The 72,089-nt window shown below is 41.1% G+C and overlaps 2 protein-coding genes across 4 annotated transcripts in view; both read right to left on the bottom strand.

Annotated features, from left to right (window-relative positions):
- The window catches only part of LOC147886713 (pentatricopeptide repeat-containing protein At2g33680-like), a 5,553-nt gene extending 5,069 nt beyond the window's left edge, over positions 1–484 (bottom strand). Inside the window, exon 1 of the mRNA XM_087395307.1 lies at positions 314–484. Coding sequence (XP_087251433.1) covers positions 314–484 — 171 coding nt within the window. The remainder of the gene's footprint in view (positions 1–313) is intronic.
- Positions 485–51,740: 51,256 nt separating this feature from the next.
- LOC147886714 (ultraviolet-B receptor UVR8-like) lies at positions 51,741–57,844 on the bottom strand. 3 transcript variants are annotated; one of them, XM_087395357.1, is made up of 7 exons: positions 57,521–57,844; positions 56,275–56,360; positions 55,334–55,636; positions 54,837–55,186; positions 54,076–54,465; positions 53,591–53,957; positions 51,741–52,343 (listed from the first exon to the last, which is right to left on the bottom strand). In XM_087395357.1, exons 3-7 carry the CDS (start codon positions 55,559–55,561, stop codon positions 52,101–52,103), a joined length of 1,578 nt encoding a protein of 525 aa, XP_087251483.1. In that variant the 5' UTR covers positions 55,562–55,636; positions 56,275–56,360; positions 57,521–57,844; the 3' UTR covers positions 51,741–52,100. The 3 variants fall into 3 exon arrangements, with proteins under 3 accessions (XP_087251483.1, XP_087251481.1, XP_087251482.1); XM_087395355.1 differs by lacking the exon at positions 57,521–57,844 and adding an exon at positions 56,930–57,257; XM_087395356.1 differs by lacking the exon at positions 57,521–57,844 and having other exon boundaries at positions 56,275–56,904.
- Between the last annotated feature and the right edge of the window lie 14,245 nt (positions 57,845–72,089).

Below are 72,089 nucleotides of genomic sequence, written 5' to 3' on the forward strand. Positions count from 1 at the left end.
TGGTAGTGCCTTTGTGTTTGCCACTCCATCCCCCCTTCACACTCTCCTTCCTTCCTCCTTCTCCCTCCCCTCTCCCCTCTCTTCTCCCCTTCTCCCCCTTCCCTCTTTGTCTCGTGGAAACACATTGCAACAATCCGGGAGCCGCTTGAGTGACATGCAGACAGCTAGTGCTTTGCTACTCTCACAAGGAGTAGCTTGGAGTGGAGGCTCCATCGGCATTCCTTCAAGATCCCCACGACACTTGAGTCACCATTGAGACTACACACACTGGCAATGGGTCAGCTTCAATGCTGAATCGATAGAGGGAGGTCACCTGGAAGTTTTCCTGGTCAAATTTGGTGACTGAAATTGTGAAAAATCTAACTGCTTTCACATTTCCTTTGCAATCTTCATGACCGATCAAAGGATCAACTTTAGAGTTTAAAATTGTCACCTCTATCTTAGGCTTCAACAATGGTAAGGAGTAAGAGCTAGCAATCCCCATTCAATTGCCAATTCCAATACTTGCTCTCCGACATAACTGAGAAATCGTAGTTCCTCTCTCAACTCAAATTTTTGGATATGCTCAATCAGCACAAGCATGTTCTTGTGATCATACCTACAAAGAATTCAAAGATATCTTCCTACTATGCTTTTGTGAATTAGCACACGTTAGCTTCTCCTTCATCAATTCAAGTGCTTGATTTTTATAATAGTTGTTTACGTAATCGCAATATAGGTTTGTGTTTTCTTGGCTTTTTTCAATTGCCTTGCTTTACAAGAGAATCCATTTAAATTATGCTATCTTGCTTTTTGCAACCTCATCTATATGTTTTTACTGGGCACCATATATAACATTAGTGAAAAGATACCAATGCTTTAGAAAGAAACAACACAAACTTTTTGCCAGCTTAGCTTGATCCAAATGCACCATGCATCTTCCATAAAATTAGAATGTGCTTCACCAAATAAGTGATGGGACATCAGGGGGAAAATCTCCAAGGCATAGCCGATGATTTTGCATTCTAAGATGTCTACTTTATGCACCAGATTAAAAATCTATGATTAAGAAACTTTTAGCTGCTCAATCTTCCCAACATCAAGCTTTTGAATAAATTTAAATTTTAATACTAAAATACATATGTTTTAAAGAAAAAATTAGAATTATTTGTCTTGCTTAAGCTTAATAATATGTTAAAACTATTCAAGTTCTATTTATTATTGCAGATTACAAGACTAAACTGGAGATCATTGGGCCCTGTCTCGCAACATCTTCTCACATAGTCTTGCCACCTATGTTAAAACTTTTCAAGTTCTATTTATGGTATTACAAATAGGATTGTAGATTACTAGACTGAACTGGAGATCATAGGCCCTGTCTCGCAATGTCTTCTCACATAGTCTTGCCACCTTACAAACATTCGAAAAGGTAATGTTATTTCATCAACTATTACACTATTCAAAATTGATGGACCAAAACAAATGAACCGATGGATCATTACAACAATACACCATGAGGGAAAGGCCCCTAAGGTCCTGATCCTAGTTTTTATAGCTCTCGGAGAGCAAGCATGCTGCCTCTCCAACCACACTTTGTGTGACTATATACTATTATATAAAAAATAAAGTTATATAAAATTGAAAATATGTGAAGATACTAAAACGAAAGGATATTGTTATTTTTTTGTTAGCACAGATTGCATCTCTCTTGAGAACCACAATCCAGGATGATCGCACGGATCGCATCTCTCTTAAGGGCTCACATCAGTATAAACAAGGTATTCAATCATTCCTCTCTTTGAATATCAAACAAAATTTCCTTCTATACTTGCCTGGTTACCTTGCACCCTCCATCGATAACCCCTCTTTCTATCCAACTCGGGAAAAAAAAACTTTCATACCAAAGTAATATTTCTATATTTTTTTCTAATGCTCAGTATGATATATAGGACTACATAACAGATGATCTAACACAGAATTTGAGGTGGATTAAAAAAAGGAAATGTGCATGGGCACATGCATTTCAAAGGAAGAGAACAAGGTTGCATGCCATAGCATCTCATCTTGGATCATGATCGAACAACTCCAAGCAAGTTGGGAAATAACATACTCAAGATTGATCCGAGAACTAAGCTATTGTAGCTTTTGTGGCAGAACTGAATACTATATACCAAATCGACAAAAGCTAACATCATTGAAATATCATGGAAGTCGTAGGACACAATCGTATGACCTTTCTAACATCCTCTTACAAATTTACATTGAAGAGATCCGGCAAAATAGAGGGCAAATGATCTGTTATGCCTGTGCAAAGCATAGCTTTTGTCAAACATACACCATTACTTAAGACCCCGACTACCTCAAGGTGATTCCAGCACTACACAATTCAAAAAGCTAGTAATAGATGGTTCGGAGAATAGATCTTTGCTGGACAACCCACTCAACTATTGGGATCTAAAAAATGAATTATGTCTCAATTGTTGGAAAGGTCACCTCCCCATCTGTAAGCCCCCAAATGAGGAGAGCAATGTGGGGGAGGGAGACCTAGGTCAAGGTATGCCCAAAGAGAGAGGAGTAGTTGGCAGATCAGAGCCACCATGGTGAGCAAAAATGGTATAGCAATGCCATGTGGCTGTCCATGGATGGAGAGGACAAGCCTGTATAGGGAAACCAACAAGAAGGGTTGTGTGGATAGGGCGGCTGACCTTAGCAGCAATACGGACCAGTATGGAGCTGCACACGTGGCTAGAGCGAGCCTGGGTGAGGGTAGATCCAGCAGGATCATAGGCACATTAATGATGACACACATGGCAGAGAATGTGGGTAGGTTCATGACCTACAACAACAGGTCCTGAAAGGAGGCGCATTAATGGCAGGTGTACCAGCAAAAGTGTCGGTCATCTTGGAGAGGCTGGTTGTGGGCTGGTTGGAGCCAGCCAACCATGTCTTTTATAGGCAAATAGAAGGGGCTGGGATCCTACCTTGAAAAGAGGGCTAAAGTCCTTGGAGTGTGAGCCAAAGGCCCTAGAAAAGAGAGCCCCAAAAGGGGCATTTTGTGGCAAATAAGTCGACTAGGGAGGGGCTGACTAAGTCGGCTATTTTGCCCCTCCCCTGGTCAATTTTTATAGCAAGCCTTGGGCCTATAAAAGGAGAGGACCTGGGCCTCATTCATTATCAACAGTTCAACAAAAAAGGCAGTAGACAGGAGGAGCTAGAAGACACTTTCTTAGGCCTTATCTTGGAGGTGAAGGAGAGTAGAAGGTGTGCTGAAGAATGAGCTCTCAAGGGCTGAACCTTGGCTGTCTCTCAAGGCAGCAAGGTGTTGTAATCTAGACAAAAAGTCTATAGAATCTCGAGGTGGAGCATGTGGTAAAGATAGCTGGCAGCAGATAGGAGAAGGACCTTGTGGTAAGATCAGAGGACCACACCATTGGTGGGACTCTGGATCTATCTCTTTTGTATTGTGTCTATAGATTTGGACGGAAATATATTATTTTGGTGTCTTCTATATTTGGTTGTTTCATTGTCTATTGATGAGTCTGCACACCTATGCTATGCACATAAGTTTAAGAAGTTTGTGATTCCACACCCCACACCACACTGTGTGAGCTCCTAGGCAATTCTATCAGTCTTCCATTGTGCATACCCTCTGTTGGTTCATTTCTAACATGGTATTAGAGCCCAAGTAGGAGGCTCACAAGTGTGGGAGCCTGAAGGCAAGGACATTGCTGAAGGACAACGTTGATTCAAAAGCTCTTGGGAATCACTTCCACGATTAGAGGATAGTGCCCTTGTGAGAAGGAGGGTGACTCAGGTTCAGTCAGGTGCATAAGGAGTTCTAGTCTAGTAAAGGTTGAGTTTGATAAACTTTGTTGTGTGGTTGAGCAGTAGAGATGTCAACCTCTTCAGCATCTTTAGCCCCTGCTTTCCCTTCCTCCTCCCCTAGATTTCTTTCTTTCACTATCCCTAACTTTGGAGAGTCTGGGAAACTAGATGGGTCAAATTACGCAATCTGGAAGGTGAAGATCTAGAGTCATTTAGTGGCTCGGAAGCTATGGAAATTGACAATAGGAGTGGAGGTGAAGTCGGAGGACATGGTAGACAAACATGGGAATATACTCATGGCAATAGACAAAGAGGAGCTTGAAGCTGGGGAAGACAGAGATGCCCATGCACTGGCATTGATCATAGGGACTATGGCGAGCTCCATGCTTCCTCACATCCAGATGTCAATAGAGGCATGGGTCACTCTGAAGGATCTATACAAGTTATACAACACATCTCGAATCTTGCTTCTTCAGAATCAGCTCTACAATCTTGATATGGATGGGGGAGATTCGGTACATAAACACTTGACGAAGGTCAAGGTGGTGAGGGATCAACTAGTTTCAGTTGGTCAGAAGGTGGACTCATGCCATTTGGCCTTGATGGTACTAAGGAGGCTACCTTGGAGTTTCAAATTCAAATCTCGGACATAGATTTTTGGAAGAGGTGTACTGAAGCGAGAAGAGTACCTGCTTGAGAGCTCAGTGAGAGTTCCTGGTCCAGGTTATCTGAAAATATTCATTTGTTGCGGACCTTGCCAAAGGAAGGATGGGTTGAAACAGACCCTCAGAGCATGGTTCCTGGAAGACTCCAAGTTGTTCACTCATTATGAGTGGGACAATTGAAAGATCATGATGGTTGGATTGCTCCAGTTTGAAGGCAGGAATGTGACTAAAGGTGGTGGTGCCAGGAGGTGCTACTAGAGATGGACTTGCATACAAGGGTAGTGTATGAAAGTGGAACTAGACGTGGTGGAGCAAGAGCTACTGGCTGAAAAGCTTGGAAAGGATTACGACATCAAAACAATCCAGAGGACTACGACTAGGGAGTTACTAGAGCATTGTCATCGACATGTTGGCATTGGGCCGAGATGTGTCAGTGAGAGTGGAAAGGTCACCTCACCATCTGTAAGCCCCCAAATGAGGAGAGAAATGTGGGGGAGGGAGACCTAGGGCAAGGAATGCCTAGAGAGAGAGGAACCACTTGGCAGGAGCCACCATGGTGGGTAGAAACGGTACAACAGTGCCATGTGGCTGTCCATGGATGGAGAGGACAGGCCTGTATAGGGAAACCACAGTAAGAAGGGTTGTGTGGATAGGGTGGCTGACCTTAGCAACAATACAGACCAATATGGAGCTACACACGTGGCTAGAGAGAGCCTAGTTAAGGGCAAATCCAGCAGGATCATAGGCACATTGATGGCGACACACATGCAGAGAATGTGGGCAGGTTCATGACCTGCAACAACAGGTCCTACAAGGAGGCGCATTAATGGGTGGTGGGTGTACCAGAGCAGAAGTGTCGGCCATCTTGGAGGGGCTGGCTGTGGGCTGGTTGGAGCCAGCCAACCATGCCTTTTATAGTCAGATAGAAGGGGTTGGGATCCTGCCTTGAAAAGAGGGCTAAAGCCCTTGTAGTGTGGGCCAAAGGCCTTAGAAAAGAGAGCCCCAAAGGGGGCATTTTGTGAAAGACAAGTCAGCCAGGGAGGGGCTGATCAAGTTGGCTATTTTGCCCCTCCCCTAGTTGGTTTTTATAGCAGGCATTGGGCCTATAAAAGGAGAGGACCTGGGCCTCATTCATTATCCAACAATTCAGCAGAAAAGGTAGTAGATAGGAGTAGCTCTAGAAGACAGTTCCTTGGGCCTTATCCTGGAGGTGGAGAGTAGAAGGTTTGCTGAAGACTGAGCTCTCAAGGGCTGAACCTTGGCTGTCTCTCAGGGTAGCAAGGTGTTGTGATCTGGATGGAAAGTCTACAAAAGCTCGAGGTGGAGCATCCGGTGGAGATAGCCGGTGGATAGGAGAAGGACCTTGTGGTAAGATCAGAGGACCACACCATTGGTGGGACTTTGGATCTATCTCTTTTGTATTGTGTCCATAGCTTTGGACAAAAATATATTATTTTGTTGTCTTCTATATCTGGTTGTTTCATATAGCCTATACTCGCCCTGAACCTCGATTCCAATCCTATCATGAAGAAATACATGAATATGCTAGAACGCCCACATCCGAGGTTAGGAATTAGCATCCCCAAGCCTCTATTCAAATGCACACAATTAATGCTCTACATCATTACCACCTAAATATTCAAACCATACCTTGCGCAATACTAGTTTGGTTCAACTTGTTGGTTGGCGATCATGGGTGGCCTGGGTTTTCTTTAGACTCTTGTTATACTTGATGAGAATTTGTCTTGTTATGACTTTTTACATTACTAGATGTGTCACAGGCTAAAGAGCATCTTGGATACATCTTTTGTGCTTTCTACTTGTTTGTGTGCTTTGTCTACTTTTAATATTGAGCTTTTCTTAATTCTTTCACGTTGTCTGGCAAGGATTTTTAATTTAAGCATAGAAAAGAAACAAGTGCGTTTGCTCTAGAGCAATTTCTGCCCTAGGTTGATGTGTATATACAAGAAAAAATTGTGTTTGTTGTTGAGCATCTTCTTTCACAAACTCATCAAATTGATAAATCAAAAGCTATTATCTCGCTCAGGGTGTGAGAAAGTATCTTATAAGAATGAGGGTATCTCTATGGTCTTTGGTCATTGAGATATATGTGTGTCAGACTTATTGATGTTTACTTCGGTGTAGGATTATTGAACACTTGGTTGTTAAATTTGTGTAACATTATTGAAGACCTATTATTGGATTCAAATTTTGTTCACTACTTTTGTCATTTTATGTTATCATGTAAAAGTGTGTGACTGATGGAATTAAATAGAGTGGATTAAGCATAGTGTGTTAAGGATGGTGTAAATTGCACCATCTAGATAGGGCATTATGGGCATCCCTAACCCTAACCCTAATCCTAAGGTGTACTCATGGATATATTCATGTTTATGTTCAATACAACATAGTATACAGATAGCCATATCATGTGCACTCCTCTCTCTCTCTCTCTCTCTCTTTCTCTTTCTCTCTCTCTCTCTCTCTCTCTCTCTCTCTCTCTCTCTCTCTCTCTCTCTCTCTCTCCCCACTTTATCGTGGTATTAAAGCCGATGGTGCTCCCACTCCCTTCATGAGTGTCAAGCCCTCCTTCCGTGAGACATCCTCCATTGAGAGAGTTTTCATTTGAGAGTGAGTTAAGCCCTTGCTTTAGTCAAGGCATAAGCCCTCCTTCTGAGTCATCTTCATCACTTCTTTACCTCTTCTTGTAGAGCTCTTCTCCATCTTTGATTTGCTTTGGACATCTTAGGAATCCGCTTCTTGTCCAGCTTGAGCTACCATCACTTGAGTAATTATGTCCACTCTTGAGAGTTCTTGAAGAAAAATTCCGTTCATTCCTTTTTCTTTCATTTGGTTTGAGTAATAGAATATTATGTGAGATATTCTTCCCTTAATAGCCCAGAGAGAGAGAGAGAGATAGGGAGAGAAAGAAAGGTTGAGTGCCTCATTCCAAATATTGAGAGAGAAAGTGAGAGATCTCTGTTTTTGACAGAGTGAAAGGTTTGAGACTGGTTATCAGCAATAGCCAGCATCAAAGAGAGGTCTCTTTTGTGAGAAAGAATAGTTTTGGTTCATTCTCCAAGGTTATTCATGACAAAGCTTTATACCTTGCAATGTTTCTATGAGAGAGATAGAGGCGTTGAGGTGCACAATGGCCTACGAGCTCAAACAACATACACTCAAAGGTCCATCAACACCATACAAGCAAGCCTTTGCAGCTCCAAGCACAATTCTTCTACACTCTAGATGGACGGCTGGATGACTTCAAGCCTCATGACATCCATGCATCTTCAACAACTTCTAGGACTATCTCCTGCTTATGACCTCAAACAGCCAACTTCAAGGCATCCAACCAATGCAACTCCAACGACTCCAACAAATGCTAGTGCCATCTCTCCCACAACACAGGACTTGGTGGCTCCATTGAGTCTGCAAAAGATTCATGGCCAAGTTACTCCAAAGTGCTCTGGTTACTCGACTGGTGGCTCTACCTCATCTCTCAAGGCGACCATCTTCCAATAGCGCATCCATCCACAAACCTAAACAACACCTCCATTATTAGGTCGGCCAACATAGTAGCCATGACCCTCTAAGCACGAAATCCAGGCTCCTCCACCATACTTCACCAACACCAATGATCGGTGACTCAGTAGAAACAGGTGACTCATCAGCTTGGCAGCCCATCAAGGCAATGACTAGCAACCTCAATGACTTTGCATATTGCATGTACACTTCTCTATAAGCTCCCTCCAACAACAAGCATCATCATGCAATGCTGCTCATGATGAGTCCGATAGGTACTAACAAAATATTTCATAGATTTCTACGAATCTCCTTAGATTTTGGTGATCCATAACCTTGACACATGGTACATTGGTCACCACAGCAAGATGAGGTCACACTTTGGACATGTGCCCTTATCCTAGCACAACCAAGGCTTGGTCAAGAATTTGCCACATGGCACGCTATCTACCATGCAGGTAGTCCACCTCATCATGATGCCACATTACCGCCTTATCTACCATGTAGGCAACCACATCATCAGTGCCAGCCTGCTGCCACATCAACACCCTGCTAGCTCAACACTATTAGTAGTCCAGGGGCCATGTCAGCACATGCTAGGAACTACCACATCAACATTTCTCGCCACATTAGACTCTTAGTGCCATGTCATCACCCTTGCCATGTCAACAACTAGCCACATTATTGGCTACATGTCACATGACATCTCAGCAGCAACGGCACCTTAGTTGCCCAGTCAACATCATAATCCGCATGCCCAGTCCAGCATGCCATCTGATAGAGTGCCACCCAAAAGCACAGTCCTCTTCATAGGAACACTTTTCTCTCTGCATGTGACCTTCCACTGCCACATCACCCTCCATGCCACCTCATCATTTTGATCACCCTCTTGGGATAAAACTTTGGCTATCCTTCTAGGGGCCATAAATTTTGATGCAAGGGGAATTTGGAGGTGATCCACAAAGCAAAAATGATCGCCAGATTGTGCTCTACTTTGAGCACCTCAGATTTGCATTTTGACTTATGCATAGGTCAGAATCATTGAATTCTCATCATCGGAACCACCTCGATCCATTGTAGCTACCTAGCACATAAAATGAACCGAGATAAAATTCATTTGCTGCATTTTGCACTTTGACGTGTAGTCTACCTATAGACTAGCATAGCCATAGAGGTGACAACTCCACCAAGCCAAGTTAGCCATTGCCATATCACCCAATTAGTTCCCAATGACGTCAATCAGTTTGATTCTATCATTGCTTTTACCATTCACACATCTGGCATCAGCTCAGTTCTCTTGGCATTTGGGCATTCGACACTTGGTAGAGTTATCCCTTTCTTGGATTCAGTATTGATGCATTCTTCTTGTACACACACATGCCACCCATGTACAATCACACATTGTTGACTATTTTTTGGCATTGGTTCCTACACATATCCATCAGCCTTATACAACCTCTTGGCTATTCTCGACACACAATTGTCACCATTTCATTTACAGGCTTGATCCTTAGCACACAGTTGTTCTTCCATCACATGATTTGGTTCATAGTTTGATAGGTTTAGCATAAGCCCCTAAGTGGCAGCTCGAGCATATGCCCCATAGTGGCAGCCTTCACATAGTGACCTCATGGGTAGGTATGCTCGCTGGTAGCCTCCTGCATAGAGCACCAAACCTCCTCTAGCATACTATTCACATCACATAGTCAATGATATAATAGTCATGACTCTAAATGAGATCTATGAGTCAAAAGAGAACCTATTTTGACCATTCATTGCTACAAGGTATGTACTAGTTTATGACACTAACTCGAGCCTCATTGGTCTCAAGAGATCAGGTGAAGATGTTTCACACATTAGCATGGACTAGCTCATAGTTTTTGATCATGCACATTTGATAGTAAGACCTCAGCATGAGGCACATTGAAAATAAGCCCTCAGCATGAGGTAGTCCCATCTGCATCAGCACAGTTTGATTCCAGTGATGTGCATCCATCACATTCATGCATGGATCCAACTCCATCTACTGTCACATCAGATGCATATACACAACAAGAGTTCAATTATGATCATGCAACTTTTCAGTAGAGGTAAGTCCTCAGTTTAAGGCTCTTGCATATCCAGCAGTATGTGGAGATACATGCCACAGCGCATTCAGCTCCTGAGTTGATACCATTCTAGCATCCATCACCGATGCTTTCACCTCTGACACGAAAGATACCTTGGACACAGTTTCCATCAGTAGTACATATCAGTAGACTAGTCTTCATGATATTTCAGCATTGACTCAATCATGCCACATTGCATCACCCAATTATCACCACCACCTTAGATCAGTAGATCATTCCTAAGTATGAGGACATTTATGCATTAGTGAAGCTCTACCTCATTGTAGTGGATATCATCAGGTTCAGCCATATGCAACTTAGGAAACTTCACTATTTCATAATGGACTTATGGCTGTCATATACAATCCATACTTGATGCAGATTAGTGGTTGGATCTAGGACTATAGATCTATCCGGACACTGGCATTTGGCATTGCATATGCCTCAGGGATATCGTATGATTTTTTAGTTATATTTCAAGCTTCTAGGCCTTTATACTATCAACTCCTTCTTGACTAGCCTATGACAGATGCTACAGTGCATGCCAATGGATGTTTAGCCATGCATATATCAGATGACCTTTAGCTCTTGACAATTAAGCATATAGGTTTGATAGGTTGTCATGCCTTGTCAGTTTTACGAGCCTCTTCTTTAGCAAAGCAGAGTATCGTACTTGTACCTTCAGCCCCAACTTTTATGTAGGCCCTGGATCACTCTGTCCACACGTACTATGTGGTCTTCTTTGACCCTGCATCATATGATAGAGATTACTCTACTACAACATAGGGCATTGCTGTCAGTTCTTTTGGGTTGGTGATAGCCTCGGTGACACCCTCCTATGTCACAACCTAGCAGATTATTTCTCCATAGCTACATCGACTAGCTTCACATCTGGAAGCCTCTTCTACAGAGTAGTTGCACAGTCCACGGTAACTTATGACCTTTTCAGCACGCAGCCATACATGTAGTCATGTATGTAGTCATCTTTTGATCAACCAATCTTTGATCCAGGTGGACTTTACTTTCTTCATATTTCCTTTCTCTTCCCTTAAGCCTATTTTCTGGGTTTTGCTTCCAAAGGCAAAGGATGATCCACAACTTAAGAGGGGGAAATGCACATCTATGTACATGATCACCTAAGTTACTCATTGTACATGCTTCCACTACATAGTCATTGTGCTCACACATGCACATAGTACTCTATTTTTTTCCAGTTTTATTTTTAGGTTCAGATGCTATCATATGCACCAAACAAAACACAAAAAGATCTTATACATGCACCCTCTACTTACCCAGTGCAATTTAAGAGGGGGTGTTAAGGATGGTGTAAATTACACCATCTAAATAGGGCATTAGGGAAAAGCCCTAACCATAACCCTAAGGGATACTCATGTATATATTCATGTTTATGTACAACATAGTGTACAGGTAGCTATATCGTGTGCACTCCTCTCTCTCTCTCTCTCTCTCTCTCTCTCTCCCACTCCCCACTTTATCATAGAGGAGGTAACTTGATAAGCTTTTGCTTTTTTTAGATTTAGAATCTTTTGTGTTGGTTTGGGACTTCCTTTGATGAGGTTCTGATGTTAGTTAATGTGTCATGTGCACATGCACATGTCTAGAAGCTCCATTTGCAAAAATTAAGAATAATGCACGAAAACCTCTCAATATTCAATTGTTTTCAAACTAAGAATCGATCATCTTTCTTTCATATTCGGTGAGTTGGTGGTGAAATTGTTTAAATAATATGCATGTTTGCTAAATCTTAGAAGAATGTAGGAGAATCTGCACTTGTTCCATGTGCCCTTCTAGGTATTGAAGGTTCTAGAGAGACATCACTTGTGCCGTGGGAGAGCACATTGATGCCTTGCTAGTTCTAAACATTAAATACCTTTTTGAGAATCGCCTTAGATTTGCCTTTGAGGGGAAGGTTTTAGTTAAATATGGCACATATTGTATGCCAAGAGGGCCTTGGCCAAAGCTAATCTGAGTGACCATCTTGTTGAGGAAACTGTGACACTCGTGATCTCTAAAATTTTGATAACAAGATTCTCGGACATAGTTGAGACCGATTCTTGCATATGGGCAGAGGGTGTTGTTGTCAAGGCAAAGAATCCAAATGATGATGCAACATTTACATTTTCTCTGCATGTTGATGCCATGACAGTGGTAGTCAGATGTTGAGCCATTTCCATGCAATATCATCTTTTTGGCAAAAAGTATCACTTAGTTTCTATTAAAAACCTTTTCTCCCTTGAGCACTGCTAGCTCTTCAAACAATCTTGTGATAATTGACTTTTTTGTTGTGATGATAATTGATGCAATGTCGAAGTCTATTGGCGGGATGCTTGAGCAACTAATGATTATTGATGGCCCTTTGCCTACTGATAGGGATCCTAGAGATAATATTCAACCATAGCATGTGGGTTTAGGATAAATTGGATATCAATGATTGCATCCCAGAGACAATATTCAACTATAGCATGTCGATAATCTAGATATCAATGATTACATCCTAGAGACAACATAACTTTAGGTTGAAATTGTTCATGTGGATGTCCTTTGGCTGTCATTTCATGAAGACTTTTGGGTTGCTAATAGAGTACCTCAGTGCTTGAATATATGTAGCTTGTCTCAAGAGATAGCAGCCACTCGTCAAATGAAATCAGTGTGTCTTGACCAAGATCATGGAGTTCTTTGCTGATTGTCTTTGCCAATAGTTGAATTTTTGAATTGTTGTCCTCAAAGGTTAGGATCAATTGTCTCTAAGATGCATGTTTCATATATTGGTGACTTGGGAAAGCCATATCTACATTCCCCTCTTCACGATTTCTTATAGCCTCAATGATGATGATGATGTGTTTGAGCATCATGTAATGATGAGGATAGTAGGTCACCATTCGTAAAAAAACTGTGATTATTATTGGTATGTCCGATGTTGCAGGAGTAGGAGCATATTTTATCCATAGGTGACCATGGTCATGTTGGCTACCTCTATGCTAAAACTCTTCAATGAATAAGTTAGAGAGATTGAAAACAATTGCATCATCTCTTTTGAGTTCTTGTTTGATTGCATTAAACTGGTGCACGTAGTGTCTGGCCATAATAATAGGGTCAGAGCAAAAGAAATGCTACAAGTATGCTCACTCACTCTCATTATCACATTGTTTGATATTTGGGTTGAGTTTTGCCAAACACTCAACCAAACTTGGCCATCATCGCTCAACACATGAGAATGTAACAAAGAATGTTGGCACTCCAAGTTGCTAGATCATTGTAAAAACATTTTTCCCAGCTTGTCCTTGTAATCTTTCAATGTCTGTAGTGCATCAAAATCCTTGTATCCAATCCTTGATTTGAGCAACTTCTCAATTTTTGTGTCACCTTGAATATCCTTTGCATGAAGCTATTGGCCTTGCAGCTTGCCCTTTGTAGTCTCACCCAAGTATAAGATAGAATCTTAGAGATCGTTATTTTCAATGTATTGAAGAACATATTTTCTATATGTGTTCCAAATATTCTATCTTCACTAATTAGTTCCCATTTTGTAATTGTTTTTTAGCTCTTCTCAGCCTAGTGGAGTAGTCTTCTGATGGTGTAATGTATCCACTTCAAAAGCTACATCAAGATCATCTTCATTTGTTGTTGGACTTGTTGGAATTCTTCGTATTGGTCTATTTTCAGATTAGGAACTTCCTAGAATGATGGCTTCCTTTGAATAGCTTGATGCAACTCATTCATCCTCAAGCACATGCTACATGGAATTGATCCTCTCACTTTTGCTTGCAATCCCTTTCCATTACAAAGACTTCAACTGAAAACCAAATCAAGAGGCAAAATAGCATGACTCAGCAAATTGATCACAACAAATACCAACCACAGCACGAGTGAAGAACATGTAGATGAACTCATACCAAACTAGTTGTTCAATTCATTGACCAATTCACCTATCAAAAAATGTATTACCCATTCACTTTCGTCATGCAAACTATTCAAAAGAAATCAGAATTAGCACTTTAACGCAACCACATTCGTCCTCTTAATTACAATTCAAAAAGTCAAAAAATAGATATTGTCTTTTTTAGGTTTAGGGAACCCAAGCATCTTCAGTACCCTTAAAGAAATGGTCTATGTGCAATCTATTTATAGGCATTTCCCTTTTACCTTAACAAACATGCACAAAGCACAAAAAGTGGTACACATGGTGACAAGGCAAGGAGAAGACCTCCAAGCATGAACCATCAGACTCAAAACCACATGCACAACATGTGGGATAGGTTCCACTTGATATGTTATCATACATTGCAATAGCTAGTGTTGCACAATTTGGACAATCTATGACTTGGAGGCTATCTTCATCCCACTACTTCAATTGCATGTAGTAGAGCAAGTATTACAACTCATTTTTGTAGATCTCTTATTGCCACTTAGGTTTGCCTTACAAGCAAGTACAATAGAGGGGGGTTTTCAAAATACCCCTTATATGCATGTGATACATAAGGTCTCTTAGTAGTTCACCCCCGAGTTGGAAATACATGGTATATACAAAGCACATTAGGGCTACTTCAAAGTACATAAAAGCAAATATTGGCACATAAGGACTGCTTTAAAGCACAACATAAAAGCACGTGAGAACTACTTTAAAGCACAACATAAAAGCACATGAGGGCTGCTTTAAAGCACAATAGGAAGCACATACAAGCACTTGAGAATGGCTTCAAAGCACACTTGAAAGCATGTACATCACATGCTATAGAAGAAAGTGCATAAACCACTTGCTGTGCAAGGAAGAACATAAGGAATAGTGGAGAGCATAATATAACTTCTTGAAAGCATTATAGAGCACAAGAAAGCACATTAGGACTACTTCAAAGCACATATAAGCACATGACAACTTCTTTAAAGAACTATATAAAATCACATATAGAAACATGCTTCAAAGCACACTAGAAAGCACATGCTATGTAAGAATGCACATGAGCACTGTTTGATAGCACAATAGAACTACTTTAAAGCACTATAGAGAGCACAAGGAAGCACATGCTATATAAGATAGCACATTAGGACTCTTTCAGAAAAACATAAAAGCACATTTAAAAACACAAGGAATGCTTTAAAACACAACATAAAATCACATGTGAGCACGTGCATGAGGATTTCTTTAAAGCATAATAAAAAAGCACATATAAGCACATGAGGACTGCTTTATGGCACAACACAAAAGCACATATAATCCACATATAACACATGAGGATTGCTTTAAAGAAAAACATAAAAGCACACAACACTAAGCGATGAAAATCAAGCGAGGCATGAAAGTCAAGGGGTGAAAGTCAATCAAGTCAACTATAAAATCAATAGCATTTAACATTAGCATGTCTCAAGACTACATAAAGTACTCCATTGAATATCTATCCATGCCTTTCTCACATAACTATTATTAGTCATTGAGCATACAAAATTAATGATTTTTGACAACACATCATGCAAAGAGACATGTTTGGTAATCATAGGCCACATAAAAATACACAAATTAGCATGTAAAACCACTATAATACCCACAATGGTAGCATCATCATCAGATAAAAAATATGGTCAACCTCCCATCTCCATGACTAGGCCACTAGGAAGACATAATAAGATAAAAATACATGCAATGAAACTAGTCAATCTCTCAACTATTTGATCTCACAAAACTGATCCTTGCACATGCTTGGTAAAAGATGATCCACCCATCTTTTGGGCATCTCATAGATAATGAGTCCAATAGTCACTCATCTAATGGATGCATAGTCTCTCAAAGAATGGCTTGCTCTCTTACATAGAACATGAGGGCATGACGGTCCACATGCCTTACATAGAACATGAGGGCATGATGGCCCACATGCCTAACAAACAAAAGCATGGAGGACTACTCTGCATAAGCACGATTAATTTTTTTAATAATATTTAATTCATAACACCATAGAGTCAAAGAAAACAACCACATTAACATAACTCACCAATGTGTCATGTCTATGCTTCTTTAGATGACCATAAGAAAGCATTTCAAGCTCAAAGACATGATGTGCCATCTCTGACAAAATATGAAGAGGGGAGAGGAGAAGAGTGGAGATGAGGAGAGAGGGCACAACTAGAGAGCACACCACAAATGACTAACTGTACACTAGATTTAGTTGCAAAAATAGAATATATACAAACCCTTTTAGGGTTAGGGTTAGGGGATCTAACCCTTTCCTTTATAGCACTCTATAAGGTTAGTGCTATGCACATATGATCATGTGATGGTGCTATGCACACATGATCACATGATGTTGAGCGTGAACTCTCAACACCTTCCCTCAAGATCAACATCATGAAGTAGGCCTTCCCTCAAGATGATGATTCTAGGGAATCAAAGAAGGACTGAGCATTACATTCCATCACATCCCTTTAATGGGAATGTCCTTCCTCTACGTCAAACCAAGAGCTAGTCGGTGTTTCTCGAATAGCTCTTTATCGAGTGGTTTGGTAAAGATGTCTGCAACATTTTCTTTGCTATCATAATGCTGTAGTGTGATGTCACTAAGTAATACTCTTTCTCTGATGAAGTGCTCTCTGACATCAATGTGCTTTGTCCTGGAGTGATATACTCGATTTTTGGCCAATGCTTGAGCCGATTGATTATCACAGTATTTTGTTGTTGGCTTTGACTCATCAAAGTAATCTATTTCTAACAATAGTCTTCTGAGCCATATAGCTTCACATGCACTTGTAGTGAGTGCTCTATATTCTGCTTTAGTCGAAGACAAAGAAACAGTTGGTTGTTTGCTTGACAACCATGATATAGCACCTTGACCAAGGAAAAATGCATATCCCTATGTCGATCTCCTGGTCTCATGATCTTCGGCATAGTCATTGTCATAGTATCCATGCAACCGTGGATGACTTCCTCTGTATCCCAGACTGTCTTGTACCTCTTATGTATCTCAAGACTCTTTTGGCTGCATTCCAGTGAGACTATTTTGGATTTGCCATAAATTGTGCTAGTGAGCTTACTACATAACAAATATCTAGCCGTGTGATTGTCAGATATATAAGAGATCCAATGAGATGCATGTAGTATCTGTCATTGACTGTAGGCTTTTCTGAATCTTTAGTAAGTTTCAAACTCTGTTCCATGGGAGTGGCTGCAATCTTGCAATCTGCCATATGAAACTTCTTCAGGAGACTGTCAACATACTTGAGTTGACTCATGAATGTGCTATCTGAATCTCTCCAGAACTCAATTCCAAGACAATAGTGCATAAGTCCAAGATCTTTCATGTCGAACTCTGTAGATAAGTCTTGTTTTAGTTTTCTGATGAAGCTATCCTTGCTTCTTGTCATAATCAAATCATCTACGTACAAAAGTGCAATAGTAATGTCTTCCCCTTGAACTTTGTAGTAGAGAGTATGATTTACATTGGACTTCATGTATCCCAGATCAACAAAATACTTGTCAATTCTACTGTACCAACTTCTGGGTGCTTGCTTTAAGCTATAGAGACTTTTCTTGAGATGGCAAACCTTATTCTCCTTTCCTGGTTCAACATAACCTATTGGTTGTTGCATGTAGACTTCCTCGTCTAGGTAACCATTGAGAAATGCATTCTTGACATCGAGCTGATACACATTCCATTTGCTGAGTGTTGCTAGTGATATCAAGAACCGTATGAATCCATCTTTGCTACCGGAGCATAAGTCTCATCATAGTCTTGACCATATTGCTGTGCAAATCCTTTTGCAACTAGTCTGGCTTTGTATCTCTGAATACTTCCATCTAGATTGTACTTCACTTTGTATACCCATTTGTTTGCTATGGCCTTATTTCTTAGTGGAAGGTCGCATAATTCCCAAGTATTATGCTTATACAATGCATCCATTTCTTCATTCATAGCAGTTTGCCATTCTGGCTTGTCTACTGCATCTTCAAAGTACACTGGCTCTTCTGTAGCCATGATGGTAGTCATAAGAGCATAGTTGGTGGTTTCAACTTGAATTGCTTTGCCTTTCTGAGCATATGCCAATCTGGCTAGTGGTCTAATTTCCCTAGTAGACCATCTGAGTTGCTGTGGCTCTGCTTGGGGTGTTGCTGGCAATTCTTACTCTTCTTCATCAACCTGTTCTATAGATGACTGTGGAGTCGATGCTTCTATCTCCTGTGTAGGTGAGGCTTTCCATTCAGATTCCTCATCAAAGATTACATCTCTAGAGATAATGACCTTGCAGTTGATGGGATCATACAATTTGTATGCTTTGCTTTCTTCACTGTAGCCAACCATGATGCATTTGCATGACTTTGCATCCAATTTCCTGCGATGATCATCATGTATGTGAGCATATGCTATGCAACCAAATATGCGAAGATGTCCAATGTGTGGCTTTTGTCCAATGAATGCTTCATAAGGAGTCATACCCTGTATCGGTTCGGTAGGAAGCCGATTAAGCAAGTAGGTTGCTGTAGCTATTGCTTCTGCCCAATACTGATTCAGAAGATGCTTTTCACTAAGCATTGCTCTAGCACTGTCTGCTAAAGTCCCATTCTTCCTTTTAGCTCTTGCATTCTGCCGAGGAGTATCTGCACATGTGAATTGTCTTCGTATGCCGTGATTTCTGCAAAAGTTCACGAATGCTAAAAACATGTATTCACCTCCTCTATGTGATCTCATGACCTTGATCTTTCTATATGTCTGGTTTTCTACCATGGCTTTGAATTCTTGAAATCTAGAAAACACTTCAGATTTCTCTTTCAGAAAGTAGACCCAACAATATCTGCTGTAGTCATCGATGAAAGTCAAGTAGTAAAGTGAACCATTGATGTTGCGGGTCTGGGCATAACCCCATACATCTGTATGTATCAAATCAACAATACCTCATGCACGAGAGGTACTTCTGACAAAGTTGGTTCGCTTTTGTTTGTCGAACCAGCATGCTTCGCAAATCTTTCCAACAAACTGTAGCTTCGGAATCCCAATTGCCATATTCTGATTCCTGAGATCTAACAAGTACTTGAAATTGACATGACCATATCTCTTGTGCCATTTTGCAAATAGTGGCATCTGTTGCCGTTGAGCTGACATGGCATGCTTATCTGGTATTGTAGCTAGCATTCTATATAAGCGTCCTTCCTTGACACCTTTTGCTACTAGCAGACATCTTTTGGATTTGTCTCTGATAGTGCATTCATAACCGTCGATGACTTTGTAGTTGTGTTCCATCATTTGACCTACTGACAAAAGTTCTTGCTGAGCTTTGGAACATAGAGCACATCTTTGACTAATCCTTTTGTACCAGTGAAATTGTTCATAGGGATAACACCTGTCCCTTGAATTGGATTCGGTGTATTGTCTGCTATGTAGATGACATTTTTTTGACCTTCTAATGGCTTCATTTCTGTGAACCATTCTTGATGATTTGTCATATGAGATGATGCACCGCTGTCGATGTACCAAGGATCCTATTCAACTTGGTTGACGTGATAGCTGAAATCCTCTTTGGGATTGAAATCAATGTTTAGGTACATTGTATCAGTTTGATGCAATTCCTCGCTTGCAAGAAACATATTTCCATGTTCATTTACAAAATGATTGTGACTAGAATGTCCACCACGATGATTTCCTCTGCCTCGAGAATTCCCTCGATTATTGCTAGATTGACCGCCTTGGTCGTACTGCTTCTTGCGGCAATCTCTTTCATAGTGTCCAAACTTGTGACAGTAGTTGCACTGAATGTTTGACACATTGGTGGATGCATTCCCTCGTCCTTGGAGTCTTCCTCGGTTGGAATGATTTCCTCTTTGCTAATTCTAATGTTACTGAGGATGATGCTGATGCTGATTTTGTTGATGTTGACTTTGATTTTGTTGCTGATGATGACCACTTTTCTGATATGATATACCTCTGCCTTTGCCTCTGCCTCTGCTTCTGTCTGAAGTTGTGAATGCTTGATCATTAGAATGACCTTTACGTGCTTGAATGGCTTGAGTCTTGAGTTCTTCACCAAGTAGGACTGATTGCAGTGTTGGAATTTGCCATTGGATGGCAATACTCTGCACTAGATTCTCATATCCCTCTCCTAGTCCATTCAGAATGACTTGAACCATTTCTGCGGGGTTCATAGTCTCTCTTGCTACTGCAAGTTAATTGTTGTAGTCTTTTATGCGGAGTACATAAGCATGACCGGTTTCACTGCTATTGCGAAAACTTTGGTTGATCTGGTTTCTCAGGGTGAGAATCCTGGATGCGTTCTTGGACTTGTAGAGAGCTGCGAACATATCCCATGCTTCTTTTAATGTCTTGACTATGTTGAGTTGTCCTAGCATGACATCTTGCACATTCTGCTTGATCAGGTGATAGGCATACTTGTCTTTCTTATCCCATTCTGCTTGAGCTCGGGCAATGGCAGGATCTGCTACTAATGCCGAAACTATTTGTGTAGATGTAGATCCCGTTGCTGGTGCTATGACAACAGATGGAGTAGAGCTACTTGTGGCTGGATCGTCCAATGGTCTAGGTGTAGACCCATCGACATACTCCCATTTGTCCTGAAGCACAAGAATGGTCACCATTCGATATTTCCATGTACCATAATTGAGTTGTCTAACTTAGCAGATGCCTCCAGATTGAGGTTGCTAGTCAACATGGTGCAAGAAATGTACTCAAAAGTGTTGTGAAAATCTCTATATGAATCAACTGCAAATACACTGCCAAGTGAAATCTCTGTACCGTCGGTGAAGATAGAACTGCAGTATATAAAATCTGATCTATATTACAAGGCTTGTGGCAATGATGCCGGGAATAGCCAAGAGGCTTTACAAGGCTGAAATGATGTGCATGAGGCCGTGAGATAGCCAAATAGGCTTTACAATGGTGGCATGTGTGTGTGAAATCAAATGCTATCTACCCACTGAATCAATCTGCAATGCCTCTGAACTCTGAAGTCTGCTCACTGAACTGATGAACGTAAGGTTTCATGTAATGTAATGATGTGAAACCATATGTGAGCGTATGGACTGACTCCGAGTAGGTACTAGTCGGGAATTTCGGGCATGGCTTAGATTGGCAACTTGGGGAAATTCAAAGCGTCCCCTCTATGGCGATCTAGTCTACTCTGATCTAGATCTAAACCAACCGTCGATCGATGAAAGAACAACAAATAATTCCTTTTCTTTTGTTCTTTTTAAGTGCTGGGTCAAATGCGTCGATGTAGAGGCAAATGTGCATGAAGGAAGTGGTTTTGTCGGCAAGGCTCAAATGTGAGTGTAACTTGCACCGAAATGTGCACGTGATGTGACGAGCGCATAGAGCACAAAAAAATGAGCGACTTTCCTTTTTGGAGGACCCTCAAATTCTTCCTGGATCAAGAGATATGACTTGATCTAGGTGGAGGGGCAAAAGGAGTGCAAATGGTGCTCAATGATGATGTGTCACTGTGTCACATGTAGTGTGATGTGTCACTGTGCCTAGCAAGAGGTGTGCTTGAGAAGCTCTGTGCTGAGGTGGCAGGAGTGCTCACATGAAGTGACTGTAGAGCACTATGTGTGCCTACAGAGGTCAGTGCTAACTGGACAGCTGAGGTGGCACTACTGAGGGCACAGATGATGATGTTAGTAGATGACATGGCAATGTTGACGTGGTTGATGATATGGCACTAATGACATGGCTTGATGATGTGGCAAGATGATGTGTCTTGATGATGTGGTAGTGGTGATGTGGCAAGCTGATTACCTTGATGACGTGGCATGATAAGGTTACTGATGTGGCAGTCGGTTGCCATGTGTCAACTGGATGATGTGGCAAGTGGATAAGTGCCACGTGGCTGATTTTTTACCACCCTTCCCTAAGTAACCTAGCGTTGGGTTAACTTGACTAGGGGCTCACTTAACCGCAGTTACCTAACTAGAGTTAGGGGACCCAACCTTATCTACCATGTGGCAAATAAGATGATGTGGCACTCAAGCCACGTGTCTCTAGGAGACACACTGGAATCTTTATGATTCTAATGAAATCTAAAAAGATTCCGTCCACCTACAGATTTTTGTCAATGTTAGTTGGATGTGAGGTCGGTGTGCAGCGTTGATGAAGGAGCCGGTTGTCCGTAGGTCCTTGCTCGCTGTCATCTATTGGAATCGTGGTGGCTGCGCATCTCGAGATTTCGGGCTTTGAGCAGCTGAGATAGTCATTGCAGGCTCGTTGCTCGAGAGGCTCGTGGAGCGATGCATGTTGTCTCAATGATGGAGACTCTATAGTTGGAGCTATGGTGGCCGATCGTGAGCCTTCAGTGGACTTTAGAGGTGCTAAGAGTTGCTGCCGTTCGCTGAAGGAGTCAGTTGTTGATCTGGGTCGACGGCCGCTGGGAGATAGGAGTTGTAGGTATCTTGCTCATGGAGATTGGCGCTCTATCGATGGAGAGGTTTCGACACTCGGGCTGCAAACTGGCACTGTGGAGCGCTAATGAAGGTTCTCCAAGAGCCTTTGAAGTTGGAGGTGCCGTGAGGGCTTGGAGGCTGCCAGTTGGAGAGATGGTCATGCAGAAGTCATAGTAGAGAGGGCCATCACCGGAGGGCTGCTGGAGGCGCTGATCTTCCCTTGCAGATGTAGTTGAGGTCATCCGTGGAGGAAAACCTCTAAGGCTTCTCTTAGTTCTCTACTCACTCTGTCTCTCTCTCTTTCACACATAGACATAATTGAGCATCTCAATCTCTTAGTTTGTCTCTTGAAAGAGTAGGTATTATCTTTCCCACTTGGAAGAAAAGAACAAAGTATTATGAAGGAATCACTCTCTTTCTCTCAAGCAAGAAGAAGACACTCCCTATCTTTCTCACAAAACCTTTGAAGACCTCTCAATCAATGGAAGTCTCTCTCTCTCACATGGACGGAATTGTATGACGGAAATTCTATGAAAGTAGATGGGAGTCTCTCACCGGAAGTGAACTCTCACGGAGAACACTCAAGAGAACTCACAATCACTCAATCTCTCTCACAATGATCTCAATGCCTTAGCGGAAGGCAAGGAAGCTCTGTCATCTCTGACAAAATATGAAGAGGGGAGAGGAGAAGAGTGGAGATGAGGAGAGAGGGCACAGCTAGAGAGCACACCACAAATGACTAACTGTACACTATATTTAGTTGAAAAAATAGAATATATACAAACCCTTTTAGGGTTAGGGTCAGGGGATCTAACCCTTTCCTTTATAGCACTTTATAAGGTTAGTGCTATGCACATATGATCACGTGATGGTGCTATGCACACATGATCACATGATGTTGAGCATGAACTCTCAACAATCGCTAGGCCTTGAACTGGAACATAGTGCTTACATGGACCTTCACACAAATATTATACAACAATCAAGTTAAGTATGATCTTATTCTTATTGATATTTATGCTTAGCATTAGCATACCTACCAAAGAGAAAAGAGAACCACCATCCTCCATCAACCAACAATATCATATCGCAACATCATTTTAAAATGCAATATTTTAGGGGGGGAAAGGTTATGAAAGCACCATATACATTGCCTTACCATCAAAACAAGAACGCACACTAAGGTTTTGACTTTACAATCCCAAAAAATGCATGCAATAACACATTCTACAATGGTGTTAAAAATAATATAAATGTAAAGATATCTAGCCTAAGTAAAACACCCAAAATTGCACTCAAAAGTCTTTAGAGGCATGATCTAGCAAAGCCAGAAAAGAACTCAAGTGTATCTCTCAAAATCATGTTTTAAAGCATTGTGAATTGGAATTAGAAATGCCCTCAAATTGTGTAGTCAAATGACTCCCTTGACCATTGGTTGGCAAAGCCAAAAAGCACTCACATTCCTCTCAAACAATCAAATTTTAAAACACTACCTTGAAATAATCGATATAGTGGCCAATAAAATGCCCTTGAATATTAGGGGTTTTGAGGGGCTCATGGATTGCATTTGAAAATGTGGTTAAAAGGAGATTAAATAAGCATTTAAGTGACAGTTCATTTGCACAGAAGTGGAGAAAATGACCATGCATGTGATTTACTAGATTAAAAATGTCTTTAGATTTTAGGGGATTTTTAAAGGCAAATGGATAGCATTTTAAAATACGGTATGAAGGAGAAGAAATAAGGACTTGAATGGACATCAAAATGGGGTCGAGAGTAATGAATGTAGTAGACAATGCCTTGGAAAGAAGGTTCAATATGGATAGATCATTTGCAAAGCAATGGATGAAAATGACAATGCATGTGATTCACTCACCAACAACATGTCTTTAAATTTAAGGGAATTTTGGAGGCAAACCCATCGTGTTTTTAAGCATGGTATAAAGGAGACAGAATAAGCACTTGAGTGGATTTCAAAATGCTGCACAATAATGAACATCACTAGACAATTTCATGGGAAAAAAGAGTCAATATAGAAAGATTATTTGCAAACAATGGATGAAATGATGAGGCATGCAATTTACTGGCCCCTTAGATTTTAGGGGATTTTTGGAGGCCAATGGACCATGTTTTAAAATGTAATTCCATGTGGCCTTCAAAGCTATCCTGAAAGCTGGACACATCACTTGCAAGTGGTGGACAAGGTGGCAATGCAAGAGATTGAAAACATGTTTTTAGATGTCTTCTTGAAGCCATTGGATGTAGGCATGTTCTAAATATCAATGTGCTAAAACATCATCTTTGAGGGTGCGCCACAAAGCAAGTGTTTACTGAGGCCATTCTCAAAGCATGCATCATGGTAAGAATGGTTGCAAAGGTTGATGCTTGGAAATGGCTAGCCGATTTGAGGGAGAGCTTGTTGCTTAGAGTGGTCGTTGGTTGTGGGAAGGTCACTACTACCACAAAGGGATTATTGTTGGAGAGGTTGTTGCTTGGAGAGATCACAAAGATGGTTATTGAGACTATCATTGGTAGCAAGTATGCATTGAGGCTATTGTTGCAGTAGCACTACCATCATCGGATAAGCATTGGCAGCATTGAGATTATCATTGGCAGACAAGTTTTTGCAACATTGGCAGTAGCCTCCATGCATTCACACTATTGTTGGTAGCGTCATTGGTCATAATAGCAAGAGAGGATTATTAGCAATGACTATAAAATTGAGGTACTTTTCATTGGGAGTAGATTAGCAGTTGCAATAGTTTTAAGCAAAATAGTCATTGTTGGCACATAGTCATGGTGTCATTGGTTTGCAAGTGTCAAGGCAAGCAAATATGCTTAAGGCAAGTTAATTTACAGTCATGACATTCAGCTAGTAGAGTTGCCTAGGCATTAATGTGTTAAGGTTTAATAGGGCATTTCCCACATAAATATTTTCCCAAATAAATTCTCAAAACTTGTCTACAATTTCGGTATTGTATGAATAAGCATCATGCAAGGTGAACAATGCTTTAGAGAATTGTTCAAAATTAGGTAGTTGACCTTTAACTCTACCTTTTTGTTTTTTGTAAGCAAAAGAATATTTTTTGTATTATGTCTCAAAAGATAAAATATAACCACGTCAAGTTTCCTTTACACCTGGTCTAACTAGTAAACAAAAGTAGAAGAAAACAAATGTAGATCATATATCAATTGTAGACTAAGGTTCTGTTAGTTTAACTTTCAAGTCCTTGATCAAAGCCTTGCCATCTCTATAGACAGTGCATTTACCTTTGTTTTTGTCCCCCTTCACCTTTGCTAGTTTTTGAGCTTTTGTTCCTTAGCTGATTCTTTGTGAGTTCCTCTCTATAATCCACACTTGTAGACCTTTCAACTTGTTGAATTGTCTAAAAACTTGCATTTTATCAGCCCTTGACTTGAAGATAAGAATCCCTTGCGCTCCTTCTTGAGCTATCTCAAAGTTGAGATCACCCAAATCAATGTCTGGTAAAGGTTTGCTGAATTTTTCATGGGTCTCTTCCCAAGAATCCTTTGCTACATTCCAATTGTCTGGTAGTCCTCCAATCTTGAGCTTCTTTGAGTTGAGCAACCTTTTAGCTTGCTCCTTTACTTTTGTAGCCGTGTAGAGTCTAAGGAGCTCTTTAATTCTCCTTTGATCTCTCCCTTGAGATTCTCTTGGATCTCTCCCTTGAGCTTCTTATGCATCTCTTCAATTTGTTTAGATATTGTTTCATCACCTAAAACTGAAATGGGAGTTGGCTTCTTTAGCTTCATTTCATTCACTTCCACTCTCTCCTCTAGATCCTAAAATTTTTGCTTCACTTCATTGTTCTCCTTCTTGAGCAAGAGAATCTACTCTTTTAGAAGAATTATGACCTCATTTTGCTTAGTGTTAGGCAAAGGTGATCCTAGTTTTGCAGCATATGAAGGTTGCTTCTGTACTTTTCTATCATTCATTGTAAAAAACTAATAGTTTGCCAAGCATACCCCGTTCTTGTGACACTCACAGTGGCCAAACAGTGCAAATTTTGCCTCTAATGTAGAAGAGAAAAATGTAGCTTATCTTCTGAACAACAAAATTGCTTTCTCCTTTGAAATGATTTGAGCAAAACTCAAAAAGTTATGATGGATTCTTTCTCTATGGAAAAACCAATCCGGAGCAGCAGCTAGTTGAGGCAAAACGATGGCTAGAGAGGAAGCTCCTCTCAAGCTCCTAGGGTTTATTTTGAGTAATATCAGCTTAAGGGAAGCTCCAAGATGATTCCTAACCCCCTGGGTGGGCCATGGAGCTCAACCTAGCTAGGAGTAGGAGAAAAGGATAAGAAATGGCGGGTTGAAGGAGATGGGGATGAAGGAGAGGGGTACACACTAATTAGTCATGTGTTTTCTGTTCCAAGAGGGGCACTTCAACTCTGCTATTGCAATACCTAGAAACTCATACCCTTGCTATTGGATATGATACATAGTTTTATGAGACTGATTTGCCAAATGTCAGAGACCACTTCTCCACTTGAGAACATGAAATGGAGTTGCATCAAGAAACTACAATTGGTAGACTTGGAAGATGGAGAGAAAGGGTTCAGACTTAATTGATGAAGGAAGCAATCCTTTACAGTAACTACTAGAAGGAGAATATTGTGTGCTACCAATGTTAGTAGTCAAGAGGTAAGTATACTTACCATGTTGCTATACCTTCCGTTGTCTAGTTCTTAGAATGTTGCCATATTAATTGCATAGTAGAAACATGTTGTAAGGAGCCGCCTATTAGCGGTATGATGGACATGTACTAATTGAGTTGTCTGTACTAACTACAAGCTCACCTATGCAAGGATAAAAAGTCTAATGGGCATGCCCGAATAGAATACACTAGAAGTACACAAGGGTTTTCTAGAAGGGTAGTTAGATTAAGTAGATATGGGCATTATTTGAGGTGCTACAATGTGGATCAAGTGCTTATAATGGGCGGACTGATTTGGTGAATGAAACACAGTGGAAAGATAAGTTGAAGAAGCCTCCCATTGTAAGTCTAATAACTAGAGAAATTGGATAACAAGTTTGCAAGCAGTGTGGAGAGTCATCTAAGTATGTTGCCACATGCAATGCACACATGTACTACTACTTGCCCCATGAACACATAAAAATTACTAGACCTACAATTCATATAGGTATACATGAACATCTTGTGGAGGTAGGGGTTTCAATGTTGAAAAGCAAGGAAGTAGAGGACATGGTCATGACATGTGCTAAGGTAGCTCCGTATGCCTCATGTAAAAACATTGAGATGGTAGTGACAAGAGACTTATTGCTAGATATGTTACTAGTTGAGGATGGTGTAGAGCATGAAGAATTGAATGAGACAAAGTTGGATGAAGTTGGATGGTTCTATGTTACTCTTGATATTCATAGTCTAGAATATGTAACAGTAACAACAAATAGAGAAATTGAAAAAAAAAGACATGTGGATGACAAGGAGCCCCATAGCAACTAGATGTAATGAGATAAATGTACACGATGCCAATTGATCAATCCAAAGAAGTAATGCCTGTAGTATTGTCTCACACTTTGGATACTTGGTAGACACATGTAGGCAGTGCAATGCTATGACTAATGAGTTGGGTAGGAGGAGGAGTACCAACTCCATGCTTCACGGGTGAAGGTGTCATTCCAATGGGACCACACAAAAAGTAAATTTTTTTTGTAATAAAATTGTTCCCATACATGGAATGTGGATTATTCCATTCAAGGAGTGCTCGGAAACATGCTAGGTCTTGTGTAGAATATTGCTAAGGGCACATCTCTAGCCATGGAAGAGTAAGTTGAATTGATTAAGGCATAATTTGTCTTTGAGGATGCTACAGGTTCTTCTATCATCTGATAGATTGAGTGCTTCAATCCAAGAGTTTATGCATCAAGATGCTCTCACAAAGGTGGAGTTGTTTCGATGCTCTAAAGGCATGAGAAACATTTCTCAAGATGAGCAAATGGAGTTGAGATACTACATTTGCATTTTGGATATGCATTCTATAAATATGGTCCAAAGAGAGATGTTCATGATTGGTGGTGGATGAGATTGATCTCGAACAATGATTTTTGACTTTTTATGGTGATTAGGTGTGTGCATTCTATAAGTATGCGTTTTTTGATTCAGCGGTGGAGGAGACAAGTAGGAGACACTTGCCTTGTTATGATGTTTGATTATTTTTGGCAATTAAGTGAGCTATACATGTATAGTTATACATAAAAATAAGCATGTGGGAAAATGCCTTTGTTTTTGCGTTCATACCTCAATTGCTATAATCTTTGGCCTTCATCTTTCGATGGATTATATATTTATGTGGATCATTGGATTGTAGTAGTTTGTAGATTGCCTATGCTAATGCACAATGTGTTGAGTGGTATTTCCTTAATGTTATATCTCATTATTACAATTATTTAGTGATTACATTGCCCTACTTCAGGCCTATGGCAACCATAGTGTAACTAACAGAGCAAGACCAACCTTAATCACTCATGATCTATCACTAACATTAGAAGATACTAATGTATATGAAGCATATTACTCCTGAAGCACTTCTATAGCCAATAGAAGAGGAACACTGAGCTTAGTTTTTACATGCTAATTTATGTATTTAAATCTATCCTATCGTTACCAAACATATCTATTCACATGATATTTTGGTATGGTGTGTCATACATGATTATATTGTGTGCTCAATGATTATTTAGTAATCATTGAGAAAGGCATCCACCAATGATTGGATTTAGAACTTTACATGGTCTTGAGATTCAATGACATGCTAGTGTTATATGATGTTCCTATCTTAGCTTGGTTTGAACTTGACTTGTTTTTTTTAATGCCTCGCTCAATTTTCACTGCTCACTTTTTGGTAATCCTCACATAAGCATGAGGACTGCTTCAAAGAATAATAGAAAGCACATATAAGCACATGATGATTGCTTCAAAGCACACTAGAAAGCATATAAAGTACATGTTGTACAAGAGAGCACATGATGAATGTTTTGAAGCACCATAGAAAGCATATTTAGGGACAATAGGGAGCACAAGGAAACACATGCTATGCTTCAAAGCACCTATACAAACATGAGGAATGCTTTAAAGCACAACATGAAAGCACATATAAGAACATGTGGTCTAAATTAAAGCACAACATTAAAGCACAGCTTAAAAGCAGAACATAGAAACACATAGAAGTACATAAAGCATATGAGGACTACTTCAAACGTGCTTTAAAGCACAACATAAATCCACATGAGGATTGCTTCAAAGTACATAAAGCAGGTATAAGCACATGAGGGTTACTTCAAAGAACAATAGAAAGCACATAAAAGCACATGTTCTACAAGAAAGCACATGAAAAATGTTTGAAAGCACAATATAAATCATATAAGCACAATGGAACTGCTTCAATGCACAATAGAGGGCACAAGAAAGCACATGATATACCGGAAAACAGATTAGGACTTCTTCAAAGCACACATACAAGTACATGAGGATTCCTTTAAAGCAAAATATAAATCACAATTAAACACATTTTAGCAATATAAAGAAATGTTTGAGAGCACATACATTTTGTTTGGTATAGTTTTCCTAGATCTCAACTTTTGGATAAAGCTCATTAAAAGCTACTATACTTAACTTCTTTAGTTGTAGGGGCACTACTTGAATCTTTGACATATCCAATGCTCTAGAAAAGAGGCACTTCCATTCCGTTTTGCACTAATTCAATAATATTAATAAGCTCTCTCAGTTCATCGTTCCCAATGCTAGCATGTCCAAACCAATCCTTCTGGTAGTAGCCATAGAAGAGATTTGAAGGCATTTGATGAAGGAAGTGGATTGGAAGTTGTCGATTTGTTTCTCAATCCTCCCATGATAGGCTACTTTTGAGTCGTGTCTCTTTCTTCACCCAATTGGCAAGCTTGGCCTTTGAATCACCCTTGAATCACCATGTTTTTCTACAAATTCCATAGCTTTGTCTACAAAATGCGCCCAATCGTCTTTGACTAGGGAAGATTCATATCGCAAAGGTCTTCATAAAAGACTACCTGTGTCTTCATATACTTTCTACTGCAACAAAATTGTAGCTTCACATCAATGCACTTCACCTTCTTGCAAGGTGATGGTCATGGACATTTGAATACATTCTGCCAATCCTCTTCAAACAAGTCTTTCAAACCAGGTTCAAGACTTCAAGGGTACATGCCATTTATGCATAATCCATTAATAGAATTGAAATCAGATGCAATTTAGCATAACATTCCTTGAAATGGAGGCTAATGATCTTGAAGAGAGAGACATTTCTTGTTTTTGGATGCATTTGGCATGGTGGACACAGAAGAAATCTATGACAGGCAGCGTTCTTAAGGCAATTGAGAAAGACTTCTATGAGGGGTGATAATGATGGAGAGAGTAGCTAGGAAAGGGGTTTTCAAAATGAAAGGGTGTTTTGAAATGAAACTTTCATGACATAGATGTAATAGCTGGAGCAAGTCTTCTGTGAGAGAGCAACTAAGAAAGACTTTTGTGACAGGTGGCAATGAAGGGGAGAGCAACTAAGAAAGACTTCTGTGATAGCTTGCAATGATGGAGAGAGTAGCTGAGAAAGGAGGTTTTGCAATGAAGGGGCTTTGAAATGGAAGTTTTAGTGAATCAGATGGGCCGGATGGATTCTTAGAAAGAGGCATCGCATTGGTTGTGTAACGACGTATTAGTCCCGATAAGTTACACTATAGCTATATGCTATAATGTATATTAAAATTGTAAAAAACCACAAGAATAACTAGTAAGTTACACTAGAGCTGCATGCTATGCAATCATAGAAGACTCCATATTAAATTTTTAACAACGTTATGTTTCTCATGGGATTTATGTACTTTACATGTGCTAAAAAGCAAAAAAAGCATGTCACCTAAGCATTGTAGATTAAATAAAGAGATAACACGAGATGCATACGTTCCATACCCATTCAAGGCAGTTGAAATTGCCAAAACCTCCTAGTTCTATATGAACGTCTACATCGTATGAATGAAACAATCTTTCATTTTCCATGTGCTTGTCTTCTTGACTTCTCTCTCTTCTCAGTTTATGAATGTGCATCGTTTCATCTCATTTCATTTCTCTCATTCTCAACGCCGCACACCAAATACACAAGATCGAGGCAAAGAGTTATCTGGTCTTACATCTACACAAAAAGTTGTTCTCAAAATAAAAACAAAAAACCCAAGACCTAATTGATGTTTGTTGCTCTCTTTTTATCCGTAAATTAGTAATTCAGTCCACTGAGTACATTTGAAACTTTCAGCCAGGGACATTTGCTACTATAAGACTTACAATCAACGATTAGGCGTCTCACACTAATTTGTATACCTTGCCAAAACATAAAAAGCTGCATATTCTTGAATTCCCGAAATCTCTCTCAGGACTACAGCTTTGATCCTGTGCTGCTTTACCTGCTTGCAGCATAGGAGAGCAGGTATTCATGTTCTGCTATCATCTTAGAGCATGTTATACATGCTTGTTGCAACCAGGTGGCCAAAACACTTTCACAGGCCTAGCACAGGAAAGCATGCCCAAGAAACTCACCCCTCTGGATTCCTGACCCCATGATGAACACGGAACGTCTAGCATTTGAGTGGGTCAAAACTCAGATCACAAAAGTTAGTTGGACTGTCAGGAAACGGTCTGCTTGATCCGCAAAAACTAACACTTCGGAGTCCGGGAGCATTGAATATCCTTCAGCTCAAGGAGGAGGCCAGACTCCATTTCGCTGCCTAATTTTGATTTCCAACATCAGAACGAAATGAGGGTTTCACTTCAAGCCTTGCCGACTTGGCATCAGAGGCATGGCTTCTCCTGTGTCGATTCTGAGGTGGACGCTCTCTGAAGACATCCAGCTTCGTACCTACAATTCCTTTCATTGGGTTTGAGATGGCTGCTCTTTCTTGAGATCCTCTGCTCCCTTGTTGCCATTGCGTTCGTGGGGCCTGATTCATTAGACCGAGAGGTGGTCTTGCTCTGCTGGCGATCGGAGCATGATTTTGTAACATCTTTGCAGTATGCTGTTATTGGCCGAAACGGGTCTCGTGCGTCCCTTAATTCCATCCTCCGTTAGGAAAACTACTCTCTTAGGGGGACGTTTGTTAAGGTCCGAGTTGATACAAACGTTTATTGCACCCCCCACCCTCGCGAATCCTGCAGCAACGTTGCACAGGAGGAGAGAAATTTGCCGACCACGGAACCAGGCAGTGGGACACAATACTCTACTTTAGCGTGCTAAAAGTCGAAACTCTTTCCGAATCGATACCATCCAAGGATACACTGAGAGTGTAATAAGTGTTCACGCTTGATAGTTGCGATCTGGTATTACTTAGTTCGGCAAAAACGGTCGATTCCCTTTCACAGGATTCGGAACAGAGTTCGTTGCTCCTAGATTCTGGATTCTAGAATCTCGAGCTTGATCTATGGAATCTCATATCATATCGTATGTTTTAGGCCCCCACATTCCACCTCGAGTTTCAACGGAACGTTGTAGAGAAAAGTTCACTACAAACATGATGGCGACACTAATGCTTTATTGCAATTAATTTTAAAAAGAAAATTCACATGAACAATGCCTCACAATACACTAATCTATCCATAACATTAAGAATCTCTTGAATCCGTGCAAAATGCAACATGGGAATAGAGGGGATATATGAGGACTCCATGCTCTAGGCCTCAAGGTGCTATTTCACCTACCCTCGAGAACCATTCATGGAGTATTCATGCGACACTTCTATTGATGTGACCTCTTTTTAGCGCTCTCTCATTTTCCCTTAGATTGTTATGTCATGCACCAAGGGAAATTTGTTTAAAAATGTGCTTTTCCATGGGAAAAACATCTAAAAATGCCATTAAAATCCCCCCCTCTCCCCCCCTCCTCCCTTCCCTTGCCCCCCCTCCCCCAAACCCAACATAAGCCCCTAACCCAACCACACCAGCTTGAGCTAACCTAACCACATGAAGACTAAGCCCACCCAAGCCATCTATATAAACAAATGGTGCAAGCACCCATTAATGTAACACAAGACACAAGGTGGAGGCGATAATGACGTAAGGAGTGAGCATCCCAACCATCACATAGCCCCAAGGGAGCAAGAGAGTTACATCACATCCCCAAGTCAAAGTAAGGAGCAGGGGGGAAGTGAGGGGAGGCTAAGAGGTACAGGGGAAAGGGAGAACTTAGTGAAAGTTGCAAGAATGGAAATAATGACAATGAACAATGAGGGGAAAGCAGGGAGAAGAGAATCGTGGAGGCCTTTTGGAGAGGAACCACATGGGTGGCGGGCGGAATGCTCCTAGTAGGGCACATCAGGGAGAAGGAGAGGGTGTCGAGGTTGCTAACATGAGAGGAAGTAAAGTTTGACGATAGAGGAGCTACAATGTGAGAAAACGGGGGACACAAGGAACGCTAAGAAGGAAGAGGAGTCAACATAGGAGGGAACAAGGGAGAGGAGGTAGTAGTGAGATTAATGACCCCCACTTATGCCTACCTCAGATACATTATCCCTGCGCCCCCTTGCCTTTCATGTTTGCCTCACCTAATTATATTTGATTTGTGAATTTTGATACTTAAGGGGACATACTTAAAGCCTCTAAAACATTTCTAGATTAACAAAAGGACTTGTAGCATTTTAATTAAAATTTTTGTCTTGATGAAATAAGACTTATTACTGAGTGTAGCTTCTTGCTCATGACATAGCCTATATTTTGGTGTTATATCCTTAGAGGTTTGTTCAAAGGGATATTGCTTGAGATTTTAAAGTCTTTGACTTTTGAATATACAAATATACTTTTGTATATTAGTCAACTTAGGACTGCTCAAAGTTATTGTCACCAATAAATGTAAACCTAAAATGTTGCACATGATGCATGCTTCACATTATCGGTTAATGTTCTATTTAAAAACTAAAATTGTAAGTCAATCAGCATATGCAAATGCCATGTATTTGTGGATTTGGACTATAAGAGAATTAAATTGAATACATTAGCATTGATGTATCTATTTAACAATACAAAACCTACTGTTACATTTTTATATGCTTATCTTTCATGTGGCATATGTACTAGCATTTTATTTGACCATGTCTTGTTGACCAATTTTTCTTCAAATAAAAACGTGCAATACTTGGTCATCACTATGTCTTGAAACAAAATATGATTTGTGTTGCATCTCTAGTACTCAAAGTTTTTAAAAGAAAGAAAGAAAAAGACCTCCTCCAACGATGGTGGCACGGATAAGGTTTCCTCCTGTAGCTTTGGCAGCTTTGAAAGGCCTCCCCCCTTAATGCCCCTGAAGGCTTCTCTCCTCACCCCCATCCCATCAGTCTAGTCCCTATCAATCTTGAGTCTAATAAGGTAGTCATCAGCAGTGCCTTGGATATTGTCATACATGATCTAGTTCATGATAAGAGTGACGCCCCTCTCCCTCCCTTCACCCCCATCTAGAAGAAGCAACATAGAAGAAGCAACATATGACAACTCCAAACAGGAGGCAAGGAGATGGATGCACTTCATAAACTTCTTGCTGAGTTTAAAACTACGCCGTCTAGCAACTTTTTCAGTAGTGGTCAGAACAAGGGCAAGGCTCAGAAGCCCCAGTTTTGTCACCTTCGTTGCAAAAGAACTTTGCTCCAATGGCGCCCCCAAGCCCTCATTGCACCAGGGCCCAAAAGGGAACACCGTGTTGAAGTTGTCAAAAAGCACCTATGCTGGTGCTATTAGTGGAGGAGGCAGAAGCCTTTTCAAGGCCTCGGCGATGACGAAACAATTTGCTCGGGAACAGCTTACCTTACGGGCTAGGGGAATCTTCGACAAACTCACAGCCACAAGTGTAGAACCAACAAAGCTCTCTTCCTCCTCTAATTCAAATGGTTCAAAGGCTCCAAAGCCTAGCAAAAGTAAGCTCTTGACAATCAAGGTCCACAACGGGTTGCTTAATGAAATGACAAAGTGGCTTTGTTCGTGTGTGATAGTAGGCTACATTCATGGTCCCAGACCACCTGCATTATTCCTTGAAGGCTACCTTCGCAACTTTTGGTCCCACAAAGGTCTAGTAGTCACAATCATTCGTTTTCTCAGAAATGGTTACATTGTATTCATTTTTGAAAAGCTTGAGATGGCTACAGAAGTGGTCCAAAAAGGAACCTGGATGTTTAGGAATCAACCCCTATCAGTCTAGCTATGGGAACCTTTGTTTAACGAGAATCTCCTCCTCCATCCAAAGCCACTATTTGGGTTGAGTTCCTTGACCTTCCGCTCTCCCTTTTCCCTCAAATTGAGACCCTTTGTTCTTGTCTGGGCCAATTCCTTGGAGTAGAAACACAGAAGTTTATCAGCCTGAGAGCCAACCCCCAAGCTTGTGTCCTAATAGACCTTGCCTTTGACCCCCCTAGTGCTATCTGTATCCTTGATGGAGATGGCTCAAAATTGATTCTTCAAAAACATTCCCAATTCTTGCTTCTTTTGTGGCATGGGAGGCCATTTCATCAAAGATTGCCCTGCTAGAAATAATCGTAAGAAGGAAAGCCCAGAGCCCACTTAGCTGGAACTTTGGGGACCTAAGAAACTCCAGGCCCCAATTAAACAACTCGATATTGTCCCTCCCAGAGAACGTAATGGGGAACAAAGCAAAGAAACCTTCAAACCCATTGAGACTAGAGGAGGTGAAGCAGAAGGAAAGGATAAAGAGATCATTATTGACACGAAAGATAAGATGGATGATAGCTCCTTGATAGCTCAAGAGAAGAAGAATTTGTTGTCACTACCCAAGATTTTGAGGCGCAACTAAGAACAGGAAGAACATGAAACAATTGAGAAGGAAGGTCCTCCTTTTGCAATTTTCAAAGGTAAAAAAGCCAACAGGGTGGGAAAAGCCAAGGCACAAGTTGAGGAGGGAAACATTAGAGGAAAGGAGTTCAGTTTAATAGAAAGAGAGAAAAGAAGGATGTCGAGAGGTTTTGCATTATGTCCGCAGAACAGCCCAGTCAGTTTCAAGAAGAAAAGAAATAAAAACACTTCTCAATGATGTAAGACAACATCTCTTTCTTGAGTATCAATGTCCAGGGTTTAACAAATGACCTCAAACCTACTATTTTTAAAAGGTGGCTAGGATCCAAAAGCCTTAGCCCAGATTTTATAGCCTTACAAGAGGTTAGGGCTAAGCTTCACTGCTAGTAGCTCAGTCAGATAGACGACAAAAGACAGTGGTATTGCACCAACCATGAAGAAGGGAGAGGTGGAGCAATTCTAGGGATAGCAGCTCATCTCACCTAGGCAATTACGTGCCCTCTACCCATTTTTGAAACTTTTGGGATAGGAGTTGACTTTTGTCATCCTCAATTGAATTGTCAATTTTTTTCTATCTATGCCCCTAACTCTGCAACGGAAAGGGCTCTTCTTTGGGATGGTAAGGTCCTTCAAAACAATACTATTCTTCTAGGTGACTTTAATATGGTAGAATTTCATAGAGACAAAGAGAATGGAATAGGAAACACTATAAGGGAAAGGGAATTGTCTTTGTGGAATGCTATCAAAAAGATTCTGCTATGCTTATTGATATCTCAACAAAATGTCCTTCACTTGGACCAACAACCAAGTTGTCCTTCTTCACAGGAAAGCAAGGATACGTAGGGCCTAATTTTCAAGAAACATTGTAGACTCATGTCTATGCTACAAGAGCGAAGCCCTCATTTCTCTTCCCTTCTCTGACCACCATAAACCAATCTTGATTTCTTTGGATAAAAGTCAGGGCAAGAGAAGAAAGTATTGGTTCAAAGCTAATCCATTTTTCTTTCGCTTACCATATGTGCAACAAAAGATAATCAGAATTAGGCAAAAAGCTTTTGAGGGCACAGCTAGAGTCACCGAAAAATGGATCAAGGCTACATAAAGAACATGCATTTTTCTTAAAGTCATCAAAAAGTGTGCAGATATTGCTAGATCAGATAGACACAACCGACTTAAAGAACAAATCAAGCACCTGGAGGAGGACGAGTCACCCCATGGACAAGAAAGGCTCAAAGCTTTTAGAGACAAGTTGAGAGTAGAAGCGGTCATTGAGGCAGCACAGTCCAAAATCTACACGAGAGAATGGCGGGCAGGAAAAGGCGACAGACCCAATGAAGATATGTTTTGCTGCCTTAGGAAAAAATAGGCTCAGGAATTGATTGAGTCTCTTTGACACAAGGACCGCCTAATTCACAATCTGAAAGAGATAGGGCAGATTGTCGCAGAGCATTTTCAGAGAATACTTGGGGACCCAGAGATCCTCACCATGGAAAAAAGCAGAGCGAGAGAAAAATGCTGGATGGTCAAGAGGAAGATGGTTCAATGTTTCAACTCCATTTTCTTGGACAAGGATCTCTCCCTTGAGGAATTAAGAGGCACAGTCACCTCTATGGCGAAACACAAAACCCTTGGCAAAGATGGTCTCCCAATTGAATTTTACCAAATGTTTTGGAACACAGTTGGCCCCCGTCTTCTTCTCCTTTGGTAGGAATCCAAAGCACAGGGGTTCCTGGACCCAAGGATCAACACATGCATGATCAAGCTTTTCCCCAAAGGTGGTCCCAAGGAAGTTTTAAGGAATTGGAGGCCACTTACTATGCTCAATACCAGCTACAAAATTTTTGTCAAAGCGATAGCTATCAGATTCAAATTCAAAATGAAAGAATCGATAAGGGAAGATAAAAAAGGATTCATTCAAGGCAGACACATTCTAAAGGCCATTCTAACCCTGTGGGAAGGCTTATGCAGAAGATGTCCAAGCACTCTAGGATGCTTTCAATTGACCTATCGTCATTACACGAGGTAAGGTTAGTGTCATCTGTAAATTGTTGACAAACTATCTGTGACCCATTGCCAACTTGAATCCCTCTTATATTCCCATTGTTTTCTTCATCCTTGATAAGCCAACCTAAAGCATCACTCGCAATGACAAACAGGACTACAGCTAAGGGACAATCCTGCCTGATGGATCTTTTAAGAGAGAATGAGGGGGAGATTGATCAATTCACCTTCACGCCAGCTCTAGGGAGAGTATCTACAAAAGAAATAAAACTTGGACCTTCTCCCATGACTTGAAGAGAATACAGTACAAAGCCCCACTCCATTCTATCATAAGCTTTGTCAAAGTTTACTTTTGGAAAGGAGATGTCTTGGTTTGTCTCTTCTGCATGGAGTGCCCCCATCGTGGTAGCCCAGGTACTTTCCAACGACTCTGCAGAGATTGTGGCATAGGAAATGCATGTATGGATTGTCCCATGAAAAATAAGGTCCCAAAACAAACTGAGGTTAAGCTTGACGTCCCAATCAGCATCATTGGGGTGGACCATCAAAGTCTGGGTCCGGCAAGTGTAATATCACAACCTGTAAATGTAACTACACGCCAACAGAAAGAGGCCACCAAGGACCCTAACATTCCAATCCAACCAAAGCGACTTCTTAAAAAGAAAGCACAAGTGCCTCCACCTCCGCCAAGCATTGAGCAGCTGAGCTCATCCACATCAACTCCCGAGCCTCAAATAAAAGAAGCTCCATACCCAAATGCAGAGGTGGAGAAGGCTCATTTTTAGGCACTTCAACAATGGGTACAAAAGGAACAAGCTCAATTTGAGGCTGAGAAACCAGCTCAATTTGAGACTGAGAAATAAGCTCAAGACCCAATCCATGACTTGGCCCCACAAAGTATTGATACTATACTCGAGCCTCTGTTCCAACAATAGACTCCACAACATAATGTACCGCCATGTCAACTTGAAGGTACCGCCATGTCTAGCATCCTGAGTTGCCCTGTGTCAATTCCCATCGGAATCCTCCTACGGAATTGTCCCAATCTCTAGGAGAGTTTCAAAGGATGGATTGAACTTGCAAATCCCCCTCCACCTATGAATGACATTGAAGATATCCCTGTGCAGATGGGTGAGAGAGATGACATACGCAACATTACTATGCCTTTGATCCACAAGGCATATAATGAAATCCAAGCCATAGTGGATGGTGGAGCAGGTGTAAATGTCCGATCAAAGGAGCTCTACGAAGAATGGGGTCTCCCACCAATGCAAAAGGCTAATTTCAACATACACCTTGCCGATGATTCACGGGCTAAACCCTTGGGAATAGTAAATGGCGTGTCCACAAAGATTGTAGTTGTCCGCTTTTCCCTTCAATTCACAATCTTGGATCTCCCAAAAAAATCCTATCAAATCTTACTGGGATGTCCTTGGTTACGGGAAGCATCAGTCCTCCATGACTGGGGAATTGATAGACTGACAATCCAGAATCGCGACACCGTAGTCAGGGTGAATGTGGGGACAGGAGCTATTAAACCAATTGTGCCTAGACGTTGGATGACACATTTTCAACAACAATCTCAAGCAAATCAGCTCCCTTGTAACAACATGCCATAGCAGGTGACTCACAAAGCAATGTCAATAATTGGATACAAACATTGGCAACCATCGACAATTGCCATTCATTAGACCCCATCTTCTCACAAATAGATGCTAAGGTGCTATAGGTAGATCCACCACTCCCACATGAAGATCCAATCGATCTAGAGATGCCATTCTTTATGGCTGATCTTGAGTGGGATAATGAACGTGAAGAAGGTACCCATACCAATGATGACTTAGATTTTCCTTGGGACCTTAAAACAGAGGCTGCGAATGTTGAAATTGAAGATCAAATCTTTGATAATGACTTAGCCATTCTGCATGCCCTAATGGCAGTCGAGCTCCCAAAAGTTGAGCCTCCAAAGTTGAATAACAGCAGAACATCCCGCAAGAAAGCTGGAGGAAATCGTAGAAAAGCCAAGTAGTTCAACACCATCAGAGGCCGATCTTTGAGAAGTGCCCGAATACTTCAAGAATTACACAAGTGGTAGTGCGCCAATAGCAATGCCAAGACCACTAAGAGAATCTGAAGCTCAAGAAACTGATAGGATTGGAGAAACTCCAATCTATGAGGGACTGGCAAAATATGCACAATAAACCTCACCCTTGACAGGGAGGAAGAAAAACTGGTTTTCATTAGGAAACAGCTTCGAGAAGAAGATGAAACCAAACTCAAAGCACTCCTAATGGAATACCGTGACTACCTAGCATGGTCATACAAAGAGATGAAAGGAATTTCACCAGACGTGGTAGTACACATGATACCCATAAGAGAAGGTGCTCACCCTAAGGTATGTGGACCTTATCACACAAATCCTAAGTATGGCACCATGGTTTATGATGAGCTAGAAAAACTCCTAGATGCCGGATTCATCTATGAGATAGAGCACACTGATTGGGTTTCACCCATCGTCATTGTGCCTAAACACAACAAGAAGCTCAGAATATGCGTAAACTTAAAAAATGTGAATGCCCCCACAATTAGGGATCACTATCCCCTACCCTTAACAGAAACAGTGTTGGAAAAGGTGGCATAATCATAAATATATAGATTCTTGGATGGCTTCAGTGGCTATAACCAAGTGCAAATTGCTACTAAAGACCAATCAAAAATAGCATTTGCTACAGAATGGGGTATTTTTGCATATAGAGTCATGCCATTCGGCCTTTGTAATGCCCCAACCACATTCCAGCGAGTCATGTTCATAGCTTTCAAGTCATTTCTGAATAAGTTTTTACAGGTGTTCTTGGATGATTTATGCATCCATTCAAACAAACAAGACCACTTCAAATGTCTTGAAGCAGTACTAATCAAATGTAGGGAGTATGGCATCTCCCTAAATCCAACAAAATGCCAGTTCATGGTCACCCCCGGAGTTGTTTTGGGACACATCGTCTCTCAACATGGGATTGCAACTGACATGGACAAAATCAAAATCATCATGGAATTGCCTCCTCCTACAAATTCCAAAGGTGTACAAGTCTTTATGGGGACATGCCGGCTATTATAGAAGATTCATATTGCGGTATGCCATGATAGCTAGACCACTTTACAAATTATTAGTGGAATTCTTATGGACCGAAGAGTGAGACCAAGCCTTTGAGCTTTTAAAGTGGTGCCTAATCACATCACCCATCCTTATATCTCCCAATTGGATATTGATTTTCATGTTCATACTGATGGATCCAAGTATGCAATTGGGAGTGTGCTTTGTCAACCTGGTGAACATAAGAAAGACTACCCATTCTACTTTGCCAATCGACATTTCAATGATGCAGAGATAAACTATACGACCACAGAAAGAGAAGCCCTAGCAATGGTGTATAGTGTAAAGAAATTTTGGCACTATCTACTGGCAAATGATTTTGTCTTCTACACCGACCATCAAGCATTGCTTTATCTTGGGAACCGTTCATGTACAATAGGAAGAATAACCAGATGGCTCCTCTTGCTTCAAGAATTCAACTTCAAAATAGTGGTCTGCAAAGGTGCCCAACACTACATTGTCGATCACATGTTTCATGTCAAGTCGAGAGAAAGAGCCACTGGAGTAGAAGATGACTTACCAGATGCCACACTATTTCAAATAGATGCTGTTCCAGAGTGGTGTGGAGATATCATTGGGTTGATGGTAGGAAGACCACCCCCTGAAATGAAAGTAGTAGATGCCAGAAAATTGATTCTAAAGGCTGCATCCTATCAACTCATTACAGGACAACTATAAGATGGGCAAGGACCAGATATTCAGGAGATGTGTAATGCCTCATGAGATCATGCCAATCTTGAGTGAAGTCCATGAAGGCATTGTAGGAGGACACTTCCAAGGGGAAGCCACAACAAGAAAAGTTCTCCTCGTAGGCTACTAATGGCCAACATTGTGGGTAGATGCCTATGAATATGTAAAAGGCTGAGATGTATGCCAATGGACTACTAAACCACAACACAAAGACTTCAATCCCCTAACAATAGTTGTTGCACAAAAACCATTTGAAAAATGGGGGATTGACTATGTGGGTCCCATACATCCAGCAACAAAAGGGACACAGGCACGCTGCATCATTGTGGCCACTGATTACTTTACAAAATGGGCTGAAGCTAAAGCAGTCAGAAAGGTAGATGCCAGAAGCACATCAAGATTCTTATACGAAAATTTGATCACCTGATTCGGATGCCCCATTGAAATTGTGTTGGATAGAGGCACACATTTTGTCAATGAGGTAATCCAAGAACTCTTGTCTGGCTTCATGGTAATCCATAGAAAAAGAATCCACCAACAAAATAATATGCATTATCCTCACCAAGGTAGTAGAACCACAACGTTCTGATTGGGTAGAGAAACTGAATGCAACCTTACGGGCATACAGAACCACATTCAAGGTCAGTACAGGGAACACACCTTTTCAATTGGTGTACGGCCTTGAAGCTGTGGTCCCACTTGAATTTGTAATACCAAGTCTACGCATAGTAGTACAGCAACGCATGGGAGACCATGAATCCTTGCAAGAAAGGCTCTATCAGTTGGAGAAGCATACAGAGACAAGACTAGTCACCTACCATGCCATGACACTAGAAAAATGCAGAAGGAATGGTTTGACAAAAATCTAAAAGCTAAAGACATCAAGGAAGGCGACTTAGTCCTATTATACAATGCCAAAGTACATAAGGGGAAACTGAAGTATCTAGGTCAAGGACCCTACTGAGTATGAAAGATGAATCCCATCGGAGCTGTACTGCTAGAAACATTGGATGGAGTCCAATTCAACACAACAATAAATGGGAGCTGACTGAAGAGCTACTACATCAACACGCAAGCCATCCCCGACAAAAACGAAGATTTGGGAAACCAAGTCTTCCTTAGTTAGGATTAGATTGTATCACGAGCACTCACTAGCATATGCACGTTTTTGCACATATAGTTTGCACTAGATTGTTACACACACACTCATTGGCATATGCACGTTTTTGCACATTTAGGAAGACCTAATCAATTTCGTATTAGGGATGATTGTTTCTTAGTTTTCCTATTAAATCCCACAAATAAGCATATAGTTAGACACATCACGTACACTCACACGATTTTGCATAGACACATAATAGATTGTATCAATAATAGTATCACACACTTTCATTCCATACTCTCAAAGCATGCAATGAATTCACAAGCAGGACAAGAAGCTATGCCAAAACTCAAGATGAATTGGCAAAGGAGTCTGCAGCCTCAGCAATGAGACCCCTGCCAAAACATCACAGCCATCTCCTATATGCAAAAATATTAGACTTGCATACAAATTATCTACAAGCTCAATGATATGGGTGCAATCGCATCCAACATGTATGCAAGATAGCAAGAAATGCGAACCTCAACAACGAGACCCCTGGCAAACCTCTTTCCAAGAAGATTCGATGGCAGAGTCCACAACCTCAGCAACGAGATCCCCTCTGAATCTCACATCCATCTACCCCTCCTTAAGAGGAGATGAGCTTCCTCACTACAGACCACAAATTATATGGTGCAAAAGCATTACAGCAGGAATGATTCGCATGCCACAAGCTCAACAGCCACTAGGTTACGCACATGGCATCCCAACTCCGAAATCAAAATAAGCCATAACCCGAGGACGGGTAATAAAGTAGATCTGAGAGTATATTGTCTCTGTGCCAACATGGACTTAGGTAGAACATAATGTGTGTGTAGAGTAGCAGCAAAGCTCCGCTTGTACTTACATGAGACTAGAAATAATCCCTCTTAGAAATCCAACTTGCGTGTTCTACATGCAAGTTCTACATACGATTTCTACATGCAACTCCTACATGCGAGTTCTACATGCGAGTTCTACATACAACTTCTACATGCGAGTTCTACATACAACTCCTACATGCAACTCCTACATGCGAGTTCTACATGCGAGTTCTACATGCAACTTCTACATGCGAGTTCTACATGCAACTCCCACATGCGAGTTCTTCATACGAGTTCTACATGCGAGTTCTACATGCAACTCCTACATGTGAGTTCTACATATGACTTCTATATGCAAGTTCTACATGTAGAGAGAGAATCTGTTACAATTCCTACATGCAGAGAGAGAAGCTCTCCAACTTGTATAAATACCCCATAATGGAATGAAGCCCATGTCATAACCTTGCAACTCCTCCCCTCTCCTCCAACCTTGCAACCCATCCTCTCCCTCTCCTCCTCCCTCCTTCTTCTCCCTTCTCCTCCTCCCTCTTCCTCCTCCTCCTCCCTCCTCCTCCTTCTCCTCCCTCCTCTCTCTTCTTTCCCCCATGCTCTTACACCTTCTTCCTCTCCCACTCCTATGCTCCCCCTAAACACTTAGTTCCTCAACCCTTAATCTCCATGATCTGTACTCTACTCTAAACCTTGGAACCTCTTCTAAACTCTAGAACCTCCTTCTAAACCTTGGAACCTCCTTCTAAACCTTGGATCTCCTTCTAAACCTTGGAACCTCTCTTTAAACCTTGGAACCTCCTTCTAAACCTTGGAACTCCTTCTAACCCTAGAACTCCTAACCCTGGAACTAATTCTAAACCTTGGAACCTCCTTCTAACCCTGGAACCTCCTTCTAACTCTTAAACTCCTCCTAAACCTTGCAACCCCCAATGAAGACGAAAGCCTTCATTACCTCAACCATGATGATACACGTTCCTTTTACACATACATGTACTATATTTGCTTATCATACTTAAGCCTACATCTCTCATCGGAAGATGACTCGAGGTCCTAAGCTACACGTATACTACAAACGACAACCCCGATATATCTGTAGGTGACAAAAAGCCTCGGAACCCTACATACTGAGAAAACCCTACTCTTCCTACAGAAGCCATAGGAAAGGGCCAACAGCAGGGTCTAGGGACAGCATCCCAGTGGGGTGCGGGGTTAGTGCCCCATCGAATTTTTTGCAAAATGGGGTTTATTTCAATGCAATTTGCATGCAAATTCCATCATTTCCCCGATGCTCGGGGTCCCAACTTTCAGGTGCTAGATTACATTCATATCCCATCTTTTTCCTAAATTTTGTGTTCCTAGAGCTATCCCTTAGGACGGCGGGATAGAGCTAAAGCACCAACCTGGTGGGATAGGGTTAAAGCATTGACCAAGTAGGATAGGGCTAAGGCGCCGAAATAATAGGATAGAGGTAAAGCACCGACTCGACGGGATAGCAGGTTGACGGGATGATCAGCATGGCACCGGTAGGAGGGATACAGCTATAGCATCGAGCGAAGGGATAGTAGGCTATAGCACCGGGCCACCAACCCTCCTGTCAGTCCATAAATTTGGTAGTTTGGTTAGGTGGCTAACATGTATTAGACCTATGGGATAGGGACAAAGGCGACGGATTGGTGGGATAGGAACTTGCAGTTTTTCCAACTAGTTTTTGATTATTTTTTATGATTTTGAAGTTTTTGTTTAGATTTTTTGTGATAGGGGGATGCTAAACTACCCAGTCTACCTACTCAATGTAAAAAGAACAACATTTAAATGGCAAATGGGATGTTTTGCAAAATGTGATAGTTTCTCCTTCCAAAGGACCCTCAAGCACTAACCTTTTTCTTTTAAAAAAGGTGATGATTGGAACCATTTCCCTATTTCTTCATTCATTATGATTGTGACATCATCTTCTAGTGTTTCGTTGTAGTTCAACATCTTAGCCCTAAAACCTTAGAGGTTAGAGCTTTCCAATTTTATAACGTCTTGAGCCCCTTCTCAACATCTAAGGTGATGATCTTCCTTCTCTGCTCCTTTCTCATCGAGCTACTTCTCCTCTTTGAAATATCCCTCTCTTGAGATCCTTAACTTTTAATAGGCTCTCTCTTGAGTGCATTCCCTTTTCTTTCTTCTTTTTAAGGTCTTGCGTGCCCTTTCTCTTCCTAGTTTTTTCTTTTTCATGTGTTGGTTTTCATGCCTACCCTGCTAATTGTTTTGCATACCATATAATACCAAATATTGCATGGCTTTCCCTTAAGTCTCCTCTTGCTAGATAAAAAGTCCTCAATAGTAAGATCTTTGTTAGATTTTTGTTCATGTCTATACAGCTAGTTTCCCAAGTGTAGTCTTTAAGGGTTCTTTATGATTCTACTTTGTATATGTTGGATCATTGTACTCTCTCTTTATATTGGGGGCTACCTCACAAATGTGGGTTACTTTAAGCCTTCCCATGCGATCCATTTATATGTATTTCAAACTATGATCTAATTCTAGGGTACTTAGCCTCAAGATGTACTCCACTACATTAGATCCTCTTAGAGTTGTACATATATAAGCCCCTATTCACTTGTATCTTTGCATATTTTTAAGTTTAAAGAACTTGAGAGTTGTACATATACAAGCCCCTATTCACTTGTAGCATAATGCATTACATACTTTTAAGTTCAAATAACTTGAGAGGCATTGTTTCCTTTGTGTGAGAAAACACATGCATGTGTGTATGTGTGTGTTTGTGTGTGCATGCATGCGCGCACGCGTGCATGTGTGTGTGCATTGCATCTTTAAAATATGCATTGCATATTTTTAAGTTCAAGTAACTTGAGAAGCAATGTTTCCTTTGTGTGAGAAAACACATGCATGTGTGTGTTTGTGTATGCATGCATGCATGCATGTGTGTGTGTGTGCATGCACACACATGCATTCATATGCATATGCGCATGCACATGCACATGCACATGCATGCATGCACATCCATGCACACGTATGTGTGTGTACGTGGTGTCCATTAGGAAAAAAGGGAGCTTATTTTGGGGCCTTTTAGGGTTTAGAAAAATAGGCTCTCGACCAATCAGAAGAGGTCCAACATAACGTTGGAAAATTACCAAAAACCATATAAAAATACAAAATAAGTCATATTCAAAATCTTTTTCTTTTATTATGTCTGGCATACGTGATCTTCAAAAGATGATTTTCTGTGCAGAATTTTATGATGCATATGCGCATGCATAGCCATGCACACGTATGTGTGTGTATGTGCTGTCCATTAGGAAAAAAGGCAGCTCATTTTGGGGCCTTTTAGGGTTTAGAAAAATAGGCCCTCCACCAATCGAAAGAGGTCCAACGTAACGTTGGAAAATTACCAAAAACCATATAAAAATATAAAATAAGTCATATTCAAAATCTTTTTCTTTTACTCAGCCTTCACATTAAATGCATATATAAGATCCTTGATTTTCTATGCAGTATTTGATGATTCTGACATAGCCAGCGCGTCTAGAGTAGGCCAAAACCCCCAAATCGACCATAGAGACACCAAAAACCTACGCTCGGAGGCTCAAAAAAGGGCAAAAATGATCGGAATGGCACCAGCTGTCCAAATCGTGTTTTTGTGCAAATCCTCCATTCCGAGCATTTTTGCCCTTTTTCGAGCCTTTGGGTGTAGCTTTTCGGTGTCTCCAGGGTTGATTTGGGGGTTTTGGCCCACTCCGGATGCATTGGCGATGTTAGAATCATAAAATTCTGCACAAAAAATCATCTTTTGAAGATCACGTATGTCTGACATTTTTGCATTAATTATCCGTATTTTATGGCATTTCCCATATATTGAGTGCAACAAAAATAGGTAAATAGTGAATTTCTTAGAGGGCCCCAAAATGAGTTCCCTTCTTTCCTAATGCTTGTGTTTGTTTCCTTATGTATGTGGATGCATGCATATGTGAGATACATTGGTGTATGCATGTTTAGTTTGAGAGAGAGAGAGAGAGAGAGAGAGAGAGAGAGAGAGCATGATATGATTGTTAACAAAACATTTTGATTCCTACTAGACTGAGGACAAGTTAAGATATTAATAGTGTCTCTTAACAATGTAGAACAACAATAACTTCATTGTATATTTAGGATGAGAAAGAAGTATATCCCTTTCCCTTTTTCAACACTAAAGAAGATGATAGAGGATAAGAAAACACAAGTGCACCACCAGCGCAACCTGAAGTCGCAGTTTCGCCAACATGAAATTGAAAAAGCAGAAGAGGTAGAAATTGTGGAGGGATAGCAACCGGACCAACTACAAGAAAAAGAAGGGCAATTGAGAAACGTCAAAACATAAGGAGGGTGACCATGAGAACGTAATAAGATGGTCTAGCGTTTTTAACAATTGCAAATTACCACTTTGGTCTATCAAAATGGAGATGTGGATGCAATGGTCTCATCTTTGGAATGTACTCGATGTCACTTCTATTGATTCATGAGCTACTCTTATTGATGAGCATAAGGCATGGATATTGGCAAACAAGAAAGCATGTATAAATCTACTTTTGCATTTTGGAGACATGAAAATCCAATTAGTTCATTCCCTTGCATTTGCCAAAGCAAGTCGAGACAAGTTAGAAGCAACTTATGGCCATGTTGATATCTCCAATAAACTCATGTGCACTGATGGTTGATGAATCTTCAGCTGGAAGAAGTGATAGACTTTGTGGTCCATTGGCAAGCTCTCCTAGACAAAACCACCATGGCGAAATCCCATAAACAATCCTCTATCACCTCCTCTATCCTCTTTTATTGACCTCCTTCCTCTTTCCTCTAAAATCAAACCACCCATCTCCTCTATCACCTACACTCCCGTTGTTAACTACATTAGTTGGTGGCAATGTAGTGGCAAGTTCGTAGAGTTAGGATTGTGCCTTGGAGCCAAATATGCCCAAGTTGATTGTAATGAATGAGGAAAGAGAGTGGTATAAAGAGATTAGGGTTGGTCCTCCCTTCAAAAGGTAACATGTATAAAAGGCCAAGTGGTTGACTTTGGTCTTCCATGTTGGATGCACAAGTTTGGAATACAAGCTCCCTCTTCTCTTTCAAGAATGTTTTTGGGTGTTCTCTTGTTTCCTTTGTAGTGCCTTTGTGTTTGCCACTCCATCCCCATTCATTCTCCTCTTCTCATCCTCTTCTCCCCTCTCCCCTTTCCCTCCTCTTGTGGAAACACATTGCAATAATCCAAGAGCCGGTTGAGTGACACTTGTGGATGGCTCGTGCTTTGCATTGCTCTCACAAGGAGTAGCTTGGAGTGAAGGCTCCATCAGCATTTCTTCAAAATCCCCACAACACTTCACCATCAAGACTATACATCTTTGACGCCATTTCTGGGGAGTTCAAGGCATGCCTTTTTATTGCACTTGCTTTCTCTCATCATCTACCCATTGTCGAGCTTAACTAGTACCATCGATAGTGGAGTTGTAGGAGAGGAATGAATGAAGACTTGTGTGAGTTTTGAAAGGGAAAAAAAGCAACTATCATTTTCTATTGGAAAGCATTTTGGATCATTTAGAGCTTGTTGTCGATGTTTTTTAGTATTTTGAATTGATAGGATGATAGTTTAAAGGATTGCTAAGGTGTGTGTGATAGCAAACTCTAACAAAAACACCCAAAAAAGATGCTTGAAGTGATTTTCGAAGTAGTTTGTGCTTGCTTCTTGTGAATAGATGGCCTATTATGAGTTTATTTTTTGTGAAATCGGATCGAGATGAGGCCCTTACCTTGCTATCTCCTAATAATTACTATCTCTTGCTAAAAATTAGTTTTTCCAGAGAGAGGCAACTTTCACACCCTAAGAGGTGGGACTTTCGCAACCTCTTTGAGCAGACAAGGAAAAACTATGAGCTAAAAAATGAAACAGGAACACAAACACATGGCAACAACTTCACACACACACACACACACACGCACGCACGCACATCGTGTGTGGGCGGGTGGTTATAAAATTATATAGTCATAAGATATCGTAGAACTAAACTAAACTAAACAAGTACCTAAGAGTGGATGAACACAAAAAATAAAACCAACCTAAGAAGCAAAAAGAAAATACACTATGAAGCTCCCCACTTCGCATTTTGATCCTACGTTCAAGGATAGTAAACATACCCAAATATGAAGAACCTCCAACAAAGAAGGTATGTAAAGTTCTCATCCAAAAAAGTTATCGGGACCTTGCTACCTTGAAAAATTCTTTCGAATTAGCAAATTTCTCCTCCTATATGCTCAATTTGAAAACAACGAAAGGCCATTGCTACAGATAAAGGTTTTAAATCTCCAAACACAGAGTCTTTTTTATGAACTTTACTAGCTTTCCTAACATGATCTTGGAAAGACGAAAACAGTTCGATAAGTCTACCCTACATAAAGCATATTACTACTATGAACGTTGTAGATAACATAGCTTGCGTGGGCGTAAGACATCTTAACTTATTGAGAATTATTATCTTGTTATTTGTATAATATGTACTAACCAATATCTCTTTAAAACTAGGGCATAGAATCTTCTCCAAAATCATTAAGTTTATTCATATTTGATCTAGCGGAGAAATCAAATCTACCTCTATATGGAAGCAAAACAATGTTTGGAAGAGTCAAAAGAACGTATCTCATGGGAGTCAAAATTAGTAAAAGTCATGTTTAAAATTTCAAAAGTTACGATTAAGATGAGTCTCACCTAAGGGCGAATGATCCAAGGCCAAAAAGGGCAATATTGACCCTAAAAAAGAATAGTCACTCAACAAAGCAAACAAAAGGAAAGAGAGACTTAGCAAGTATAGTCATTCAACATAATCAAGAGCTCACAAGCCTATTCGATAAGGTATAGCTGTTGGGGCATGCACACCCTCAAAAGATAAATCGATGAAGCATAGTAGTTGGTCACCACTTGGACGAAAATTCTTATAGAACTTGCATTTCCAGTAAGGTGACATAAAAATATACCTTCACAAGACTAGAATATATCCAATTTTAAAAATTAAATTTTTTTAAAGAACAAGTGCAAGAACAAATGAAAGAAGAGAGTTTGTAAGCAGATTTAGACAAAATTAAGAGTAAAATAGGAAAAATATATATAATAACTTAATAAGCAAAGCTACGCTTATGTTCTCATTAGTACCAAGCATAAGTTCCCATCTAAGCTTTGAAAGATTCTAGAACCTCTTAGGTAAACGTAATGCTTCCTAAGCTTTGAAATCCCAACCGAATTGAAAAAACTTTGAAAGCAAAAAGGAAAGAACAAAGCAGAAAATAAGAATAAGAAATGCAAAGAGAGAGAGAGAGGGAGAGAGAGAGAGTTCAGTTCAATTTCCACCACAACACAACCTAACCCAAAAGAAGTATTGCAGAGCTAAACTAAACTAAACTAGTACCGAACTCCAAAAATCTATTGCCAATGCATTCAGACCTACTATACTTGGCAGTGAGAAGGACATGAACCATCAAAATATAGATGCACAAATGAAACATATCACTCTCTCTTTACCAAAACTATAGCCCTATAGACATCCACAAGAAGGCTTTCATCGGGTACAATATTCCCAATATGAAAAGCTTTGGAGGAAATTGAACATGCTTGGACAGGATAAATCTATTCGCCACAAACGTCTTTCACTTTAACAAATATACAGAAAATAAATATACACTCGCCTAGATGAGATGTTGAGAAATGCTGGAATTTGGAGAAAACCTGTACAATTTTGCAGTTTCATTGAATGACCCATTTGGTGTGAAGAGGATGTATGAACCTTTTAGCCTTCCAAAACTGCAATGCCGTATGAGACTTAACCTGATTCAAGAAGTGAGATTTATCTGGTTGTACATGTTGAGAATTCACTACTGAAAATTTACATTAGAAAATGAGAGTAGAAAGAGGATCCCACGTTCCTGTTAGGGAGTTAATTTAAGTAAGATCGATATCCACCAATTCTGGACTTCCCCTTTCGCTCTCATTATCAAGCAACTCTGTTCCTAGCTGACCTTTGTCTCCAGCTCCAAATGCATAAAGCCTTCCTGAATCTGTGAGCGCAAGTGTATGTGCACTCCATGTCTCTTTATTTGTTAGGCTTATTTGCACAACACGCTCCTGTCTTTGCTTAAATGACGCCACCAATTCAGGGGACAGCAAGTTTTCATGGCGATGAGCCTGCAAACACAATCGATCAACAAAAACCATTCCAGGATTAGGGATTTCAAAGATGGAACAAGAGAGCACGAATGCTCCTAGGTAGAAATTCCTGGTTTATTGCAAGGGGAAATTTGTGTAATCAAGTAAGGATTGACAGTTGAGGATAGTTTAGTGGGAAAATAAGACTAAAATAGATAAACTTGGGGGGAAATTTTAAAACAAAACAAGCGACACACACACACACACACACGCACGCGCTGAGAGAGAGAGAGAGAGAGATTTGTCTCTTAAAAACAAAAAAGAGGCCGCCAAACTGCAGTACAATGAGGGAATAACTCTCGAGGTTGGTGAGCAAAGGGATACGGTAGTCTGGTCATCCAGGGTTAGCCCTTCTCATCCCTCAGGTCGATATGAAGGTCCTGGCCTTGCTTCCAATCCCTTTGCTCACCAACCTCGAGAGTTATTCCCTCATTGTACTGCAGTTTGGCGGCCTCTTTTTTGTTTTTAAGAGACAAATCTCTCTCTCTCTCTCTCTCTCTCTCTCTCTCTCTCTCACACACACACACACACACACACACACACACGCACACACACGCACGCGCTCTCTCTCTCTCTCTCTCTCTCACACACACACACACACACACACACACACACGCACACACACACGCACGCGCGCGTGCGTGTGTGTGCGTGTGTGTGTGTGTGTGAGAGAGAGAGAGAGAGAGAGAGAGAGAGAGAGAGAGAGTTTTGTCTCTTAAAAACAAAAAAGAGGCCGCCAAACTGCAGTACAATGAGGGAATAACTCTCGAGGTTGGTGAGCAAAGGGATTGGAAGCAAGGCCAGGACCTTTATCGACCTGAGGGATGAGAAGGGCTAACCCTGGATGACCAGAGCTGGTCACCAGTAGTTAAGCTGGTTCCCTCGCTAATCTGCCCCTTGTGGGGCTCCACCTGGGACCCTACATCTTTGGAGCCATCTATACAAAGCCCAAATGGGCTAACATAATTATACCCTTGGCAGCTCCTGGGCCAATGAAACAGGAGCAGGAGAGAGAGAGAGAGAGAGAGAGAGAGAGAGAGAGAGCTTATATGACTAAGATAGTCAGACATGGTCCATGGAGATAATATAAACATAAAGAAACATCTTGGTAAGATCTGTAGGAAACACGTGAACCATTTATGGATAGGACTAGCAAAAGGTCAGCAGACCAGCAGGATGGAGAGAGAGAGAGAGAGAGAGAGAGAGAGTTGTGATAGAAAGCTCACTTTTGCATGGCCCAGACTTGCCTCACCACATCCAAAAGAATATACATCTCCATTTTGTGCAACAACAAAGGTTGCATAATCACCAGTGGCAACATGAACAGCTCTCACTCCCTGTAGTGCATCTACCACCTTTGGTAGTCCTTCACACTCTTCATTTCCGTGGCCCAAGCATCCATATCGTCCCCATCCCCAAGTGCACACACGGCCATCCTGACCAACTACTGCAGCATGCCATGCTCCAGCTGCTATTGCAATCGGTTGGAGCTTCAAATGCTGGAAATGTTCAATCATACGGGGATAGCGCTCATCTGTTCTAGTGCCATGTCCAAGCTTTCCTCCAAGACCACAACCTACAGAAAAGACAGACCTGCACAATTTGTGATTACGGTAAGATGGTTCAGCACTCGATCAACAAACACTTTACCAACAAAATGAGAAAGAATTGCATTGACAGCTGAGACGCATGCAAAACTACCAGAACTTACATGCTGTTGGGTTGATAGGCAAGCGCAAGAAGGAAGCAGTAGCCCGCTGCAATCTGTACCACTGGAATGTGCTCCAAAGCACCTTTCAGCAGATATGGTTTCTGATCTGGCTCAGTTCCATGCCCAAGCTTAGCATCTGCCCCCCAAGATAATGTGTAAACTCTGCCTTCTCTGGATAGGACAGCAGTAAAGTAATTCCCAATTGTTGTTTGCACAACAAAAATACCATCGAGAGACTCTACAAGTCGAGGAACTTTTGACACAGAGCCTCCATGTTCTAATTCACTGAAAGAATCCTTTCCAAAAGCGTATACTTGACCCAAATCTGTAACCAGCATTGTGCGACCTACTCCTGCAGTGGCTTGAATAATCCTAATACCCTGCAGAGATCTGTACAGTTTTGCAATATTAGCTGACCATGGAGCACCAAACTGGCACAAATGCGGCAAGCAGGAAAGATAAATGTGCGAGCTAAATGGGTTAGGTTGCAGCAGGCCCGATAGCTTCCATATGTTCATACATGTGTGATTATGACAAGCATGAAACCATGCAGTTACTGCCAAACTAAAATTTGTGACTGCGTGCTAAAGTATATTTGGATTACTCGCCAAGAAGATATAACAACTAAAAGGGCAACCCCTTAGTGCTCCAGATGCCCGCAATTTGCATCATTGACAGCTTGATAGCATTAGACAGTACATCTAAGACAAACATGAAACTCAAACAAACCAACATGAAACGTAAACAAACCATATACTGACCTCAGCAACCGTGGACGCCATTCTTCCTCCAGTGAACCATGACCCAGTTGCCCTGTACTATTGGATCCAAAAGTAAAGACTGCCCCTGATTTGGTCACAACAATGCTGTGACCAGGACCCGCTATGGCTTGACACTTTTCCCGTCTGAAACTGACTTCACCCGCTTTCAAAAACCTTAAAGCTAATTTCCAGGATCCACCACAGCGCTGCTTAAAGGCTTCCTTTTCTGCTTCTTTCATTGATTTGAATACTGCCCGATTTTGGCACATATCCAAGGCTGCAAGCTCAGATAGAGATAAACTCAAATCTGGTGGGAAACTTGCAGGATTCTTAAAGAACGAGCAAGTGGCCTGTATGCAATTACAAGCCAATGTAACCAAGCAGAATAATATAACAGAATTATAGCATCACAGAGCATACTGCTGTCCACAACCCCACGTGTTAGAAAATTATCTATACTGAACCTCTACATACTCAAATATTGTTTGGTAACTTGCCTCCAAACAAGCCAGGTCTTCTGGGTCAAGACAGCCTGCACTTAGAACATGTAGAACAATAGAGGGATTTGCTGACAAGGGAAATTCGCCATGATGAAACTCTCCATAACAATGGCGCTGCTGCCGTTGAAGGGTTGGCATTTGTGATGAAGCAGGGTGAGACTGATCTGTAGTATTATAGTAAGGAAGTGCTGGCGTCGGCCACAGGGTTCCACTTGCTGCATCCATATTGGCTATAACTGGTCTGCACGCATGCTAGTGTGGATCAAAGTGGGACGCTTACAAACTGCATTTGCAAAGTACCTGCATTTCAATAGAAAGAGGCAGCTTAAGTAACACATACATAAAGAAACTAAACACAACTAAAATGAATGTCAATCTGACTTTTAAATCAAACCGGAGAACATACATTACAAAATCGTACTCTGTTTGTTCCCTATGAAAATTTCAGGATGCCAAAATAGACGGATTTATAAATTGCAAGTTAAATTAAAAGCTGTAAATGGTACACCAGTAGCACCTAGTACTTAATAACATAGCAGATTGAATACACATTTCAACTTTTACTGCAGCTGACTTTGCAACTGAGTTTTGAGATGTATTCTAGCTAAAGAAACATAAAAAGATGTAAACAAGCTTTAAGAACTGTATTTACTGCGTCATTGGTGTTTTCCAAACCCGTCAAAAGATTAATAAAAGCAATCAGTCTTATGAAACATCCCCACGCGTGCGAGAATTATAGCCTGTGCTCCATAGAAACCGGAAGTTCATCTCCGATGAATTGATAGTGGTGTGTTGGGGAGGGGGGGCGATCCGTAGACAGAGGATGTCACCCTACATTCTGTCTTCCGTACACGAAAAGCATATGCGAACCATGGGAAGCAAATGGAACAGTGCGGGATCCATCCATCCCCGAATACGTCACCGTTACATCTACGTACCCAATCGACGTAAGTACATATCCAATCACCGCGATTCCGTCTGGATGTTTCCCACTGCTGCCTTATCTGAACAATCTCTGCGGCATCTGAAAAGTAGAAGGCAGACACGTCAAACACGGAAGCAAATTAATACTCTTCTCGAATCTCTCCAAGCCTCCGAGGCAACCAAGCAACGCATGGAGAACAAATATCCACATCTGCTAATTTAAATCATGACTGATAGGACTACTCTATTTATGCTAACAAAAGCTTCATCAACCATATATTTCGTCTGGTGTGTGTAACGCATAGATCGAGATACCGCCCACAAGCAGTGGCACGTGATTTACAACAAAGGACAATTTGTCGATTACAGAGAAGTTCTTATCAGGGAGATGAACGTCAAGTAATGAAACCAAGAGCTCAATCCATTCATTGACGTGACAAGACATCCCAACAATACTCTGTCCAGGCTCCGTAATTATGTCTGTGTCATGTGCACTTCGTGAGCACCGATCATAAAACCAACAAGGCAAAAGCCTTCTTTTTTCAAAACTTCTTTTACATATTAGCGAATCGACGCCCAAAAGGACTCATCCATGATCCAAATTCAAGATCGTGCAGACGGAAACACGAAGGGAGACACAAAGCAATTACAAAGGGTGGCCATAAGCACCCGGAAGGCGGTAGGAGGAGGCTGCAGAGTCTAAAATCTGGTCGGCCCAGAGAGAGCAGAGCAGATAGAATCCAATAAACGGGGAGAAAAACAAAGAAGGATCGGATCAAGGGGAGGCAAGAGAGAGGGGAAGGGAGGCAGGGGAGGGGGCGAGGGGATCGGGAAGGGGGGAGGGGAGGGGAAGGGGGAATTGGGATGGCAATGGAGGGGTGTGTGGCGATGGAGGATGCCGGAAAGCTTGATGGGCTATGGCGATGGCGAGTGTGAGAGCAAGAGAAAGATGCGTAGAAAGAGCCCAAATTTATCAGAAAAACAGACAGAGAGAGAGATTAACAAAAAACACTCATAATTCATTTGTTTTCTACTATCCCCTGCCAAATTTAGTGCCCCTTTCCAATCGTGCCCCATCTTAGTTGGCCCTCGCTAACTTTAGATGTTTTTCTCGCAATCAATCAACCCATCCCCCCCTTCGTTTGCTACGTACCCTCCTCCCATTCCGTGCCACTCCTCATTATCTCTCTTTCCTCCTTCCCCTTCTGTTTTCATCGCTCGCCTTTTGTCGTTCCTCCCACTCCAGGGTCAATTATCCACCTCGTGCTCAGCGTACTTGTAGAAAAATAGCGTGTTTGCTTTAACGTTCATAGTCTGCGCTGTTTTCTTCACAGAAATTTTACACCAAATTTCGGTATCATCATCACACTCTCACAACCATGATTAGCGAGCATTCCCGATCCCTCCTTCGATACTCTGCTTTTGCTTCATCCGTGCTTGAGCCAGCCCGGGAAAAAAAAGGCTTTCCCGGGAGCTCTCCTGCGCCCGTTATCCGAATCGGAAATCCGGCCCAGCACGGCAGAATCAAGCAAAATGCAGAGGTCAAAGAAAGGCGCAAAAGCAAGAGAGAATAACCGAACCCAAAGCGAAGCAATCCCAAACAAAATACGAAACACCCAATGCAGGGTGTTAAATTATCTAAGTATGGATGGAATTTGTAGGCAATTGTACAGGGAAGCTCGCCAAATTGCCCTTTACTTTAATTTTGCTCTTTTGCCCGTGACCATTGAAGATGCCTTCCTCGTTACCCACTACGAGACAATGTCTGGGACCCTTCATCATCCACTTTCCCCAACGCCATTACAGCTCCCTTATGTGAAATTATTCACTTCCTAGGCTCACCTTCAATTACACAATCCCACTATGCTTTATACTTCCATCATGAGTTCTAGTGTTCTCGCTACATAAAACATGTACTCACCGGTCATCGAACTATGCTTATACTATGCTTATACTATGCTTATACAATCAATCAACTATGCTTATACATGCATGGGTTCTACTCTTTGAGCTCGATAAAACATGTGCCTACTTGGGTCCATTTCTTACTTGGAGTGTTAGACTCTTTCTCTCTCTCTCTCTCTCTCTCTCTCTCTCTCTCTTTCTCCCGCCCCCACCACCAACATAGAGTACTTTAAATTTTCATCATTATTTCCCTAAATTCATAAATACCCTAAAGTGACTCTCCCCTCAAAACAAGGCATGTACATAGTAAGAGGCCTCTGCACTATATCATATCAATTGAATGATTGTCTAATCAAATAATATAACTAAAGAGGTATTTAGGTCGCTAGAAATTTTGGCAATGTACTAAACATATAGGGAGATATAGGGAGAGAGAGCTATAGAGGGAGAGAGAGTTGTAAGATGTTCGCATGCATAGACGCATATATAAGTGCACTTCATGTATATGTGTGTGTGCGTGTGTGTGCATGCCTTCATGTGTGTGTATGTGTATGTGTATGTATGTGTGTGCGTCTATATACACATGTGATTGTGTATGTTTGAGCACATGCTTCAATGTATGTGTGTACAACCCTTGCCTATGTGTGTGTTGTGTATGCATGTGCATGTGTATGTGATGCATGCATGCGTCCATGCATGTGCATGTGTGTGTGTGTGTGTGTGTGTTTTTGTGTTTGTGTGTGTGTGTGTCCACATGTGTATGTGCATGTCCATGTGTGCATATGCCTCTGTGTGTGCGTGCATGCCCGCATATGTTTTTTTATATGTGTGTCTATCTGTACGTGTGACAATGTATGTATTTGGGCTCACACTACACCCCCTATGTGCTGTGCACACATGTGCGTATGTGTATGTGTATGTGTATGTCTGTGCACCCCTACCTATGTGGGTGTTATGTACACATGTGCATGTGTATGTCTATGCTTGCACACATGTGTACACTTGTATATATATGTGTGCCCTGTTTATCTATGTGTGTGCGTGATAGTGTGTGGATTTGCACACACACTTGCATGTGTGTGAATGTGTATGGATGAGTGTGTGCCACTAATTGTCGCCCCTCAGGATGCCATGGCGGCAATCCTTCTGACGGAAGCAGAGTCAGTGCTCCAAGCCGTCGAAATTGAAGAGATTGAAAATGCAAGGATCCGTAGGAGGCAGTTATGGTTGATAGCCGAGGACTATTGTCCCAGCAAGTTCTTTTTCCAAGCAATTAAGAGAAACCAAGAAAGAGAAGCCATGGATCATGTGCTAGATGCCCAAGGGAATCTTATTAAAGACTACTGGCACATTGCTGACACCTTCTTAAAGGAACTCAGCCAGATAGTAGGGGAGGAGGCAAACTAGGACTCATTGATTCACAAAGTGAGGTCCGCCATCGAGGAAGGAAAACTTCAAGGTACGCACCTCCCGTTTGATAAACAATTTAGTCTGCAGCTCTTTGCAGATGACACAGTTGTGTTCTCTTCAGAAGACCCCAATAGCGTCACACAAGATTAGGATACAAGATAATGTTCTTAAGGCATTCCAAAATTTCTAGAAGTCAATAATATGATTTGTTCAGCTTAGTAATAATACATTTAAGTCAAGCAATCTCATGAAAATAAGAATGGAATTGAAATAGGAATTGGAATGCCAAGATGCACATTTATTGGTTTGTGAGAGCTTTCCATATTAATAATTATGCAATTCATGCCTATGCAATGTATTCTCCCTATTTGTTATAATCATCATCACATATTACTCTAGATTTGAAACGGGGGTTACCAAAACATATCCACCTTCCCCTGGGTGGCATGATGTGGTATTTCAAAGTCCAATTTTGTTCATTTTTGGATGTGTGTTACATTTCTCTCACAAGCTGAAATTTATGACCAGCTTAATAATGGAAAGAGGCACGAGCATTATGTGCTTAAGGATGGGTTTATGATGATGCATGGCAGGCTGTGTGTCACTAAGCAGCTAAGAAAGAAGGTCATGGGAGAATGTCATGATCCACCGTATGCAGGACATCGAGGTATTGATGCTACAGTTAAGGCGGTGGAGCATTTCTTTTATTGGCCTACACTGCATCACGATGTTGATGAGTTTGTTTGCACATGCCTAACTTGTCAGAAGGCGAAGTATGATTGCACGAAGACTCCCGGACTGTTACGTCCTTTGCCCATACCCGATGGACCATGGGAGAGCATAGCCATGGATTTTACTTTTGATTTGTTGAGGACACCTAATGATGGAATATGGACGATCATTGATCGCTTCAACAAGCAGGCGCACTTCATTCCTATACGGATAAAGATTGAGGCAGATCATATGCCTAAGTTGTTCATGCAGAATATCTTCAAGTATCATGGTATGCCAAAGTCCATTGTGAATGATAGAGACCCACGCATGACTAGCTTCATTTTGCTCAAAATTGCCCCTTTAAATTTAAGCAATCAGATCTTCCTTCAGATGTGAAAGGGGAAAATTGAATTCTAGCGAGTCCCAAAACTAGTCCTAGATTAGCGAGTTCAAGTGCATTTTTGGATACTATTTCTACTGGTTTCAATTTGGAGGTTTTAAGTCAATAAGCTCACAAGAGTGGCTCAGTTCTTGAAGGATTTGGCTTCTAGAACTACCATTCTTTTCTCAAATTCTTCTTCGCATTCATACACATTTATGTTGAATTCCTATTGGCCAAATTCTATTCCTTCTTCAGTGGCTCGAAGGCAAATGTTAAGCAAACCAAGGACATTTGCTCATGTGGGATTTGATAGTAGTAGATTTTTGGGTTGTGGTTGGTAATGGAGATAATCAAGGAGTCTGAGCTATTTAGTTTCATGTTAACTTGGGAGTCTATGCCATTTATTTTCATGGCTATTCTAGTGATTCAGGTTTCTTCTCTAAAGAGTTTTCTTATATATTTAAAATATACATGGGGCTAATTCTGCTACCAAACTCTCAAAAAGAGGGTGGTTGGAGACGTTGGCTAGAGCGTAGTTGCATGCAAAATTATTGAGAGGTGCATCGGGTACTTTCTCTACAAGTCCGAGTGGTGATGCATGTGTGTTAGGGAGGTTAGAGATGCGCTAGTGTAGTAGGTACCATCGTGTTAATAATGTTCCTAGTATTGTTGCACATAAGTGGGAAAATGTGCCGATGCAGATGGATCGTCAATCGAAGGTCACGGTGGAATGGTTAGTCAACTAGTGCATATAGTTGAACTAACTACAGTTAAGGCTAATCTAACCTAAGGATCACCGAACCTAGCCATAGTTAGTCTAACCTAACCTAGATATGCTAGCCTAATGGGACCTATTATTCCAATTCAATCAAGAAGACTTGTCCAAAAGAAAGCACAATGGCCTATCCTCCGCTAAGCAATGAGTAGCCAAGCACATCAACATCAGCTCTAGATCCTAACATAAAAGAAGTTCCATACCCTATTGCAGAAGTGGAGAAGGCTTGATTTTAGGCACTTCAACAATGGGCCCAAAAAGAACAAGCTCAATTCGAGGCTGAGAAGCAAGCACAAGATCCAATCCCTGAATTGGCTCCACCAAGTATTAACACTGTTCTTGAGCCTTTCTTCCAACAACAAGATCCACAACATATTGTACCACCATGCCAACTTGAAGGTGCCGCACTCTCTAGCATTTTAAGTTGCCCTGTGTCCATTCCCATTGGAATCCTCTTACAAAATTATCCCAATCTCTGGGAGAGTTTCAAAGGATGGATTGAATTAGCAAATCCCCCTCCACCTATGGAAGACATAGAAGATATCCCTTGTGCATAGGCGAAAGAGATCGCATACGCAACATCACCATGCCTTTGATCCATAAAACATATGATGAAGTCCAAGCCATAGTGGATGGTGGCACCGGTGTGAATGTCCCATCCAAGGATCTCTATGATGAATGGGGTCTCCCTGTTGAGAGTTAAATGGGTTTGTATATATTCTATTTTTTCAATGAAATCTAGTGTACAGTTAGTCATTTCTGGTGTGCTCTCTAGTTGCGCCCTCTCTCCTCATCTCCACTCTTCTCCTCTCCCCTCTTCATATTTTGTCATGGTATTAAAGCTACCTTGCCTTCTCTTGAGTGTTCTTTCCATTCACTTTTCGTTCATTGAGAGAGATTTCTGTCTATGTGAGATTGAGTGATTTCTTGTATTGTTCTTCGATTTCAGTTGAGAGAAAGAGATCTATTTGTATTTGTCTTGAGAGAATTTTCGTCGAATTCTAGTCATTCCGTCAGTGAGAGATAGGGAGAGACCTTGCTTGAGAGAGAGAGAGAAATTCTCAGTTTTTTGTGTTCTCTCAGAGGTAGTGGCTCGCAATGTATCAAGCTTTGGAAGGTCCCCTTTTGAAGCATTGACGGCCCCAATGCTCTCCTTGATAAGGGTTGCAAAACCTATCCTTCATAGGCCATTACTAGCCTCTCCTGTAGCTCAAGGCGGCTCTTCTACAACTCTTTTAGCAACCACACTACTGCAATGATCGATTGCAGCTCATAGGTCTTCTCTAGCAAATGAACGACTCTAAGGCTCTAAGACCAAAGCTCGAGCCTCACGTTTGCCCACAGACTCCAGCATGCTGACTAGCTGCCTATCTGCACCGAATTGTGCCTCCAAGCTCTTGCAACAACGAGACCCGACTCCGTCCAGCATGGCTTTTGTAGCCTGTTACGCAACGGGCACCACAAGCATAACCTTGCAACAGACGAGGTTCGAACAAACGAGGCTCTAACAAAGACCAGTGCACAGACGGGCAGCTCTCTTGGCTTCCTCAGTGCTCACCGACAAAGCCAACCCATGAATGTCCGCTCCAAAAGCCTCGCCTACGACTCTCTACTCTAACCAGCCTCTTCAAAGAGCTCCTGCAAGCCTTACCATATTCAAGAGCCCAACCAATTTGGGTCCCTGCATGCCCCGTGCTCTTGGATGCCATGAAAAGCATGATCTCATGATCGGTCGTGGCTTTGTCGTTGCCGTACAACACCGAGTACCGTAGCTTCATTGTCGCCATTGCCATCTCTCTGCACCTCTATCTCTCTCTACTTTTCTCTCTCTTATTTTATGCAGGACACATGGCAGATAAGCTCTTATCACGGTTAGAAAGCAACCTTGAGTTTAGTATCTTGCTTGGTCAATAGACTGCCACGTGGCAACCCTATCCACAATGCCACATCAGCAACTACCATGTCATCTACCACATCACTTGCCACATCATTAATGACACGTCATCATTTCCATGTCATCACCGCCACATTATCAGTGCCACATCATCATTGCCACATCATCTACTGACATCATCTGTGCCACCTTAGCACAGGGCTTCATTGGCACACCTCTTGCTAGGCACAATGCCATATCACATTGCATGTGACCCAAAGTGACACATCATCATTGAGCACCATTTGCACTCCTTTTACCCCTCCACCTAGATCAAGTCGTATCTCTTGATCTAGGAAGAATTTGAGGGTGCTCCAAAAAGGAAAGTCTCTCATTTTTTCATGCTCTACGCACTCGTCACATCACATGCACATTTCGGTGTAAGTTACACTCACATTTGAGCCTTGTCGACAAAGCCACTTCCTTCATGCACATTCGCCTCTACATCGACGCATCTGACCCAGCACTTAAAAAGAACAAAAGAAAAGAAATTATTTGCTATTCTTTCTTCGCTCGATGGTTGGTATAGATCTAGACCAGAGTAGACTAGATCACCATAAAGGGGATGCTTTGAATTTTCCCAAGTTGCCAATCTAAGCCGTGCTCAAAATTCTCGACTAGTACCTACTCAGAGTCAGTCCATATGCTCACATACGGTTTCACATCATTACATTACCTGAAACCTTACGTTCATCAGTTCAGTGAGCAGACTTCAAAGAGTACAGAGGCATTGTAGATTGTTTCAGTGGGTAGATAGCACTTGATTTCACACACACATGCCACCATTGTAAAGCCTATTCAGCTATTTCACGGCATTGTGCACATCATTTCAACCTTGTAAAGCTTGTTGGCTATTCCCAGCATCATTGCCAGTTTCCCTTATGTTATTTTTCATCTCTCTATTGAATTTGCAACAACATCACATTGACCTTGTTTTATCCCAAAGAGAAATTAGTTGCATGGTATGATGCCACATTTAATGGCATTGTATGAGACCTTTTCAACATTTTAATGTCTATGACCATTTCATCACATTAAGAATATGGATATGAGCATAAATAAGCTCAAAATCAACATCTCCCTTTCCTTTATGTTTTTCACACTACCTTGTTTTTTAAACTCGTTGCTTTTTCTCATATCATCTTGTTCCTCTACTCATTCGAAACAAAGACATTGAAAAAATATGTAGGATCTCTCCCAATCTCTTCTTAGTGCATTCTTATTTGCATCCCATATTATAGAAAGCCTCATTTCATTTAGTCTTAAAAACGTTACATAATAAGAGCGTAGACTTATAATAAGATTGTTAGAGAATTATTGCTGCTTGATTTGAGATAATTAGGCTCATGAAAACATTGCTTGGCTATTATGCAGAGATCTCATTAAGGGAGAATTGGGGTCTCCAAAGGGCCCTCAATCAGTGTTTCCTAATTTCAAGGGATTACTGAGGTATTTGAGGTGTACCAATGGGAGTGCTCCTTTTTGTGGGGCAATGCCATGTTGAGGTGGAGGGTGGGCAGACCTGCAAGTAGCCCCTATTGGCTACTCTTCTTACACTAAGGACCACTCAAACCATCCCCCCCCCCTCAACCCATGCTTGACCCTTCTCCCATATGCACCTTCCCCAAACAAACCTACAAGTCATTCAAGAGGAAATGGGCCCTTTTGGGCAAAATTTTCCCCCCTCTCAGCTTGTTATAGGCATGCCCCCTCCTCTTCTCTAGTCCAGCTCCATTCTCCCTCCATTTTTCAACTGTGGGAACTCATTTAGTAGCTTCTCTTCCCCCTCCTACTCTGGTCCAGCGTCTCCTGTAGCAATTGCTCATTCTCTCTCCATTCCTAGCTACAGCACCTCCTACAGCAACACTTGCTTATCCCACTCTGCTCTTTCTCCCTCCATTCGTAGATATGATACCTCCTATAGTGGCTACCTCTGATCTTTCTCCCTCCATTCCTAGCCACAATACTTCCTAGAGCAGCTGCTCATCCCCCTCTTCTCTTTCTCCCTCCATTCCTAGCTACATCACCTCTTGGAGCTTCTCTCAACCTTCAATTGCACCCTCTATACCTTCTCCCTCTATCGGAGCTTCTCTCTCCCTCCAAGCTGCACTTTCTAGTCCACTATTGTTGTTGCGACCTCTGTACAAGCATGGTGAGGAGACCATACATGTACTGTGTGTCCCACAGGAGCAAAAATGCACGAGGTGAATGGGTGCCTTGCTCCTACAGCTTAAATGATTGGATAGTCATGAGAGGATCTACCAAGGGTCCACATAAGCTTCCCAAGAGAAAAAGAGGTGATATTTTGCATGAATGGAAGGGCCGCATCATGAAATTTAAGCTTGGGAAGAAAGGGTGGCTTACAAAGGTGCAATGCATCTACATGGAGAAGGACATGTACCATCCTCCATCAAGCAATCAATCGACGATACCATCGCATTGTAAATCTGCATTTTGTGTAAGATTTTGAAGTGTAATGAGTCAATTTAAAATTGTATTTTGAAATAGCACCAATGTAATGAGTCGGTTTGAAATTGTATTTTGAAATAGCACTTGTGTATAGTAGATGTATTTCCTTCAGACTTTGAGGAGTGGGAACCAGTCGAGTGCTTCTTAGGTAAGTTTACTGCCATTCATGAGGATTTAGGAAGGCAGTCCTTTGATTTAAAACAGAGAAATATCTATTGGTATAATGCCAAGTACATTACTCCAAGGACGGCATCAGGCTATGGCAATCTTCAATGCATTGCAACACCACAACTTGAAGACATGGCCTGCAGCATGGTGGACACAAGAACAATGCAATCATACAAGGAAAATATTGCAAAGGATGTGGGCATGGCAATGAAGTTTATATTTGGCTCTAAATGGGTAAGGTTGTCTTGGTTTATGCCTCTGCACATTTTTGCTTCTTGTTTTCAGAATATCCAGATGCACAAAACAAAAACCATGTGGTCATGCAAGTGCCTACATGAGAATGCCCTTGAGGAATTGCTTGGGGTGAATTAGGGATCCATACATGAGCCTTCATCTCCCTCCTTCCTTACTCATCCATTACCCCTCCAACTCCCTCTCTGACTTTGTCTCCTCCATATTATTTTACTCTACTCCGTCTCATGGGCATGTGTCATAGTTTCATAGATCAATGCTAGTTTTGTAAAGTGTGGTGCTATTGTCGTTGTTTGTTGGACTTCATTGCTCAATCATTTGCTTTAGTTCTCACTCATTCGACTTCATTTGTTGGATCTTCTCCACTCTTCCGTGTAGCCAAGTGAGTCTTCTCATCCATGAGATTGCATCTTTATTTTTTTCCTTTGTCAAGGGATAAGCCTTTGAAAGAGCAAAGAAATCGAAGCAAAGGGGGCCTCCAAGAGGCTGTGACATTGCAGATTCCTAGAGGTCCCCTTTCTTCATTTTCTCACCTTTAAAAAGCTTTAGCCATGCTCTTTGAAAGTCTTTATTCATACTTGAAGTGGTCCCAAAAAAAAGGGTAGAGAAGGCTTCTAGGAGGCCACAATGCCATGGCCTCTTAGAAGCCTCCTCTACCCTTTTTTAAAAACCCTAGAAGCATGAGGGTTGTAACAAATACAAGCATGCCCTTGTTTGGGCATCAAATGTGCAATCTTGATTTTGCTATTTATGTAGCAATGCTCTTATTACAATGGGGTACCTGATCCATCATGTTCTCCCTTTCCATGCCCACTTACAAAGAAGGTCCATGTCATCTCCATCCCTATCATTCCACCATACCTAGCAACAAAATAAAAGGGTCTACAAGCCTTGAACCATGAAGAATCCCCATCAAACCTAACCTAATGTCATTTTACTGCACTTCCTATTCTTTCACCCACTCCTCATGTAACATGAAACAATGCTAGGCGTCATGCTTATGGTTGTAAGTTTTCTGTAAAAGAAATCCTTCCCTTGTGGTTGTAAGTTATGTACACAAAATTTTTAACTTGCAATGAATGCCAATGCATAGAATAGATCTGGGTTTATATTATGAAATTTTATTTTTTCAAGGTCTATAATTGAAACAACCACATCATCAAGAAATGTAAGAATACACTTCTTAAATTGAAGCCCCTACATGGTATCTCCTTGGTTAATAAACCTTTTGCCTTTATTTGGTTTCCTTGCTTGCCACCAACACTGACATATTCAAATGCTTTCACAGAAATGGTCTTACCTTACTTTTTTGTCTCTAGAGGGTAGTAGGCTAACTTCTTTATGCCACAATCCTTGCATTCACCCACTCAACGCTTCCTCTCATGGAAGGTTGCATCATTGTATTTTGGGTAGATTATTGATTCCCACAAACAAGTGGCATGTTTGTAAGTGTGGGAGTAGAGTAGAAGAATAGCCATTGCTTGTGCCACCACTTTTAAAAACCTTGCATTTGCATTGACAACTCATTACATGGAGGCAGAAGTTCTAAGAGCGCATCAACTCCATGGCATTTTCAAAAAGGACATTTGCACATGGTAGTTATAGCAGCACATGTGCTGGTCCCTCAGCTTGCACATTAAAAAGGCTTCAATGATTCAAATCACTACAATTTCATTTTGCACAGTGAATTTTGCACTTTGAAATAGTGAAAGGACTCAACCTACCATCAAAATGATGTATCAAAGTACTAAATTTTTTTGAAAAATTACCTAGGAGCTACTACATGCAGGTATCAGAGACTACACATTTTGTGTACCATTGGCAAGGAGTTTGAAGTAGACTTTTTCTTACACATGCTTCTCTCATTATATTCCAATTGCCCACCACTTAGTAGCCTTGTATAGGAAAGGTATGAGTTGAAAGGAGTGGAAAAGAGAGTGTGAGAGTGATTTGCAGTGATTTTGAGTTATTTTTGTATGCTTTTAGGTGTCCAATAAGAGGAAATGATAGTTGTATGATTGTTGAGGCTGATATGCTGTTAAATACAAATAAAAATACTTCAAAATGATGATTGTGGGAAATTTTTGAGGTCTCCGAATGACAAGATAGTCCTCTTTTTCAACAACACTCCATTTTGCTTGTGAAGTTTTTTTTTAAAAAAATGGTTAAAAGAGTTAGAATAGATAACGTAGCACTCCACTAGGCCAAGATACACTGTAGAGAACTCATCAACATCTTGGAAATCTCAAAAAATCAAACAATGAACTCTACAGAGAATCCATTGTTGTAGAGCCAACTTTTGCTGTTGTAGATGAACCTCTAGCTTCACCTATAGGCTGCTTCCTTCTCTCTTCCTAAAGATGATTCTCCCGGTCCACTCATTGCACTGGTAAGGAGCAATATCAAAGTTGGTTGCTCAAATCTAGAAGCACTCGGCCCATCCTATCACTCCTGACTTGAGTTTGTGGCATATCATGCATATGTGCGGTCCAAGATTGAAGTGAGCTTGGTGTGCCATGCATTCTCCCTTAGGCTTCTTGTCAAATGTATTGGTGAAGACCTTGAGTTAATTAATCTATACTTTTTCTTCATATGTTGTGAGTGTCTTGGCCTTGAAATTCCTTGGGATCTATCCTAGGCAATCCTTTGAGCCAATATACTCTATCAAAGACCTATAGAAGGGTTGGGCCTCATCATCTCTTGCCTTGCTCGATGAGGTACCCCTGCGATTGGATGAAAGGTTATCTTCTCAAATTGCTAGTAATAATGGGTCACTGTTGCCTTTGAATTTGCCAATCATAGCTATGGAAATCTCAATGAGCATGGTTTCATGCTACTCAAGCTATCGAACGTCAAATAGATGTGCCAAGGTTGACACCTTGGATATTTGCAAGATGTTAGGTATTAGTAGAGGCTATTTTATGAAGGAAATTGAGATATCCTTCTCCTATTTTTGATATACACTTGTTCTCCTCCTTCAATCCAATGGTACATATCATGCTAAAATCCTTGTAAGAAATATTCTCCATTAATTTCCCTAATGCTCTAACAACAACAATGAGTTTGCCACTCAACGGGGCATTTGTTTTCCTCCTTCAATCCAATGGTACTTCTCATGCTAAAATCTCCATTGATTCCCCTAATGCTTTAACAACAACAATGAATTTACCACTCAACAAGGCATTAGAACATACGTGTGCCTATTACGTGAGTGCAACAAAAGGGAATATTTTATTCGAATGAGATATTTTTATTTACAAAAGGGTATCATTTTGGAAAATTTTACATATTTGAATAGAAAAGGGGTGTATATCAATCTTACAAAAGTCATAAATAAGGGATTGAAAAGGTACCCCTTGAATGCACACAATATGGTAGGTTTTGATATAGTGAACCCCCGAGGTTTGCCACCATTGTTATGAAAATTATATTTTTTATATTTCTTTCAATGGGCATTATTTTATTTTAGTCAAGTGTGACTATGGAAAAATATTCCATAGGAGCACACAGGATGTAGCAAGGGTCCTAATGGATGCTTCTTTAGCCTTACACAAGACACCTCTACCCTCTTCTTTAGGGGACCTCCTCGCGTCTTGCTTAACACTGGGGAGCCTCTACCCACTAGGTAGGGAAGGCTTCAAATGCAATTTGTGTCCCCCCATGTCCCTACTGAAACCTACTCCATGTTCCACCGGGTAGAAGCTGCAAAGCAAGTTTCCCAACTTGCTAGAGATGGGTTTTGATATAGCTCATTGAAGGCTTGTGGCCTGCTATCCCAGTCCAGCGTTGGAATGATGGGCTAAAATCCAAGTTTTAGCTCATGCTCACTGGCATATGACTGCCAGAGCTCATAATTGAGCTAGCATGCTTTTATCATGGGACCTCATTTTCAACCTGCTAGTGGCACTTCCCCAAAGCCACTAACCGACGTGGGGAAGCTCTCTTACTCTGCCTCACTGCCTCCTGTGGCCAACCTTTAATTTGGTGCTAATATCCATCTACATTCTATCTGTGTTTCTCGGCCCGTAGCTCTGCCTAGTATCTTTCATACACTGCAGTTTTACCAACAACCTCAAAATCCACACGTACTCCCTGTCGTAGCCATTCTCCTTCACTACACAATCCCATTTTTCTATGCCTACGAGTTGTTCTGTGTCTGCCTAGACACTCATGAGTCTTGACTTGTTTTGATGGTGCATGGGTAGGAGGCTTTGTAACAATCTACCGCCCTCACAGTCCTCTATGCCAATGATTCGATTCTCCATCTATGAGCACGTCACAGGACTTTCACAACCACTTGATGCACTAGACACTGCGCTCTTGACCCACGCATCTTCTTTGATACAATAGTTTGTCTAGCCGATGTGGCTCTCACAAACCGCTATGCCTATCAAAGGGGACTCATCAGAACACTTTGCAAAGGCCATATACATGCTATGGAGTACCAAGCCGAGATAAGGCTTACTAGTAGAAAAGCTTTCACATTCTAACATTTTGATGGAAAGAAAGATGCACGCACTATTTTGACATGGATTAGTTGGCTAGATGATTATTTTTCATGGGGAGAAATTCTCTGAAAAAACTCCAAGCACAATTAGTACACGAGTGAGAGCATAGGAAAAAACTAGAAAGAAAAGTCAAGAGTAAGAAGAGGAAAAGGAATTCATCCATGATGAGTCATCTGTCTCTCACTCTAATGATGATCGCATTTTAAAAATAGTAAAAGCTACCGTTAAAGCAATAAAGCTCAAAGAAAGGAAATAAAATAAGGAGAAAAGCTTTCACATTCTAGCATTTTGATGGAAAGAGAGGTGCACGCACTATTTTGTCATGGATTAGTTGGCTAGATGATTATTTTTCATAGGGAGAAATTCTCTGAAAAAGAAAAAATTAAACGTGCTGCTAATCATTTAGTTGAGAGTGTTGCACTCTATTGGAAAGTCACTAAGCACAGTTTAAGATGATCAAAAACCTGGAAGTCTTTTCAGAGGCTTACAAGGCAAAAGTTTTTATTTCAAGGCAAAAGCTACGCAACAGTGGACATTTTCAGACAATTCGATAAAGAAAATAGTGCAATTGTCCCAAGCTTCCCATGCTCTTTCTAGTTCATTTTTTGGTAAAAACTCTTTTAAGAAGGCTTGTTTGAATTCAATCCAATACCTAGGAATTCTATAATTTCCTCTGAGGCTCATCCACCATTTATAGGCCTTATTTCCAAGGGAAAGACTAGCTTCCACGACTTGATTTTCAAGAGGGGTATTTTTGAGTCGATGGAAGTCTTGCCATTTTTGCAAGAACATATTAATCACGTCCTTGTTGCGTTATTTTCCTTACCTATTGAAAATTGGTGGTTTCAAGTCCTTTGGATATTTGAGGTTTCTTAAAGTCGAGAGGTAGATCTCTCAACTTGACTAGGAGGAGTCGGTGATTGTGCCATAGGAGTTATCGATTGAGAATCGGATAGCTTGGTTATCGCTTTAGTTAGGGACTTCAATGTATCATGAATAGTTCCTTGTTCTTTCTTTGTTTTTAACTATTCATGCTCTTATCTGCTCCTGGCAGCTTTGAGGCTTGCAACCTTCTTTAGTTATGCGACTTCATGAAATCGACAATAGCGGATTGTTTGAAGAGTGGTGCTTTCGTGATCGGGCTTCCTTTATCTCCATCGACGGAAAATCCATCCTGTTTCGAATCATAAACAAAGCTGTCAAGATGACTATTTGGAGTATACTCAAGCAGATTCTGAAAGGGAAGGATTCGTAGCACCAACTTAAAGTTATTCCAACAAATTTGGACTACTCCTGATGTCAACTAAAAGCCA

The sequence above is a fragment of the Dipteris shenzhenensis genome, chromosome 24 (assembly GCF_047967505.1).
Source record: "Dipteris shenzhenensis isolate YYH24624 ecotype China chromosome 24, Dip_SZ_1.0, whole genome shotgun sequence".
Classification (NCBI taxonomy): Eukaryota; Viridiplantae; Streptophyta; class Polypodiopsida; order Gleicheniales; family Dipteridaceae; genus Dipteris; species Dipteris shenzhenensis.

Excerpts from the sequence above, each read along its gene's own strand:
- LOC147886714 (XM_087395357.1), bottom strand. The coding sequence starts at position 55,561 with ATGGATGCAGCAAGTGGAACCCTGTGGCCGACGCCAGCACTTCCTTAC. Across the intron at positions 55,187-55,333 it reads AAGACCTGGCTTGTTTGGAG|GCCACTTGCTCGTTCTTTAA; the intron begins GCAAGTTACCAA and ends AATTGCATACAG. Across the intron at positions 54,466-54,836 it reads TGGCGTCCACGGTTGCTGAG|ATCTCTGCAGGGTATTAGGA; the intron begins GTCAGTATATGG and ends AAAACTGTACAG.